This window comes from Crinia signifera, chromosome 1 (genome assembly GCF_055691185.1).
Source record: "Crinia signifera chromosome 1, ASM5569118v1, whole genome shotgun sequence".
NCBI classification, from domain to species: Eukaryota; Metazoa; Chordata; class Amphibia; order Anura; family Myobatrachidae; genus Crinia; species Crinia signifera.
In genome coordinates, this window is record NC_139217.1 from 344,529,113 (window position 1) to 344,601,201 (window position 72,089).

General features: G+C 41.7%; 2 protein-coding genes across 2 annotated transcripts; both read right to left on the reverse strand.

The window, feature by feature from the left end:
* Positions 1-15,514: 15,514 nt before the first annotated feature.
* Positions 15,515-41,944, reverse strand: LOC146080977 (olfactory receptor 11A1-like). The gene is made up of 2 exons (XM_083188780.1): positions 41,759-41,944; positions 15,515-16,450 (listed from the first exon to the last, which is right to left on the reverse strand). The coding sequence occupies exons 1-2, from the start codon at positions 41,942-41,944 to the stop codon at positions 15,515-15,517; spliced, it is 1,122 nt and encodes a 373-aa protein (XP_083044906.1).
* A 21,459-nt stretch (positions 41,945-63,403) lies between these two features.
* On the reverse strand, positions 63,404-64,348 carry LOC146081000 (olfactory receptor 11L1-like). Its single transcript, XM_083188849.1, has one exon. It carries the CDS (start codon positions 64,346-64,348, stop codon positions 63,404-63,406), a length of 945 nt encoding a protein of 314 aa, XP_083044975.1.
* Positions 64,349-72,089: the final 7,741 nt, after the last annotated feature.

The following is a 72,089-nucleotide window of genomic DNA, read 5'->3' on the forward strand; positions in this document are numbered from 1 at the left end:
AATCCTCCTGTATCGACGCTTTATCGATGACCTGCTCATTATTTGGGCAGGTCCCATCGAAGATTTGATAGGGCTAATTGATGTTCATAATGCTAGTGTTAGCCCAGTCAAATTTACAATATCATTTGATCGCAATGTTATACATTTCTTAGATGTTGCTATTCACTTGAATGAGGGCCGCCTGTCCACTTCATTTTTCCAAAAGAAAACAGATAGGAATAATTTATTGCACGGTTCTAGTGCTCATCCAAAAAGCTTAATTAAGGGACTGCCGTACTCCCAGATGGTCCGCCTCAAGCGTATCATCTCAGAGCCGACTGAGTTTGAAAGCCAGATTGTGTTACTTATTGATAAATTCCTTGAAAGGGGTTATAAATTAAGTGACCTTAAAAATGCCAAACAACGTGTAGATCTGATCACCTGTGATGAACTGTTAAAACCTAAATCCACATCACAGTCCTCTCAAGAAATCATCCCATGGGTGACTAAATTTTCTAGTGCCAGCCCCATCATAAACAAGGTCTCCAAAAAACTATGGCCTATTGTTGCCTCTGACGGCGACATTAACATCAAAAATTCACGCTTAATGTCTTGTTACCAAAGGGCCCCAAATTTACGTGACCTGCTTGTTAAAGCTGATATATCAGCATTTAACCAACCGGTAAAACCACCTCCCCGTGGTTGTATTAGATGTACCTGTACTGTATGTGGTGGAATGATACCTGGCCCGGTGTTTTACCATCCTCACCGTGGCACTAAATACACTATCAGACACACACTTAGTTGTGAATCACGCTTCGTTGTATATCAACTTGTGTGTGTTGCGGCTTATCATATATTGGTAAGACCGAGAGGACATTCAAGGAGAGGATCACAACGCACAGATCTACTATCCGTGCAGCACTGGCTGGTGGCAAATGCGACCTCCCAGTGCTAAGCACTTTCTGGCCAAAAAACATCCTTTTTCCTCATTAAAATACCGCATGATAGATCATATCCCTGTAAATTTGCGTGGAGGTAATAGGGGTCTGCTTCTATTGAAATGTGAAACTCGGTGGATCCATAGATTGGACACCATTTCACCCCGAGGTCTCAATGAACACCTGGGCATTTCATGTCTAGGTAGAAAATAATAATTCCATTTATTATTTACTGATTTTTTTGCATGCGTTCTCTGACCTGATGATTAGTGTTCTTTGATGATAATTTATCAGCCTAAGAATTGTTTTATTTCATTTTGTCTTTTAGGTAGCTTTTTGATGTTGCCGTGCTTGCCATTTTTCAATATTGATCTGACTCCTCAGCTTGATCTTGTAACTAATGAGGAAGTTTAACTTGTAATTTAACGATAACTTTGTATAGTATAGTATTAATTGTGCATTAGCTGTTTATTTGTACCGCTGTCAGTATGTTTATATGTGTTTGTTTATTTGTTACCATGGTGATGGTTGCACGCAGCTCCACGGAGCTGACGTCATATTCCGGCGTCTTTGTATGCGCCGTATCTGATTAGCACGCTGGTGTATAAATAGATGTATGCAATGTTCTTCCCTTATGCCTGACGAAAATGTCCAATTAAAGGACATTGAAATGTTGCTTTAACGATTGGGGTACTGCTTCGTTCTTTCAGCCGAGAGTGCCGCACCCCCCAGACTGTTGTATATATATATATATATATATATATATATATATATATATATATATATATATATATATAGACCATATACCCCTTTAACTACGTGGGGGAGATCGGGGCTTGAAACTTATTCAGTGTGAAGCCAGGTGGATATTGAGATTGGGTACTGTAATGCCGGGTGGCTTAAATGAGCACTCTGGCATCAGTGCCCTTAAGGTGTCCATCCACGTTCCGATGCGGCGGGTGCGATGTGTGCTTTGAGATGCACGCTCCCGCAGCATCTCATCGCACAGTACAAAAAGTATGTACTTGCTTTTCATCGCACAAGGCATGCGATGCGTGCTATTTAAGCTCAAAACGCATGCTCGCATCGGGACGTGTATGGGCACCTTAAGTAATAGTTAAATATCAATGGGTAGATTTGTGCTTTTTCATGTAAATCTTCCTGGCAGTATGTAGTGGTTAGGGTTGGTTGTCCACCCATTGATGTGTGTGCAGTGACGAACTGTTTCTCTTCCTTCTTCCTTTTTGTTCAACCACAGATTTTTCATGTTCTTTTTTTGTTTTTTAATGATTTTTGTTTTTTCATGATTTTTGAGAAAAATGTGTATATTGCTGTGCGGCGGTTTACAGTATTGATTTTAAAACTATTATGCTGTAGGTTGTGCTCCTTGTCTGTGCTACTGCTGAGTCTTATCTAAAGTGTCATAAGTACTGTATATAGACTTCAGTGTTTCCAGTTCACTTTGCTAACATTAGCATTTTAACATATGTTCTGAATGTAGTGTGAGCGGGTAACCATGGTGATGCTGTCCACCCAGGACGCACTACGTGGTCCCGTTGTTATTGCCTGACGTCAATGGGATGCGCACACTCCTGGAAGTGCGGTCTAGCCGGAGGTGTAGCGTCCACACGTCGTGTTATAAGGTATGTGTATTGTTAGTCTTTGTTTTAAGCCTGATGACAATGACCCTCTTGTTATGGTGCATAATGTGTTCTGTTGGGAGACCCCCTGTCACTCCCCCCCCCCTGTCTCTATCTCCCCAGCCCCACAGGCTGCAGTATAGATGCTGTACGCATGCGCCTATTCTGCAGCCTGAGGGGCTGGGGACATAGCCAGCAGCTCAGAGAGCCACTAGCCATGCCCCCACAGCGGCAAAAATTGGGTGTGACCTAGTTAAATAGGCCACACCTCCATATTGATAGGCCACACACCCCAAAAAAATTGGGCGCGCCTCCGGCGCCCAACAACAACGCCCCCCCCCCCCCCCCCATTGGGACTGCTTCTAAATATTTCCCGGGCTGCTTTTAGTTCCCAATACGCCCCTGAAGGAAGCAATGTGGATTAACAAACTTCAACGTATCCACCCTAAGTGAATCAATAAAAATTTACCTCTGGCATGTTTTATTAATCGTTATTTTTTGTGTTGACTAGTATATCATGATCTTTTTAGACTTTGGCTGTATGTATTATATTGTGCTATGTCCATACTTAACTGTGTAAATGCTCTATTAGGTATATTCTTTTTAGTATTTTTAGTATTTCTGGCTTTATTCTTTTCTTCTAGTTGTTTACACACCATTCAGGTTGTCATGGTAATAGTGACCGGTGCGGGATGGCGATGCAACGCTCCCTTGCTGCTATCCAGTGACCTCAGATATCCAGGCTGGCAGCACAGTGATGACGTTGGGTCCCCGTCGTCTGCTACTGGAAGCATCCTCCCAGTGGGGCGGCAACATTCACAGGGTGACAGGTTATAAGGTAAGAACTTTTTGCGCTTATTTGTTTATCTCCTGATGAAAATGAATACAGATTGAAACGTTGAGACGTCAAACTGTGTTTACTGACGTTTTTGCAAGTGCTACGAGTACCGTGTATGCTGTTCATTACCTGCTGGCCTACCACGCTCACCAGCCTTGCTTACCTGTTGGTTGTTCCTGACCCCGGATCATCCCGATTCTGCAGCGCAACCCAGCGTTTGTTCTACCGGTGGTGCCTTGGACACGGAGCGGACCTCACGAGTGAGCTGTATTTGCCTGATTTGGTTTTATCAAGCCGTATGGTAATCAGTCCACAGAGTTGTTTTTACAGGTACAAGCATTACTGTAAAGTACCGTGGAGTGCTGTTTCTCCTTTAGGTATAATAAAATCTCGTTTAATACACCAGGAAGTTCTCCTTCCCATTTCTTCTTGTTCCTCCCATATATATATATATATATATATATATATATATATATATATCCACGATTCGGACTGGCACTCTCTCCTCAATGATCAGTAGCCTCCGTGCCCTTGTAGAAATTTTGTAGGCAGATAGGGAATCCCAGCAAGCAGAACCCCAAACACGGCACTGGAAGGTCTTTGTAAATAAATGGACTTTTTATTTTCTCAACGTTTCGCGGGATTTAACCGCGTCGTCAGGTCTTGCTTGTTTCTCCTGACGACGCGGTTAAATCCCGCGAAACGTTGAGAAAATAAAAAGTCCATTTATTTACAAAGACCTTCCAGTGCCGTGTTTGGGGTTCTGCTTGCTGGGATTCCCTATCTGCCTATATATATATATATATATATATATATATATATATATATATATTCATTCTAAGCCTTGACAACGGATTAAAATTCGAAACGTTGGCATCCAGCTCATGCGTCTGTGACCCTTGTTTGCAAGTCTGTGTATGTGCCGCTAACCCCTCCACGTCTAATTTTATATATATAAGAACCAAAAGATTTCATATTCCAATCTGACTAAATATCAAAACAAGGCGGTTAATACATTAAAAGACAATACCGCTATTATAATACGACCTGCGGACAAAGGTGGAGCTGTTGTAATCCTCAATAGAACTGATTATATTAATGAAATTAATCGGCAATTATCAGACCATACCTGTTATAAACCCCTCACCTATGACCCCACCTATATCTACAAAAAAGAAGTTGATGCAATAATTAAACTGGGTTTGGGTAATGGATGGTTGGATGAAGCTACTGCTTCCTTTCTAACACAAGGATACCCTAGAATTCCAATCATGTACATATTGCCCAAAATTCATAAAACCTTAATACGTCCCCCCGGTAGACCCATTGTCTCTTCTTGCGGCTCTATTTGCCAGCCATTGTCACAGTATATTGACTTTTGGCTTCAAACCATAGTCCAAAATACAGCGTATTATTTAAAAGACACCACTGACTTCATCCTAAAATTAAAACAATTAGGAACATTACCTGAATCTACATTGTTGGGGATGCTCGACGTGTCGAGTTTGTACACCAATATAAGACATACCGAGGGTCTAGACGCAGTCAGGACCATTGTCTCCTCCAGTCCAGAATATAAAGGCCCCAATGTTAATTATCTGCTTTTGTTAATGGAAATTGTGTTGAACAAAAATTATTTTCTTTTTGAGAACTCTTTTTATTTACAAGTACAAGGGACTGCAATGAGGTCAAATATGGCCCCTGCATATGCAAATTTATTTATGCATGCATATGAAAAGCAAAATATTATTGGCAACACCCATTTTTCTCCTTACATCTTTTTTTATGTTAGGTTTATTGATGATTTGTTTTTGATCTGGACTGGGGGAGAGAGATTACTTACTGAGTTTGTAGACCATCTAAACTCTTTAGAATCTACCATCAGGTTTACCATGTCTTATAGTCAAGTGACCATGAATTTTCTTGATGTCTGTGTCTCTAATCATGAGGGCATATTGTCCACCAAACTATATAGAAAACCTACAGACAAGAATACGTTTCTTTTTGCAGATAGCTTCCATCCCATGCCCCTTAAAAGGTCTACCCATGTCCCAATTACTAAGGGTAGTTTGTATAACATCTTCCCCTAGTGATACTGCTGTAACACTTCAAGAAATGGGAGCCAGATTTAAAGAGAGGGGTTATTCAGATGTTGAAATAAATGAAGCTATCTCATATTGTCAAGAACTTACCCACTTACTCAATCTAGTGACAAGAGTGAGGATAATAGAGTTACTTTTGTGTCAACTTATTCTGTTGCATCTAAGAGAATCAGAGAGGTCATCTTGAGACACTGGCACATAATTCAAACAGATGACATATTGGGTCAGCAATGTCAGTCCAATCCTAGATTCTGTTACAAAAAAAGCAACAACCTTAAGAGCATCATAGCTGATTTGACCACTGTTAGAACCTCCAATTGGCTTACCCCCAAAACAGGGGCTTTCAGGTGTTCCAAATGTGTAAACTGTCAATTCATGTCAGTGGGAACACATTTTGTTGACCCATTGACATCAAATACTTATGCTATCAAATTTAAATTAAATTGTGACAGTAAATTTGTTATATATGCTATCCGTTGCCCATGCAACAAACTGTATATTGGTAAAACTATACGCACTCTTAAGGAAAGAATATGTTTACACCGATCCTCAATTAAAAAAGCCATGCAGAAGGTGGATACGGACACACCTCCGGTGGCCAAACATTTTGTACAGTATGGGCATACCCTTAAAGATTTCCGATTCCAACCAATTGATCACATCCCCCCACTCCGGAGGGGTGGTGATCGGGGTAAACTTTTATTGCAAAAAGAATGCTATTGGATTAACCAATTAACCTCTATGTCACCATTAGGCCTGAATGAGGAATATTTCCTCAATTGTTTTTTATGATCTTATTATTTTTTTCATGCTCTTTATTATCATGTATCGCTTTTTGATCCTTATATGACCAAGCTTGTTGTAAACCTGGTATATGTTGATTAACGCAGTAACCAATAGCTACACAGCAACATCTGTGATTGCATGTTATTTAATGAGCTGGACCCTGATCAGTGTACCACGATGTGGTGCCTGTTTGGTGGAGCCACTGCTCAGTTTCATTTTGGGTGCGCACTTTGAGACCTGGGGAGTGACTGCTGACGCTTAGTGTGTTTGTTGTCATTCACGTCAGGCTCTAGCGGCTAGTAACGCATCTCCATGGTGACGCGCACGCTGGTGGGCTGCTAACCTATCGTGTGTGCATCCCTGGTTGATGACGTTCTAGCATAGATAGTGTTTGGTCTCCATGGAGACCGCTGTGTGAGTGGCAGAAGCTACGTAACGCAGCGTGTCACGTGTGAGCCTTACACAACCCTACACCCTATCAGAATGTACAGGAAGTGATGCGCTAGTACTGGCGGAGGCCGGACTAGACGCACGCTGCCCATTACACACAAGTCAGCGATCACAGGTGAGTTCACTTATTGCATTTAAATTGTTATTGCGGTTACTATATATACCGGGTACTGTGGGTCAGTCAGGCATGCTCCTGACGACGGATAGACACTCCGAAACAGCTGTTGAGCAGACCTGACTTTGTCCCATTGTGAGCAGTACTATGATGTCTTGTATCCTGTCTCCTGTTAACCGGCTTGCATGCTGATAAGTATTTGGATGACTTGATCTTCTGTATTGGACTGTATGTACTGCCAATGGATATTTTTTTTTTACGTTTTTCATATAAAACAAAATCTTTTTTCAAATTGGTGTGCTTGGCTCTAATTATCCATCCATTACCACCCATATGCGGCCATGGCACCCAGAAGATGATCTCATTGTAAGGTGTGCGGATTCTCCAATTGCCTGTTTATATATATATATGGGCAGTACGGATGGTGTAATGGTTAGCATTACTGCCTCACAGCGCTGAGGTCATGGGTTCGATTCCCACCATGGCTCTAACTGTGTGGAGTTTGTATATTCTCCCCGTACTTGCGTGGGTTTACTCCGGGCACTCCGGTTTCCTCCCACAATCCAAAAATATACTGGTAGGTTAATTGGCTTCCAACAAAAATTAACCCTATAATGTCTGTGTGTGCATGTGGTAGGGAATATAGATTGTAAGCTCCACTGGGGCAGGGACTGATGTGAATGTTCAACTATACTCTGTAAAGCGCTGCGGAATCTGTATGCGCTATATAAGAAACTGTTAATAAATAAATAAATAAATATATATATATAGGATACAGGAATGAGGCATGAGGCGGCACTCTCGGATTTGCCAAAAACGTGTAAACGTGCTATTTATTGTCCGACATGTTTCGGGCAAGTGCTGCCCGTCCTCAGGGATCAACAACAGTAACAATGTGACATGCATAAATACTTCAACAGGATTCCTGTACCCTGTACTGGGACCTGCGGGTCCACAGTGGAAGGCACCGGGTCAGCACCCACAGGACCTCTATTTGGGAGTGCCGGCTACAAACACGCTATATATATATATATATATATATATATATATATATATACACACACAGAAGTATAAAGTAGCACTCTCAAAATTCATCAACATCAATGCTGGGGTGCCATTAGCCCAGGCCTTCACAGAGCGCACTCACCAGACCTCTTAAGGTTACAATGTCAAGATTTTCCTTCTCCAGTTTAAAATCAGACATAGTAGTCAATAAAATTTTCGGGTCCTAACACAACCCTTTTTCAAGACATGCAATCTGTCTGTGTTCCAGCAGCCAATAATACAGAGACCCTTTAGGCTCACCTTATACAGTGTATACACTGCCCACTTTCAATATCAACCAGCCAATCAGACATTAATATTGTTCCCCCACATGGGTGTTACCAGCTGAAGGTAATTAGTATGCTTACCTATGCATATATAAATGTCAGCATCAGGGCGCCAATACTAGCATGCATTCCGCCCATATTGGTGTGCGTTCCACTGAAGCAGAAGTCAGTACACTTCCTGCTTCCTCCCCTGTTCATAAACATCAGGGTGCCGATATTTAAGCTCATGCATTCCATTGAAGCGGTAGTCAATGCGCTTCCTGCTACGCTGGTGATACTCACACGCAGCCCAAGCAGCGTGCGCTGTAGCTGCTCGGGACCTGTATTCATTGCCCCGCCTATCAATAGGACTCAATGTCTCAGGGGGTTTAACTTCATCACGTCTGATTGACGTCAGAAATTTGTTCCACAGGATGGGAAATAACAAATCCCTCCGGCGTTTTAGCATAGAAATTACTGGATGATTTCATTATTAAACAGACATCCATGAGGGCAGGTGTGCATAATGTAAGGGCCAACCCTTTGGGTCACTGTTTCCTGTGAAGGAACTGATGGGGGTCGTATAAATATCTACAGCAAAACTCTGTTGACAACAGTGCTTTATCTTCTTCTCCGCTTTATCTCACTATCTCTTTCAATTTTTCCTCTCCGTACTCATGTACATTGCTATAGAAATTTTGTCGGCAAGTCTCCTAAATGTGTGCTTTTCCTTCGTTCGCTGCTTGACCTTACTATCCCATTTGATATTTTTTTCTCTGTGGTTAAATTTGATATGCCGGATCAGACGCAGTGTGTACATTTACCAGCTGATTACCCCATTGGGGCCAAAAGTTATCTAGTGTGTGCTTTTTCTTCTTCTCCGCTTAATCTTACTGTCCCTTTAACATTTTTTCCATGATGTATGATACTATGTAGTTGGTCTAGCAGATCGTGAGTTAATTCGGTCTCCCTTTTACCGGTGATCCTCCTAATGCATTTCCGCCCATTGTCAAACATACACGCCTGCTTTCTACACTTATATTGGGTAATGCATGGAATATAACTGCGCGCCTACCCAACATCCATTAGTCTGTGAGCATTGCCTCAAATATATACTATATATGGAGATAACATAATGAGCCTCCACTAATTTCTCATACCATACCCGCCTTCCTAAGCATCGGTTAGCTAACCCATCACCCCAGTATCCATTACTTTTAGTAGGATTTTAATACACTGCACTTTCACATTTTTGTATAAGTATGCTGGTCCCAACTGTACATTATACAGTATATAGTAAGTATGGTTCAAGTACAGGTTTAAACCCTCATCCCCACGCCCGGGGTTCCCTGACATCACCAGCACTTATACTGTATTGCGCCAATAGATGGGATCACATCTTAAGTAGTGTTCATCCACATTTGGCTTTCAAATACTCATGTTTTACTGTTTGCACTTGTGAAATGTATTAAATGTAAAATGTTTTGTAACAGGAGCCGCATTGTGCTGCGCCCCAGCACCGGCCGCCGGGGACCACGTCAACAGGAGGGTTCCCATAGCTACCCAGTAGCTTGTGTCCCACGAGGCACCCCCCCTCCCGGAAGTTCGGCAACTGGATAGACTTCCTGTCAGAGCACTTTCAGTAACAGACCCACCGGCAGCGGTGATGCGCCACAGACTGTTGCGACTCCTGACACGCTCACCCCTTTTAAAGGTAAGCACTGTGTTTGACTCTTGTTATCAACTACACCTTAAGAAAGGGGTTAAGCCCCGAAACGTTGGTCTTTGCTTCACAGATTTATTACAGCACGTTTTATATCAAGTCCTCGGAGTGCCAGCCTCTGTTTTTTCTGCATCTGTTTCACCCCAGGAAGGGCACTGGGTGGCTGTACTCGCAGGCAGAGTACTGGGCCGCACAAAGTCTATATATATATATATATATATATATATATATATATATATATATATATCACAACAATGGAGGGATGAAGCCCACTGAAACAGACTGATAGGGTTATCAACAATGAACAGTCCCAAAGTCCTTGAAGAAATCTATCTTCATAGAAAGTTCATAAAATTCTGTAAAATTTCACTTTGTATAGATAGATAGATGTTTTGTTACAGTTCTTCAACATTCTCACAGTAGCAAGTAATCCAACATGTTTTGTCAACATGTGACTTCATCAGGGGTTATTCTATGGAATGACAAAACAATATGAGTATATAACATAATCACAAGGCTTTAGGAAGACATTGTTATGACCATCAATAACTTAACATAAACTTTTTTTACATATGAAAACAAGGAGGTGAGGAAAGAAGATAAAGAAAATGTTATTATACAGCATGGTAGATTATTTCAGAAAAAAGAAGCAATGTACATGTAGCCAATGACTCTTATTATCATACCATTTTGGAATGTGGCTTAAGTTAAATATAGAGGTCTTTTCCTAGGCCAAAAGCGATATTCAAATATTTGGTATACAGCAATCAAATCTCTGATCTTGACTTTTTATAGTCAAACCAAAGGATGCTTTCAGTGTCAAAATTGTGGGGGTAACACTTAGATATTTTCATCACGTTTATATTTTTATTTCTCAACTCTTAATTTGGTTAAACTATATAAATAGGCAACTTTGTTGAGAACACTTGTAATTGAGTGAACACAGAGGGATTAGTAATATACTAACAGCTTTAAAAAAAATTGTTATAGAATTTTTGTTTAAGGATAGGGACCATATAACCCTGAACTGATGGTTTTGATCTGGAAGGTGCTTGAAATATCCCCCCTTAAGGCGAGAGAATATTACTTGATAGTTATATGAGGATTATAAGTGAAGGTTGCAGTTGTCTAATTGTTTGTTAGTTAAAGTGGGTAAATGTATGTGTACAGTATGAATTTTTATATTATTGCAAATGTGTCACTCACAGCTTGAAGTATGTTTGTTATAAGTTGTGTGTTAAAGTTACTGGATCAAAGTAAGGTATAATCAAAGTATAATCGCCTGTCCTCCGGGATATTATAAAAAAAAAATATATATATATATATATATATATATATATATATATACTTGGGAAGAAATGACTGGCACTCCAGGGTCTTGGTAAAAAAGCAGTGTATTCACAGCAGGTGATAAAACAACCAACGTTTCGGGGCGATGCCCCTTTGTCAAGGTGTGTGTGGTAACAAACAACAAGTGCAAGTGCTTACCTTTAAATAAGGGATGGTGAGATTGGGGCAGCGTGAAACGCTGTACGCCGTCTGCCGCTGCTGCGGGTATGGGGGCGGAAGTGACGTAGTCACTGCTGGCGCAGCCGGATGTATCACTATCCAGCGCTTGAAACGCAAGCTTCTGGGGTGGTCATGGTAACTGATTTCTGTGTAGAAAGCCAGGAATCGCAGGATCTCTAGGAGCCAGTGTCTTCTAGAGATCCTGCGATGCCTGTCTCTAGGAGACCCTGTGATTCCTTTCACTGGTTATATTTAGAGACTGTATGTACTGACCGGGGACAAACAGCTACCTTGGTCTCTGAACTAGCATCTCCCTTGGATTTAGAGATTTCTGCTTTTTATTCTGAGGCTGTTCATTATATTTCCGTTTGAACGGAGTGACATCGAACCGAAGTTATGTGTGAACACTAGTCAGTAAACCCTGACACTAGGACCTTACACACACCTGAATCAGTCGCATCAATCCATCACAGCGAACTCAACAACATATTCAATTTGTATAAGGAAGCTTAACGAGAGTGATTATCTATTCTCGCCCATATCGATTGGGTCATCGCCCCTGATGAAGTCCTAAGGGACGAAACGCGTCGGGCCGCAGATCTATATATGACACAAAAGAAAACCTTCAAACAGCGAAATGAAATTGCATTACTGGATTAACCATTAATAAATGCTTATTTGCTTTTATCTATTTTTCTGACTTATTATATGTGTAGTCCTGTAGTGGTATCTTTAGTGCACTTCTATTATTTTCCTCTATATATATATATATATATATATATATATATATATATATATATAGGAAAACTTTGGGAAGTCCGCACACCTTGCAGAGCTTATGTTGGGTGCCAGGTCCACATAGAAATATAAGAAAACTTGATATCCTGGGATATACAGAGGACAGCACTCCTTGGGTTTTAAAGTCCAATCAAGCACAATTTATTGCTGGTCAATAAAGTTTTTGAGCGTCAGACTTATATGCAAAAAATAATTCTTAATAAAGATAGTGAGGGTCACACATATAATCACCCATCCTTGCAGTTTTTAGGCAGTTGGCAGTCGACGGTACCGTTTCGGCTAAGCAGCCTTTCTCACAGACTGACCCAAGCATACTAACACTCAAACAGTGTTAAATAGGCACCATCACCTCACACAATGAGCTCACACAGCTGCTGCGTGTCTGCCATCAACCAATCACAATTAGATCAACCCAATAGCCGTAATGCCCGGAACTCTATATATGGAGTATAGTCTAATGAATGCAGAGTGCTGGCCGCTTCCCACACTGACGTGGACCTCATCTACCAATCACTGGTCACCCTGGATGCCACACACTCCAGACGTGTATGCGTATGGGTGCCGGACGACGAGAGTGAAACGCTGCGCTATGCGCGGCGTCACCCGCGTCATCTCTAGGCGCCGTCGACGTCAGGTCCCTGTAGGGGAGTCAGTGCTACACGTCATCTGCTGGCGCGATCCCGACTCATACCCTGGACCGCATCGTGAAACGCTCCGCCATCTTAGAGGTGGCAAGGGGACGTGACTTTGTGGGATAAGGATTGCGGTGGCCATCTTGAGGGAGTCATGGCTCCCGGCGCACTAGAACTGCAATGTGATAGATGAATCTCCAATATCTGGCAAAAATAGTGCTAAACATGGGCTAATCGCTGGAAAGGTTGATGGGTTCCACCACAGATAAGTTTCATGTGAAAAATCAAGAAAATTAAACCAATATATACATATTTACAATAGTCCGCATTTTCAGAGGGGACACAAGGCATAAGATTGACATTCGAGTCCCATAGAAACATGGTAATATTAGACAAATGATTTGTCGTTTTTAAAGCAGGGTGCCCAAAGGCTATGTATTCACAGATAAGCTGAGAGGGGGTATTCCTCATTTAGTCCCCTTGGGGATAAGGTGTCCAGCTTGCGTATCCACTGACACTCTCTTTGCAACAACATTTTGTGCCTATCGCCTCCTCTCCTTAATGGAGGTATATGGTCCACAATCATGAACTTAAAGTCCCGTAAGGAATGTCCAGCAGCCATAAAATGTCTCGCCACCGGGGGCGTATTGACGTCTACTCCACTGAGTGCTTTTTTAACCGAAGATCTGTGCATCCCTATCCTTTCTTTGGCCATCCTGATGGTCTTGCCAACATACAGTTTATTGCAGGGGCAGATGGTGACATAAATGATATATTTGGATTCGCAATTTAATCGATGGTAAATTGGGAAGGCTTGACCAGTGATGGGATGGGTGAATTGTGTGCCCGTGACCAGAGAGCTGCAGTTGGCACATTTTGTGCATTTAAAGGTGCCATTTTTTGAAGCCAACCAGCCACTGGTGGGTTTTGCTGGACTGATATCAGAGTATGATATCCTTTGTTTGAGATTACTGCTTCTTTTATAGCTGAAGAGTGGAGTATTAGTGCACTCTGCACCCAGCACTGGATCAGTGCTCATAATGTGCCAATGCCTTAAAACCGCAGATTTCAATAGATTCGAGTTGGTTGAATATGTAGTCGGAAACACAATTCGTTCTATTTGAGTTTCACTAGTTGATGCCCTCAAGAGGTCTTCACGATTGAGGGCCTCACATTTCTGCACCGCGGAATGTACTTCGTTTTTATCGTATCCACGGTCCAAAAATTTTTTGGCCATATCCTGAAGGTCCTTACGTAGGTCATCTCGATTAGAAGTGATTCTTGCCACCCGTATCAGTTGCGAAAAAGGTAACCCTCTTTTCAGAGGTTGGGGATGAAAGCTGTCATATGCAAGGAGAGTATTTTTGTCGGTTTTCTTCTTATATACTTTGGTACTGTATTGATCATCAATGGTAGTGATGGTCACGTCTAAGAAGTTGATAGTGACCGGATCGATGTTGCAAGTAAACCTTATAAGGTTTACTGTATGTTGGCAAGACCATCAGGATGGCCAAAGAAAGGATAGGGATGCACAGATCTTCGGTTAAAAAAGCACTCAGTGGAGTAGACGTCAATACGCCATCCCCAGCAAAGATGGACCGTGACCCATCTGTATATGTTACCTAGCCTGAGGACGGGATAATAAAAGTTCCCGAAACGTCGCAAACTAATGGCTACAGCCTATTGATTTATTGAAAAGGAGACAAGTCCCGAGCAGTGCGGCACTCTTGCCTACATATATGAAATATAATTGCCGGAACCCGGGCGGATGCTGTGGTGGGGAGTGTGCCAGCAGATCGTTATATATATATATATATATATATATATATATATATATATATATATATATATATATATATATATATATATATATATATATAGCCAAGCACACCGACAGCTGCAAAACGGACCTTTTCAAAATAAATATGCGGATGCTGAGCTTACAGCAACGTTTCAATGTTTATCTAACATTGGCCCTTATTCTGGTTGGTGCGGTAATGTCCGCGTGCGTTCGGTCCGCCGATGTTTTGTGTCTGCGCATGTGCAGAGGCGTCTCTGCGCATGTGCGAACGGAACGCACGTCCAAATTGCGCATGAAATGTGTACACTACGAACAGGGGGTGGAGAGGGGCGTGAAGGACTGTTTGGGCTCATTACCATATGTTTTCACCCTGCGTTTCATGGGCGGTCTGCGACCATCGAATGATGGGGGAGGTTCCCTGAGATGGAGGAGGTGTATTCATGAGAAATACACTTGCGGTCCGTTCGGACAGCTTCTTACCGCGTTCGGACGGAGTTTGCGATCCGTATGGAAGGTGGGGTTTAGGACGCACAGTCCTGGCCGCATATTTGGATCCGGCCGCACCGATCAGAATAAGGGCCATTGTCCTCAGCCTGAGGACAATGTTAGATAAACATTGAAAAGTTGCTGTAAGCTCAGCGTCCGAGTATTTATTTTGAAAAGGTCCGTTTTGCAGTGTGCTTGGCTATATTACCGTGTATTGGTGGACATGCTCCGGATCAAGTAATGGTTTGCTGATGAGAGTGCCGGCTGGATATTTGAATATATATATATATATATATATATATTTTTTTGTATATTATATATCTATATATATATATATATATATATATATATATATATATATATATATATATATTTAAATCATTAAACTTGCAGCTTCAGTATAATCACATAGCTTTCCTCAGGGGTTTTAGAAAAGCTTTCCTTATTTCTTTATTTCTTAAGCTATATATTATAGGGTTAAACACTGGAGTTACTATAGTGTATATTAGTGACAAAATCTTATTAATGTAGTTTGTTTGCTTCCTAGAAGGCACAACATACACAATAATCAAAGTGCCATAGTATATTGAAACAATTGCTAAGTGAGAACTACAGGTAGAAAATGATTTCTTTCTTCCAGTGGAGGTAGGAATTTTAAGTATTGTGACAATGATGCATATATAAGTGCCAATAATAAACATGAATGGGAAAAGGGTCACAGATGAATCAAAAATAAAGGTCTCTAATTTGACAACAAAAGTGTCAGAGCAAGAGATGTCCAAAATGGGAGCAAAGTCACAGAAGAAATGGTCAATCACATACGGACCACAGAAATCTAACTTACAGACCAGAATTAGGGTTGGTAACATTGATAAGAAACCTCCAGCCCAACAACAAGAAGCCATCTGATAACACCTTTTTAAGGTCATGAGAATGTTGTAATGCAAAGGATGACAAATGGCCACAAAGCGGTCATAAGACATAACAGTAAGAAGAAAACACTCTGTAGCAGCTAGAGAAGCACATAAATAAAATTGAGTCAAACACCCAATAATAGAAGTCTTGTCACCACCGCACCATATAATCCTCAAAAATGGAGGTACAATATTTGTGGTGAACATGATCTCAGATAAGGAGAGATTACTGAGGAAACAATACATTGGAGAGTGGAGATGGCGACTACTCAACACCAAATAAATCATCAGCAGGTTTCCAGAAAATATAAAAGAATATATTGCAAGGAAGAGGGTAAAGAAGAATATTCTGCTTCGATAAAGAAACTGAAGTCCTACTATTTCAACCTCAGTGACTATATATGACTCATTTCTACCAATCATGATCTGTGGAAAAGAAAGAGATTTGGATTAAAGTCATGCTTGATGGTTATAATTTGTCATTCCAAGTAGAAAAAAATAAAATACGGTACCCAATAGTACCCCCAATTCAAATTATGCCACACAGTAGTGCATTTTTATTCACATTATATCATGCGATGGTGTCCCTTATTCACGTTTCATCACACAGTAGTACCACTTTACCTTATGTACATTACTCCTCACATTATTCACATTATCCCCTTAGAAAAAAATCCTGACGTGACGCTACTGAGGAAGGATGCTTTGCAATCTGAAACTAGTTTGGCGTGTTTTGCCACATTTCTATCTACCCGGTTGGACTACAGTGACTTCTGCACCCCCGTGGACGGCACCTTCAGTTCCGGACCTGGACTGTTCTTCCATTGGACTAGTGGGATCCTGTTACTGCCCCGGGCTCTATGTTTATGTGCTTTTAACCCCCAGCAAAATTGTGAGTGTACATCCCTAATAAATAGTGTGTTTTCCAAAACGTTATGCACTATTTGTGTACCCTTTTTCTTTTACATGTCTGGAGGAGTTTAACAGCAGCATTTATTCCTATTGGGACCCTATCTGTATGGTCTGGAAGGATCTATCAGCATTTATTCTAATTGGGAGCCTGTTTTTGCATGGTGACTATAAGGAGGACCTTTTTTGAGCGCAGTTTGACTTTCTTAATTTACATACATCCAGTTATCCTTTGAGGTGGTATTAGAATAACACCTCTAGATTGTTACCTGCTGCCTTAAAAAGTTATATTTGCGCACTTTTTGCACTCAGTCACTTTATTGTTCAATGGATCTAAGTGAACCTGAAATGGAATTGAAACATGATTAAAAAAGAAATTGTTTTCCTTAAACATTCAAACATGGATTAATTGCAATACAATTTCAGTAGTGCTTCTCTGTAATGGAATTGTTTATCATAACTTACTGATATTATTATTACTTTTTACTTGAAAAAGGGGGTTTTATTATATTTTAACATTACACCTTGATCAGATGAGGACTGATGAATGAGATGAATGGAGGTGATTTTGATTGAATTTTTGGCTTCTGCCAAAGCTGCCCACTTCCTGTACAGGGCACTTGCAGATTAGAGACACCACAGAGGTGTCTCAGATCTGTGAGCGCTGGAGAAATCAATCAATGGTCGCCGATTATCAAATGATTTCTCCTCCATACCCAAGGCTTCGATTGTATGATTGGGGAAATTGTATTTTAGGTAGAATAAAAAAACTTGTGTACCAAAGGAATGAGTAGACACTACTGTGTATACTCTTAGGAGCGCTCAATAAGAGTTGCTGCCTCAATAGGAGCAGCTGCTTGAGTGGGGAGGGTCAGTCCCCACATAGTATAGAAAAACAGAAACAACACAAAAAGCAGCGCTCACAATCAAAGATGAGTGAATCAGATTTCAAAAGTTATAAACAATTTATTAAAAAACAATAATTTAAAATAATTAAAAAATTCATATATAGCAGCATTTTCATGACATATGAATGGATCATACGCAAATACAAAATTATTATTATAGATGAATGTACATGAAAATTATATTAAAACCAGTATAAGGTGACCAGATCTCACGTGTTACTACAAAGGGATTTTTGGATCCGCACAGACATAAAACATTAGAACATTAGATAGAAAACCATCTAAATAGCCAATATATAGGACTACTTCTTCACCGTTATGGTAGTCTTGGATTGGCGGTGCGCCCAACACATTCAGTATTGTGACTGAATAAGAAGGGTTTTTGTTCGCAAGGAGCAAACTAAAAGACAAATGTGCCTTTTTGGGCGCACTCTTTTATATATTGTAAATGAGATATGATTAATTATTTAATACATAACTTTTATTAGACTTAACACCTAAAATATTTTGGAGGCAAAATTGGTTACTCATTTCAACAGTCAAATCCGTATTATACCTCTATTGTCAAAACATAATAAAAATTTATTTCAAAAAAGATGGAATTGTTTGGACTTCATGCTTATCTTGTGTTGTCCATAATATCGTCTTTCACAATAACCATCTCAAAAATTGCACATATTAATATCTCTGCACAACAATGTATTGTTACTATTTTTTAAAGATAACAATTTTTTATTTTATTAAAAATGTTTTCACATAAATGTCCTCAGAAGCCCACGTGAAATAGTGCTCCCACAACCGGTGGCTCCTGTGTATCTACTATTTGAACACCCTGCCTGTGTTACTGGCTGGATATTGGCTAGGAGTCTCCTCCCTAGTTACTAGGCCAGCCACCTGATCAGCACAGTTGGAATCTGGCCGAAGCTGAGGTGTACAAGTAACCTTGCGGCAATGGTGTCAATTGAGAATATCAGGTTGGTTGTATATGGGAGCTAAAATATAGATCACTTCTGCTTTCCACTCCAGCACAATGTGCCCCCTGATGCTTTTCAGTATTGCAGGGATAGCATCAAGGGCTGGGTGGATGAGAGAGTGATGGAAAAGGTGAATACCAATAGCAAAGTGTCAGATCACCTGTCAGCCAGACTTCTGCTTTCAGGGATCTGTCAAGACATCGAATCCCTGATGAGAGAGTCTTTTGTTGTCAGGTGTATGTCTGGCGAAAAAGTGTTTTGTTAAGGTTTAAGATAGAAAAGTGCCCAGTATTAAACCAGTAGGATCAGGATGGACAATAACCTAATACAGTCTTAATTGCCTAGCGCACATAGGTGTAGTAATTCCCAGTGCCACGGAGGATGTTATATCTTTGAGTTTTAGTCACTAAAAATTACTCTGAAAATATGTAGGGTTTTGTATCCACTATGCCCTATTCCTTTGAGGCTGGGTTGTATAGATTAGATCCGACACACCTCATATATTGATTTTACATCCATTTTATAGGTAAACAAATCAAATCTCACGTCCACTCAATTGGATGGTGTGTACGGAAAATCTGTCACTCATAGATTCCAGCAATCAATTGTAAAACATCGTTAGTAATTATATTCAAAACATGTCCTTTCTACAATACTCATTGATTCATTCATTTAGCTGTCAAATCTTGTATAGACAAATAGCATGTGTATCAGTTATGCAGTACACGTTTCCTGCTGATCACCTATAAGTTTAACTCTATTGTAGCTGTATTTGGCAATTTCCAATGTATAGCACGTCCACTAAATTGGATGGTGTGTACAGAGAATCTGTCACTCCCAGAGTCCAGCAATCAATTGTAAAACATTGTTAGTAATTATATTCAAAACATGTCCTTTCTACAATACCCATTAATTCGTTCATTTAGCTGTCAAATCATGTATAAACAGGTAGCATGTGTATGAATATGTGTATAGCAGCATTTTCATGACATATGAATGGATCATACGCAAATACAAAATTATTATTATAGATGAATGTACATGAAAATTATATTAAAACCAGTATAAGGTGACCAGATCTCACATGTGTATGAATATCCCCATCCGGGGTGGAGGATTGATGGAACCCGCACTGTCCACACTAGATAGTAGTCCCAGTAATAGTGATGGAGTCCAGAGAACGGCGATTTGTAATCCTGTGGGCTCACCGAGGGAGTGGCTGATGTTATGTGAGCCTACCTTCAACCTCGTGGCCAGGTGTCCAGGTTAATAGTTGAATTAAGCCGTAGACTTCCAATACTTGTTTGGGAAAGATGGTGGTCAGACGATTGAGCAGGTGAAGCCTCCAAAGTGTTTATCCAGGATCTGGCACCAGTAATGCCAATGCGTTTCGCTGTCCAAACGTCAGCTTTATCAAGCCACTCCCTCGGTGAGCCCACAGGATTACAAATCGCCGTTCTCTGGACTCCATCACTATTACTGGGACTACTATCTAGTGTGGACAGTGCGGGTTCCATCAATCCTCCACCCCGGATGGGGATATTCATACACACGTGAGATCTGGTCACCTTATACTGGTTTTAATATAATTTTCATGTACATTCATCTATAATAATAATTTTGTATTTGCGTATGATCCATTCATATGTCATGAAAATGCTGCTATATATGAATTTTTTAATTATTTTAAATTATTGTTTTTTAATAAATTGTTTATAACTTTTGAAATCTGATTCACTCATCTTTGATTGTGAGCGCTGCTTTTTGTGTTGTTTCTGTTTTTTTAGAGTAAAAAAACTCACTGTCTTCTAAAAGTTTCCATTGAACAAGTGGTTACGAAATGCGTTAACGTCAGCATAATTTCCTGTGGGGTTTCCTGAGTGCTCTATCCAACTTGGCTGGATCACCCGTATTCCATTGGAGCGCCTGCTGACATAAAACAGCAGTACAACCAGCGCACATTGTCCGGCGAATGCGGCTACAGATTCCAGCCGTGAACAAATACCGACTTTATAAACGGCATCATAAAAGAGCCGCCGGGCTGTGAAACTTCTACATACAGGGATTGGACACCGCTTATATATAGGTGAGCAATACACCAACTTGTACGCTCCCTATCATTACTCTGCAGGGGATAAAGTTCAAAAACCAATATTGCCTACTGTGTTAACAAACTGCCAACGAATATTATTTGCGTGTTCTGTCTACATGCTAAGGATTGTATTGGCTCATTAACCCCTGAATGTGTGGACCTCCCTAACATATATTGAAATACTGTTGCTGCCAAATATATGCTGCTTCTTCTATAATTACACTAATATAAATCTGGAGACCCCATACATCAAATACCATTCTATATTGATTGAGCTTTACTTTAGATAATTTGTATTTAATTTCTTTTGTGTGTATATGTATTTTATATATGTCAAGAACTTTTAATGCTATAAAGTTGTTACAATTTAAACAGTGTGTCCAATTCAATTTTATTCAGCAGATACACTCAGCAACTCATTGATGCAGCAGCGCAAAGCATCTTAATTGTTTTTTTCTTGTGTCTGCAATTGTATGATTATTCAAATCATCCATTCATAGCCATGCAGGGGATCATGTGTGTGAGGGGTGTGGCATCTGGGGGACTAGCAAGGCTGCAAAATTTGAAGCCTTGCGAGTCAACCAGAATAAGGGCCAATATCCTAATCATAAAGGTGGCCATACATCTACAGATCGATTGTCAGATCTTGGCTGGTTGGAACAAAAACCTGGTAAATATCTGATTGACAGTTTTTCAGCATTTCAAAGCAAATGTTCAACTGTCATTTGCTCTCATCCATTACCAGGATTTTGTTCCAACCAGCCAGATCTGACAATAAATCTGTAGATGTATGGCCAGCTTAAGACTTGATTCTGAATTGGATTGAGTTGGAGCCTTCCTTGCAATATTTTCTGCAGTTGCAACTATGACTGTAGTCTAATGCTGATATTAAGCCAATCCTTGATGTACATCTATGTATCCTAATGCAAGGAATGAGATTAACACTCTAAGTGCCTAGAGATGCTGCAGTCATGCTTTGTTTGTCTATAGACACCACCATCGGTTGCAATACTGAAATGTTCACCAGCCATATGCTAGGTTCAGACCATTCACATGAGTATGGCCTTCAGTGTGAGCCATTCTGCACATCTGTACAAAATCACTTTCAGCCTGTGTCACTCCAATAACACACCCGAACTATGCCACATTTGAACACAATAGCGACAGACAGATGGAAGAAAGAGACAGGCAGAAAGAAGAGACAGACAGGAAAAAGGAAGTGTGAAATTAGCAGAAGCCATCTTGGGTACTTGTGTATTATCACGGTGCCCGTCGCATCACATACCACTATTTAAGGTAAGCGATGGCATGCGATGGACCCGATTTGAAGCTTTTCCCGGGATGAGTGTACAATTTTAATATCGCGTCGCATTGCATGCCGTTATATGAGACGCGATTTCAATGTTAAATGCCCACCCAGACCCGATTTTTAATTGTATCCCCACCCTGATGGGTAATGACAATGTTAAATGCCCCCCATTGTTACCCGAAGCGTGGTGAGCGTCGCGAGCCCGCGAGGGGCGGCGGTACGCGTCCTCTGACCTTTTCATACCCCCACTATCCACGTCGGCGTGGAGTTGATTTTATATAGTGTGGTGAGATTTGTGAGCCACCTAGACCGAAGCGTGGCGAGTGGACACGCATTACTTCACTAGTATTAAGCGTCCGCTCACCACGCTTCAGGCTCGGTGGCTCGCTGCGCTCGCCACACTATATAAAATCAACTCCACGCCGACGTGGATAATGGGGGTATGAAAAGGTTGGAGGACGCGTACCGCCGCCCCTCGCAGGCTCGCTGCACTCGCCACGCTTCGGGTTGGCGTTGATAGTGGGGTGACGTTAACAATGGGGGGGGATTGGAACATAGTCATTACCCATCAGGGTGGGTGTACAATGTAAAATCGGGTCTGGGGGCGCATTTAACTTAGGAATCAGGCATCTGGGTGCCTGTACAATTAAAAATTGGGTATTATCGTGTCTCATCGCATCGCATGCCATCATATGGCATGGCATGCGATGCGTCACGATTTTGTGGTTGTACAATGCCCTGCAATGGAAATCAGGGGCGCCGTGATAATACACAAGTACCCCATCTTGTTCTTAACAGTTTATAGTTTATTTCAAATGTACTTACTGTAGGCAAATTGCAGTAAAGCTGTTTTAAAAGAACTGGAAAACGTGCAGTGGGAACTGCTTACAGAAACATGTCCACATACACAGTGTCCTGTGTAGATAAGATACTGAGGCTTTGGTTGTTATTGGTGGACAACTGTAATTCTCAGACACCACCTGGTTGCTTGGAATTTGTTATGCAATGCCTGCTATAATGCCATAATAAACTCAAAACAGAAACATAGAAACATAGAATTTGACGGCAGATAAGAACCACTTGGCCCATCTAGTCTGCCCCTTTTTTAAACATGTTACCTCAAACCATATTTGATCCTTATTTTTTGTAAGGATATCAATATGCTTATCCCAAGCATGTTTAAACAGCTCTGAGCCTTTAACTTGCACACTTGTGTCTATTGTACTTTTTGTGTTCTCTTGGCTGATGCTTGACAATATATTTATCTGACCTCTCAGACTGACCCATTGTTCCCGAATCCTGACTAAGGGCCTTATTCTGCTCGGAGCGGCCAAACGTGCGTACGTTCGCCATTACCGCACGCTAGCCGTACGCGGCCGTTGGGGTTAAGTCCACCCACAAATCAGCCGCTTACGTACGGGCAGAAATACCGTAGAAGGGGAGTGGCGTACAAATGAGCGTACGGCAACGTACGCGGACGGCCCAGCCCTTGCACTCCGACAACAGGCGTACAACTGAGCGTACGGCGCCGTGTACGGCCGTCTTTCCTCCGTCTCCCCACCGACTTCTTGCGGAGATCTGAGCGTACGCCAGTTTGCACGGACGGGTCCCTATTGTTTTCAATGGAAAACTCAGCTTATGTCACCGCTCGTGAGAGTGAGCGTACGTCCGTGCACGCTGGCATACCCTTCACATATATGGACCTGCAAATCTTGCCTCTCAACTACTAATCTGACAATTGATTAATTAATCTATTTGTTATTCACTTATTGTTTTCTATTAACTCAATTGTCTACCTTAATAAAGACCTAATAAAACTACATTTGAACCCTCATTACATGTATATTTGTTATGTTCTAATGTGGCATTTTAATCACTATCTATGTGTCCCCATATTGCTGTTACTTTTAAATCAAGTTATGTTGGTGTTTCTGTATATGTACTAAATTATGTACGTAATTACTTTGTCCAAAATGTGTAACATGTATACCTACCCTGATGTTATGTGTGATGTTTTAATCGAACAACATTAAACATTCATGCATTTTCACTATGTGTTATTTTACTCAAAAACACACACATTCACACATCAATCATTACCCCTCACCTCAAATTACAAGTGTAACTTACAGTACACATCTGTATGTACCTACCCTTACCCGCCCTCTAACATATTTATTAGTAAAAACACAGGCAATTTCGAACTGTAATCAAACTTTTATTTTCTACCCAAAAAAAAGGGGGGGGGGGGGGGGGATAAATAAAAAATTAAAGGCGGGCCTCCAGAAGCCCAAAAAGGAGCTGGAGGTAGACAAGGGTCAGCATTATTTCCCTCATTATTGCTGCCACCTCCTCCTGCTGCTGTTCAGTGTCTGTAATGAAGGGATAAAACAAAAAATTAATATATAACATACACAAATGTTTGTTGTATTTGTACATAATAAAAAGTTCAGAGTTATGTGTGAAGGCCACATACATTTAGAAACTACATTGAAGATGGGTCTGCTGTAAACACAGTACTAAAAAAAAATATGTTAACACACACATACTGTACATAGTAAATAACATTAATTCAATTACTCCTTCATCAATGAATGTATGCTGTATCCCAATTGGTACTTTGGTTTTGGGGGACTCTCCTCTAACCTCACAATTAGCCTGTGCTATTTAAGGGTTATGACATTGTTGTGGCTTAAGCACTCCTTAGTATTTTAAATTTAGGACATTGCTGTACAAATTATAGGCCTACAGCTATGTTTGTAAAGCATGCATCCGCATGGCCTCACACACTATTACCAAAACAATCTCTACATTTAAGTTGCACCAGTGGCAGATTAAGCCTTTAGGGGGCCCGGGGTACTTTAGAGCGGGGGGCCCCCTTGCACTTGTCATTACTGGCCGCACACTGCATGGGCGAATATTATACTGTCAAAACATAGAGTAAAGGCAGAATAAACTTGGTCAATGGTTACCTGCAGGGGATATATATATATATATATAGACAGGGGGTTGGCGGCACTCGGAATAATAATAGACACCATATATATATATATACACACACCACATGAAAAGCCTGTGTTTGTCCCTCTGCCCCTTACTCTGGAGGAGACCTCACAGTCCTAGTGCTGCCTCTGATTAAAAACCCTCCTATGACTAAGCTGCTGCTGCTGTTCTCCATGGACCTGAGAAGCATGTAATGAGCTCCACCAATCAGAGCTCAGCACAAACTTCTCAGCCTCTGTCCTCTGGTGCAAAGTGTCATGGGACTTAGTCAACTCCCAGAAATGCACTGCACACTTGTGCAATCAGTGGGCCTTGCCTCCCGATGCTCAGCACCATAAATCATTGTCACATTGGCAGATAGGTGAAGCTGCAGCACTACCCCACCCATGCACAAAACATTTAGCTAAAAAAGAAAAAAAAACAACTTACACATTTTTTTGGTCAAAAATACATGACAACCACAGGGGGCCCCTAGCTAGAGGGGGGCCCAGGGGCACTGACCCCTTGTGCCTCCATTATAATCCGGCCCTGTGTTGCACATCATGCTGGGAACTGGAGTTACCCAACACCTGGAGCCACATAACTACCACACCACTAATGTCGGATATCTCATTGGATGTACTGTTATGTCAATTATTCAAGGGGTGAGGCATGGCCACACTCAAAAAAACCACCAAGGGGACCCTTGTTCCTGGAGAAGGACAGGACACACCTCATGGTCGCCCTGCAGTGATATGTTGCAACTAATGTTGATGTTGGATACACATATGTGGTTGTTGTGATTGTTGATGTGTAGAAATGTGTAGGTAAACATTAGACAAATTATTTACTTACGGCTACTTGAGCCATCCTGGTCACCGCTGGTTGGCTGTGCGGTGGTTGGGGGGGTCTGGAGCAACCAGAATGATGGTCCCGGAGTCTGGACCACGGTAGTGGCTGTTACTGGGGAGTGGAGAGGTTTGGGGGTGGGTGGTGGAGAGGTATAGGGGGGTTGGAAATGGGGTGGGGAGGGGGGGGGGTGGGGGTTGGGGAGGTGGTGGGGGTGGGGGTTGTGGAGGGGGAAGGGGATGGGGAAATTGTGTGGGTCCAAACAGCACCCTGTGTCTCTTCTTCTTCCTCCTCCTCTTCTTCCTCCTCCTCCTCTTTCTTCTCCTCCTCTTCCTCTTCCTCCTCCTCCTCTTCCTCCTCCTCCTCTTTCTTCTCCTCCTCTTCCTCTTCCTCCTCCTCCTCTTCCTCCTCCTCCTCTTTCTTCTCCTCCTCTTCCTCTTCCTCCTCCTCCTCTTCCTCCTCCTCCTCTTCCTCTTCCTCTTCCTCCTCCTCTGGCTGCTCCGGGGCTGCCTGGTCCCGGCGTGCCTGCTCCCGGGCTTCTCTGGCGGCTCTTGCCCGTGCTGCAATGTTCATGTTGATGGCATAGAAATCGAAGATTGGGATTCATAAAAAAGGGGGAAAGAAAAATTCACATTAGTCATGCTCATAACCTTCCAAATGATCATTGCTGTGATATTTCAGACATTTATCATGCTAACTATTTGATATCCTACACCAAAAAACTGAGCAACTACTTAAACCCCCCCCCTATACCCCCCATATACACCCCATATACACCCCATATACACCCATATACACCCCCCTATACACCCCATATACACCCATATACACCCATATACACCCCCCTATACCCCCCATATACACCCATATACACCCCATATACACCCCATATACACCCATATACACCCCCCTATACACCCCATATACACCCATATACACCCATATACACCCCCCTATACCCCCCATATACACCCATATACACCCCCCTATACACCCCATATACACCCATATACACCCATATACACCCCCCTATACCCCCCATATACACCCCCATACTCAGCAACCTATTTTTAAAAAGTACACACAACATTGCTAAAAAACGCAGACATACTAGTAATCAAAACTTACATCGGGCAATATGGCGGCGAAGGCTGCACAGTAGAACGGGCTGCCGCCGGCGTAGGTCTGACCAGCGCCGCTCAACCTGCCCCAGGCTTCTGCGGACGCCGGTCGTGGAAAATATCAGGCGGCGGGCAGCATTATACGCCCGCCGCTTGTCCGCATTCGAAACATATGGGCCCCTGGGCCCCAGGTGACGGTCCATGACGTGGACCAGGGCCAACAGCTCAGGGGTCGAGAATGGCCTAGCTCTGTTTGCTGTCATGGTGGCAATGGCGCAGTTATTAATTGCAGGTACATATATCACTTTTGGTGCTTTTGCACCCCCGTCTACTCATAACTACGCTGCTTAAAGGGGGCTCAATACACCGATTGCCATGAAGAGAAAAGTACTGTATATATAGTATGCGGAAATTAATACACACAACCGTCTACTTATAACTACGCTGCTTAAAGGGGGCACGATACACCGATATGCATGGAGAGGAGTACTGTATATACAGTAGGCGGAAAATAATACACGCAACCCTCTACTTATAGCTACGCTGCCTAAAGGGCCACAATGCAACATGTTGCTGTATGACAATTTCATACACATTACATATGTAAGGAAAGCATTATATCGTGATGTTTTGAAATGTGACTCACAAAGCATACACGAACTCCAACAGATACCAGCTGACAACACTCGTCATTGGAATGACAGGTGCCCACATTTCACGATGTAGCACAATGCTCCACAACCTGTGTATGTGCATATACAGGTGTTTGATCAGGTGCGTTGAGACCTGCGTAATTTAAGCGGGAATTATCGGCGGGAAATATCGGCGTAAATTTGCATCTACATTGCGGGAAAAAATATACGCCCCCTTGTTCATGGCGGGAGATTAACATATAAATATTCAGTCAGATGCAGCCCACAATTGCTGCAAACATGTCTGACTCAGACGATTCTGCAGCAGAGGACGCTCTGCAGAGAGCTACAGCACAATCCATGCTTGATGCACTCAACAAGAGGGAACAGGAGCGGAGAAGGAGGGCCCAAGAGAGGAGTCGCCTGCAAGATCAAGCGGGCCCCTCAGTAACAGGCCCTGGTGAACCTCCACCAGCTCCACAAGGGCCAAGCAACCAGCCAGAACAAGAGGTTGCATCTCTCCAAACAGGTGTGACCCAGCAGGTGCATGGTGAGAGAACTGGGGCCACCAGAAAACGTGCTGCAACATCTAGGGTGATGACTGAGCAGGATACCACCACCAGAAGGAGAAACCCTGCATTTGTAGAGGCCGAAATGCGAATTCTAGTGCCCAGGGCACGCGAATGGATTGAATTGGCAACCAGGAAGCCGGGTGCCAGTGCAAGGAGAAACCTTTGGGACAAGATCACAGAGGAAGTGAACCAGGTGTCACCAGTGGTCAGAACTTGGGACGCGGTGAAGAAAAGGTTAGTGTGTTTGTCAGGGCAATTTTTCAGCAGTCTCCAGCAGGAACTGAGGCACTTATTCTAGTTCACTCTTTCTGCCCAAATATTTCTTAGATGGACAAAACCATGTGCACTGCAGGTGAGGCAGGTGTTACTTGTGCAGAGATAATCAGATTTGGGTGGGGTTTTACACCTGCCTCACCTGCAGTGCACATGGTTTTGTCCATCAAAGAAATATTTGGCCACACATGGCAAAAAAACATAAGATCAGCCACACTAGGAAATGTCACGTAGCTAGGGGTACCACATAGTCCCTTTAATTCCGGACACATATTAATTACACAGGTTCTGTGGCTGGCTGACTTCAAGACTCCACTTCACCTAATTTTAAACTGCCACAGAACCTGTGTAAGTAACATGTGTCCGGAATTAAAGGGACTAGGTGGTAACCCTACACGTAGCACAGTGGTGCACATATCTCATGGTGATATTTGTATTTTTAAACTTGTAGGTGGACTGACTTCAAAAGTGCCCTGAAGAGGAAGATGACTGACCGGTACAACCACAGCATGTCCACCGGGAGCGGTCCTATGCCTGACCATTTGGAGTATACCCCCCTGGAGCTGGACTCCTGTGACGTGATCGATGTGGGGGAGATCAGGGGGATCTCCAATATGGACAGTGAGCTCCCGGCGGAGGTCTTTGCTGCTGCTTTTGATGGTAAGTCACAGTAATGCATTGTATTTAGAAAGATATTTTTTATTGCGTATGTGATGGTGACATTGTTTTCAATTCTTATCCTAGCAGAAGCAGAAAGTCAGGATGTACCGGCAGCATCTTCCTCTGCAGAGCCACAGGTGGAGCAGGTGGTCCAGCCTCCACCAAGACGTCGCCCCCAGCCCCAGCCACAGGAGACATGGAGTGAGAGCCTGTTGGTGACGCTGGACAGGATCGAGCAGCAAGGGGTGGATGCTGCGATCCGTCAGCAGCAGGTGGCGGATTTTCTGGCGGAGTGGAAGGCCACAAACCAGCTGCAGGTTGAGGCCTTGAACCGCATTAATGAAACTCTGGTGGCTGGCATGCTAAGCATTGGCCAACACCTCAGCCGCCAGAATGAACTTCTTGCGGAGCAGCTGTCCACCGCCAGGTCCCAACGGGACAATCCCCCATCTGCTGCCCCACCCCAAGCTGCTCCCCAACCTTCCACCTCGGCTGACCCTCCTGTGTCGACTAGGGGAAGACGCCGAAAGCCAGCTGACCCAAAGGCCCCTGTCCCCAAGGCCCCATCTAAAAGGGGCAAAAAAGGGCCCAAATGAGACCTGGTTCACTTCCTCTGTGGTTGGAGGCCAAAGGTTTAAATTGCACTGGACATCCGCTTCCTGAGTTGCCCATCGATCCATTTGCGTGCCATGGGCATGAAAGTTCGTATTTTGACCTCTACAAATGCAGGATATTTTTTTTTGGTGGTGTGTATCTTGCTTAGTATTCACCCTGGTTGTTGCAGTACGTATTCTGGTGTCCCCATTTCTTTCACCATTGCATTTGCAGGGTAACACATGTTTGGAGATATGCAACCTCTTGTTCTGGCTGTTTTATTATTTGTGTGTCTATTTTATTTGTTTCTTTGATTTCTCACATTAAAGTGTCAAGCTGTGATGCTGAACAGCAAATAAATTTATTTTACAAATTAAAACAAAATTGTGGTATGTGTAATTTCTTGTGTGAAACAAATACTAGATTTATGTGTACTTACTGACCAGGGTATTTTTGAACATTTGTTGAAGTGTGGTCGAAGTTTCCCATGTGTAACCCTCTCCATGGCCATTCCCATGTTCCTATCCAACTTTTCCCTGCTAATTAGTTTGTGTCAGCACATGTGCAGAGCAACTTAATAGGTGAGAAAGCAGTTTGTGTGCAGGTAAGGTAGCTCCTACAGTAGTAGGTAAAAGCAGGTCCAGAACAATGCTTTCCTCATGGAGTGGGTGAGGCAGACAAACAAGGGTGAAAAGGTACATTTGTGTAGGAATGCATATGTGTCCTCCCTAAAAAAAGATGTGTGAATGGGCCAAACATGATAAATTAGCTTGTGAACAAACATGCATAACTTTTTAAATATATATGATTTGACAGTGTCATAAGCAGATGTAGGAATCCTTTGTTAGAGAGATGAGAGTGCAATAATGTGATTGGTGGCATCTTACATCCAGAGTGTAGTCAAATCCAAATCATAGCAGATGAGATAGTGGTACAGGTCATTATTTTGGGTACTATACAAAGATTGTGTGGAAAATAGTGGTCATGGGCTTCAAACATTGCTGAAACATCCTTTGTAGGTGTTAGATGTGGTTTATGTTATTGTATCCTAAATACAAAACCTATGTTAGTATTAGAGTGAACACGTTGACACATGTCGACTTGTGTATATTGAGTGTGCTACTGCGTAAAGTCTATGAAAGCAGGTAGTGAATGTGTCTGTTTAGCAAATACCTACCTTAGCGTATAAAAAGATTCTTACCTTAAATTAAACAAACCTTTAAATGTGGAGAAGTCTAGAAACATAAGCTTCCAATGTGTTTGCGTGCTGTATGTGTGGCTTGCAGGCAGTGAAATCATGGTTTGGAGTTAATAGACTGCAGCATTGCTTATTACATTCAGGTGTATGTGTTTGAGTAGTAATCAGCGTTAATTAGCCAACTCAGGCGCACGCTGGCATGCGGTATCTGTAGGGGTGGTTTTAGCTGGCGGTTGGCGGCCGCCTGTTTGGTGTCCGAAACGAACGGTGCCTTAGTCGATCGTGCGGTAGTAGCACCGCTCATTTTTTGTGCACACCCCCGTGTACGCCCATATTTACGCCCATTTTCCCTCATTATTTCGGCCGCTCCCATCAACACGCCCCTATGCCGCCCCATTACCCGTACGCTCGCGTACAGGTTTTTTCGCACGTTGAGACACCGGCCGTAAGCGTTGTGGAGTGTTCGCGCCGGCGCATTAGCGTATCTGCACATGCGCAGATCGTTAAAAACCCCGGGACGTACGCGTACGGCCCGGACGCTCCAACCAGAATAAGGCCCTCAATGTAGGTTTGGATTTGACAAAAGAGACAAAGGAAGGAGACAGACACAGGGTGTGACAGAGGCAAGAGAAACAACTGGACAGAAAAGAGACAGATTGAATGGATAGTTAGACCGAAGAAAGATACAGACAGAGGGAAGGGACAAAGCCCTGCCCAGCCATATTACTCAGGCAGTTCTGAACATGGGGTATGGGCATCTTGAAATTCTGCATGCAGTGGCACTGCCATCTGAAGGGGGAACATACAGATGGAGCCGGCCTCCCTCTTGCTGGTGAATCGCCAGATTGTCTCCGCTGGCGATCCGCCAGCGGTGAGGTGCTCCATCTGACTGAGACGCACGTGCGTCTCACAGGCACGCGCGTCTCAGTTTCCGGGCGGCGGGGCAAATGGGAACCCTGTCTGTCTCTGCTTCAGGGAGACGGACAGGGTTAACAGGGTTAGGCGGGCGAGCGGTGGAGGCGGTGGTGACCCCGGGTGACCGCCTGCAAGCCGGCGGGGACCCGGGGGAAGCGCTGTCGGAAGGGGACGCGCACGTATCTCGTGCGTGTGCGCCCCCTTTCGCAGATCAGATGGCGGCTGGCGGGGGATGGCGGATGGCAAATCTTCCGCCATCCCCTGCAAGAGCGAGTCCAGCTCCATCTGTATGCCACTGTTCTGAACCCACTCTGTGCGTACTGTATAATAAGGGTATTGCATGGGTTCTCTATAGCACTAAACGCCTTACCCTCATTATATATCATACAGTGACATACACCATGTACAGTAATATACATAATCATAGCATGGCATACAGCATCATACAGTGGCACATTACAGTGGCAAATGCCATAACATGGTAACATACAATATATTATGACATCGCACCATCATACAATGACATCTCAGTGACAAGCATCAACATACAGTGACATACACCATCATACAGTGACATCACAATGACATGCACCAGTAAACAGTGACATACACCATCACACAGTGACATGCACTAACATTCAGTACAGTGACATACACCATCAACATGTGACAGATCATCATCACACTGACAAATGCTATCATACATTTGCATTTAAGACATGAGGAGGTCTGTGTGCAGCCTCCTCCACCCGGGTCCGCTTCTCTCTGCCAGCAGCCAACCAGTGCTATAGAGTCTGAGCAGTAGAGGGCTCAGACTCTAATAAGCATGATCATGTCTCTGAAAAAAATGGTGCAGCACCATTTTTACAGAAATTTCTGTAGCATTACTACCTTCCTCACACTGGGTGATACTGGGTCATGCACCAATGTACAATGTCATACATTGACATACTATGACATGTCCTGAGGCAAGTTCCTGCATTGCTGCCTGCCACTGCTGGAGGCACACACAGTAGGATGCCATCATCAGTTTTCTGACTGAATGCTTGCCCACTGCCGGTCACCAGTATGTAGTTCACTGTTGCTTGGTTGATTGTCTAATCTTTGAGTAAAGTCAAAGGATTTGGAAGGACTTTTATATAGACTTTTATATATTAAAAAACAGCACTTAGTATCTTGAAGTGTGTTATGTTCTAACAGTAGAGCAAAAGATTAGACAAACAACTAAAATGGGGGTTTTAAGAGAGAAGGAGGACCGTTGTAGCCACTAGCTGGACCCAATCCTCTCTGCCGAGAGTAGCTGGGTCTGAGCACTAGAGGGCAGATCTCTGAAAAAAATGCATAGTAGCCATTTTTCTGGCTAATACCACAGCGCTGCTGCATCTGACCATTGCTTCAGAGGGTAAGTATTTAAAAATGGGTTGACTGTGGCCCCCCCCAGGGACTCCCTGGGAGTCAGGGGGACTCAGGGCCCACTCCCATTATAGATACACCACTAACCTAAAACATATTGTTATGCTGGGTACACACTAGATGATGCTGTACTCAGCATGGTATCGGGAGCGATAGGGACCAAGCGGGAGCTGGAATCGGCAAGTGCACAATTGCATTTAGTAGCATGGCTTATACTAGCGATGTCTTACATTGGCCCTACATGCAGGATATTACTACTGATAACATGTTGAAGCAAACATCATTAGCAATATACAGTATTGAGTGCACAGTAGTGTAATGCCAGGAGACTGGGTGCAGGATGTTATGCCAGAGAACAAGGTGCTGGCAGCCTGGCGTCCATCTGACTGAGAGGCGTGTGTGTCTCATGCGCACACGTGTCTCAGTTTACGGGCGGTGGGGTGACGGAAACCCTGTCCGTCTCCGCTTCAGGGAGACGGACAGGTTTAGGGGGGGTGTGCGGGGAGGCGGTGAGGACCCTGGGTGACCGCCGACAAGCCGGCGGGGACCCAGGGGAAGCCGTCGGAAGGGTACGCGCTCGCATCTCATGCGCGCGCGTCCCCTTTCGCATATACAGATGTCGGGTGGCGGGGGATGGCGGCTGGCGTCGCCATCGCCATCCCCTGCAAAGAAGAGACCCGCTCCATCTGTACCTGCACTGGAAACAGGAACTGGACACTAGAAGCAGGAAGCTATCACTGGCAGAGTATTGCAGGCGAGCCTGCCCTATAAAGGGCTCAAGTGATTAATTACACCTGGTGGAGATCCAGGCAGCTCCCAAGCTTGTGCTTAACGAGCTTATTACCTCGCAGACTTGTGAATAATTGGCTCCCAGAATATTGAGCTGATATGGCACAGACCTACCACTGGAGGCCACCAGTGAGTCAAATGCCAAACACAAACTGAACAGAAAACAAAACAGACTGAACCATTCATCCTGGTTCCTGACAAGTAGGCAATATTTAAATTTTATCATTCTGACCTGTCAGAATTAGCAAAATTGTTAACAATATCCAGGGGCAGATTGGGATTTAAAACCAGCCCGGGAAATTTCTCGAAGCAGCCCTTATTGGGGGGCGGGATCTCATGAGGGGGCGTGATCATGGGCAATACTCCCTCTTCCTATTTCCTGTATCCTCATTTTACTAAATTACCTTGTATGTCCCTAATTCTACATACTGTAACTGTTATTCTTTCTCATCTAGTACACACATACATACTGTATATGCATCCCCACACACAAACATACTGTATATGCACAAATCCTCCCCACACATACTGTATACTGTATATGCACATCTCTCACAAACACACACACACACACATACTGTATATGCACACACCCCCCCCCCACACACACTGAATATGCACATGCCCCATACACATACTGCATATGCACAACCCCCCCACACACACACATACTGTATATGCACATCTCTCCCACACACACATACTATATATGCACACAACCCCCCCCCACACAAACATATACTGTATATGCACACCCCCACACACATACTATACTGTATATGCACACATCCCCTACACACATACTGTATATGCACATACCCCCCACACATACTGTATATGCACCCCCCAAACACACACATACCATATAGCCATACACACATACTGTATATGCATACCCCCCCACACTGTATATGCACACATCCCCCCCCACAACTGTATATGCACACATCCCCCCACACACACGTATTGTAAATGCATCCCCCAAACACACATAAACATTCGTAAAACTACCCTCATACAGTGTTGTGGAGTATGTGTGCGCAATATATCTCTCTGGTACCTGTCTGTGGTCGCTGATCTGCTCACGCCCTCAGCCGCCTCAGCTCCTCAGGTTACTTTGGCCACTGATTCTCTCACACACTCAGCCACCTTAGCCCCTGCATGCCCAGTCGCCGATCCGTTCACACACGGCCATTGGATCAGTCTGCCAAAGGGGTCTCTTGGACCGGCCCACCAGAAATTGGACCGCAGTGCCGGTGAACCAATCCACCCATGACAATATCATCTAGTGTGCACCCCGTATTAGACTTTAGTTTAAAGTAACATATATGAGAAATATTTAGAAATACTGTATGTTGCTTATAACAATATAATTACTTAATGTACTTCAATCATTTCAGTCTGTTTCCGATGGGTAAGACAGTTAAGTCCATCACACTAAAATGCATGTACAGTAGTTTCCACTATGGAAGAATTTACTTACCTAAACTCTCTTATGACCACATGTACTAAGCTTGAACAGTGATAAAATGGAGAGTGATAAATTACCAGACAATCAGCTACTAACTGTCATGTTACAGGCTGGTTTTGAATGATGACAGCGATGAGCTGATTGGTTGGTGGTTTATCTCTTCATTTTATCACTTTTCAAGGCTTAGTACACCTCATCCTAAGGGTCCCATTTATTAAAATTGTTAAATTAATGGCGTTTAGGCAGTGTAAATACAGACTAAACTTGCACTGCGATAAAGCAGTTTGTCGCACAAATGTATAAACATTCGGGACCCAGACAGAGCTTCCTTTAATGCCCTGATCCCGTGAATCTGACTCTCATTATCGCAAATATTAAAGTCTGATTGTTACTGCACATGCTCAGCTGCACAGGGCGGAGGGGGCAGTTAACTCAGGAGAAGCAAACATAAAAAAAATACAAACATGGTGACAGGTGTATATATAATAGGATGCCTGCATGCAATAACCTACTTGTTAACTGTCAGGGTTTTTTAGCTTGATGTCCGTGCCTTCATGCTCGATGCCAGGGGATTCATGCTCATTGCCATGGGGGAGTTGCAAATGTTTGTGGCCAAGGGGAGAGCAAATGCCTGTTGCCAAGGTGGAGTGCAAATGCTCATTGCCAAGGGGGAGTGCAATTGCCCATTGCCATGGGGAAGTGCAAATACTCATTGTTGCCAAGGGGCAGTGCAAATGCTCATGTTTCCAAGGGGGAGTGCAAATGCTCATTGCCAAGGGGGAGTGCAAATTCTCATTGCCAAGGGGGAGTGCAAATGCTCATTGCCAAGGGGAGTTTAATGACAGAAGGTATTGCTGCGCAGCCAGGTGGTGCCGCTTTATCATACACCAGTGACCTGAGGAGGTCCACAACGCTTTTTGAAATCTTGCGCCAGCTTGCAAAGCAGCAGCTAATCAGGAGCCGCCACTCCTGATTGGCTGCCCGACCTGCTCGTCTAGCTGGCTTTCTCCCGGCGACGGCACGCAGCGTTCTCCCTCCTGGCAACGGTGCACGGCATGCAGCGCATCTCCTTCCTGTCTCCCATTCCCAGACAATGTATAGTCAAGAAACGCCACCCGCCCGGACTCCGGACACTGGGCTTAATTACCGGGTGGTCACCGTAAGTGGGACAATGCTGTAATGATCTCTCACTCTGCAAGCAAGTAAGCTCACACAGGGCACTCCTGACAGCCTGTGCAGTGCTGTATACTCCACGGCAGGAGGGGGGTGAGCGGGTGTCATACAGAGTATGTATTATATCCATCTCTGGATGGATTATATCCATCTCTGCCAAGAAAAACACTGAGACACTGCTACAGCTGTATCCGCCATCTGAAGCTGGCAGTAATATCATATGCCTCTATACACTTTATTTTTACAATTTCATTCTAATACATTTGAGCAGATCACATGTCCCATTACAAGTATGGGAAATGCGATCTGCTTACCAAAAAAAAAAAGTGATTCTACAGCTTGGAGCAGAATTTTACAAATTCTCCTCCAATTGCCCTTTCAGTAAATTTAGATGATACTAAAATAACTTGAAACGGGTGTGAAAACACCCCTTTTCACATTATTTCAGTAAAAATAATATCAATAAATGGGTCCCTTAATGTTTTACTTTCATTAACATAAATTAACTTCACAAGTCATAATAATAGATTCCGTAATTGAAAAAACTTAGTTGCAGATTGATTTTTTTCCGATTTCTAACAACTGAAATTCTAGTCACAAAATGCATTTCATTTTAATTCTGTTCTGTAGATCTGAATATGGGTTAAAATCCACTTTATGCAATCTGTCGGATTAAGGGCTACCTGGGCCTGGGGCTAAAAATGATCAATGGCCTACTGTAAGAGATGTACAGTAGGAGCTTTGACCGGTGCTGTGAGAGTGTGGCCAGTGCCATGTGGGCAATATAAATTTGTATAAGTTTGTGAGGAAAACAGAAATACAATTTAAATATTTTTGGTTGATGCTAACCATACTGTCTGGTCAGCTGTTCTGCTGCTCATCATCAAGTCGTCACTTTCATATGGTGGCCTGGAGCGGTAGTCACCACCGCCACATTGTTAATTTGGATCTGATTTTGTGTTTAAGTGGAGTTCGTTGAAAGTAAAATTGACTTTTCATACTGACTGAGGATGGCGGGAACAGATGACATCAACTATTTGCTCCAAAACACTGGAAATGGATGAAAACTTTTGCTCAGTTACTACTTTAACTAAATTTTGTCTGTTTTCTAGTGTTTGGGAACAAATGGTCGATTGTCATCTGCTCCCATACCAAACATTGCCAGATTTTTGACAGATTGGATAGATAAATCTTTAGGTGGACAGTATACCCAGCTTTACACTACATGCTCAACAACTGATACACATTAGTGCCCCTTATTCAAGTTACATTACACAGTAGTACTCGTTATACATGTATGGCACAGTAGTGTTGCTCACGCATAATGCCCAAAGTAGTTTTCTTATACACATAATGTCAGTAGTACCAGTTACACATATCTGTCTCTGTTCCTCCAGCAGCTTCCTCTCCTCTCTTCTTCACTTCAGTGGTGGGAATGGCATGACATAACATACGACATGCCACAAAAGGGAGCCCCTGGGACAGGCTTTTCTGTTGGAATTACTGACCAGGGCTGTGGTGGAGGTGGAACTGTGTTCCACCTACCATTAGAGGTGGTGGAACTCCGTTCCACCCCGTTACCCCCACTTTAACCCCTGATTGTATCTGCTGCATATGTTTCCAAATCTCTGTAAAAAAACAAAGGGGGACATTTACTAAGATGTGTATTCTACTTCACATGTGATGTTGCTATGGGCAACCAATCAGCATCTACTTATTTATTTAGCACCCTCTAGAAGAAAGTAGATAGGATCTCATTGGTTGCCCATAGCAACATCACATGTGAAGTAGAATACACATCTTAGTAAATTTCCCCCAAAATCTTTCTCTAATAGGCAAAACCATGCTGCACTGCAGATGGGGCAAATGTAACGTGTGCAGAGAGAATTATTTGGATGAGGCGTGCATGCCCAGCTACAGTAATTGTTGCATCACTAATGTTATTTTTCCTGCTACACTATTTAAAAATGAAAATGACTAAATAAAGGAGATCTGAAATACAGCTAATATATATATTCCAGCAGAATAAATTACGCTGAGAAAGGATTCTCATAAAGATTGCTCTTTATACAAGAGAATTATATATGCGAAAAAAGTTGCTTATGAATGTTTTATTTGTGATTGGAAACATCTGGGTAATTAGATAGAAGATTAATTGTATGTATTTGAGTAAGAGTGGGCATCAAGCCTTCTAATAGAGATAATTAAATATACTGCTCTATTTAAGTGTGTGTGTGTGTGTGTGTGTGTGTGTGTCTGTATTTTTATTGCTATAATTACTGTATAGGAACATTTTGTCAGCTGATATTTTAATATCAACTATTAAAACGTAAAATAAACTGAATTTCGCTTTTTCTGGCGCTTCATTTTCTTCTCTTTTTTTTTGGTATATACTATTTTTTACATGGACATAGGGTACCTTCATTTTTTGGGAGACATTAGATAAACAGAAGGTCGCACTGGTAGGTGATTTGGCACCAGGTGTTTATTTTTCTGTTTTCTATTTTCATACAGAGTGTACCTTTTATACAGATCTTAGTTAGTATTTACAATACAGTACAATAAGTCTCAGGTTTCAATACCTACCTATACTTATTTACTATCCTTTCCTGCAAAAATCTTATATTTGGGTTCAATGCGGGAAATTTACTAAGATGTGTATTCTACTTCACATGTGATGTTGCTATGGCCAACCAATCAGAATCTAATGCTTATGTATTTATCACCCACTAGAAGATAGTAGACAGGATCTGATTGGTTGAGAATAGCAGCATCACATGTGAAGTAGAATACACATCTTAGTAAATTTCCCCTACTGAGTATGTCCGACTTAAGTAAAGAACAATACATTTCTATAGAGTTTATAGTGCATATTTCCATTATAATGGGCAACATTATGCAAATGTGACATTTTAATGTATTAGCCATCCCCAGCCCTTAAAAATATTTAAGTGATTTATTTTATGAATGATTATTAACGGTATATATACAATTGTTAATATGCTCCTAATATCTAATGCCTTATATATTTTACATTTTGTTTTACGTTAAAAATAAGTATTATAAATACTAATAAAAAACACAGCAACCAATGGAATTAAAAAAACATACCTTTGCATAAAAAGGACACAAAATATCTAGTAATGAAAATAAGTTCCTTGTAAAAAGACCAGTTCATCGCACTTATGTTTGATTGCAGAAAGACATTATGCAATTTGTGTTCAAAACATGTCATTTGGATTTTTATTTAAAAAGATTTCATAATGTAGCGCAAATTGTTACCTTCTCCATTGATTTGACAAATTGAAATTTTCAGGACAGAAAATGTGTCTGCAGTCATCCTATGGCTAAACATTATCGTAATACAGTCGTCTTTTTATGGTTGTGTTGTTTGTAAGTAAATTGTGAATACTGTCCACTGAGTATAATTAAATTATATAAATATGCATTACACAATATAATCTAATGTGTATATTCTGTGATTAGTCCATATTCCCTGAAGTATGGGTCCAACAGTGCAACTGTGCCATTCTGTGGCAAGAGGATTGTAATTTTTTTGCTTTAAAACTTTTAAGTTTATGTTTGTAGTAACAGAATCTTTAAAAGTTTCTTAGAAAATAATGGTTAGGATACAGTATTTCATAGAAACATAGAGTTTGACTGCAGATAGTAACCATTCGGCCCATATAGTCTGCCCCTTTTTTAACCATATAATTAACCTTAATACCTATTTGATCCTTATTTCTTTGTAAGGAATCCTTATGTCTATCTCATGCATGTTTAATCTACTGTGTTAGCTTCTACCACCTCTGATGGGGGGCTATTCCACTTGCACACTACTCTTTCTTATTAGAAATGAAAAGCCGATAATAATAATAATAATAATAATAATAATAATAATAATAATAATAAAAACAGTGTAATTTAAATAGTAATATGACTCAAAGTGCTTTACATTTGCCTTTACAGCACAAAAAACCTTAACAGTGGATATTAGTGAAGTGCTTGAGAGAACAGGAAAGTCTTGAGTCTATTTTTGAAGGAATCTACAGTGGGGGGCCTCATGCACTGTGCGGAGAAGAGAGTTCCACAGAGTCAGAGCCACAAAGCTAAAAACTCTACCCCCAGGTAAGTTCAGGCAGATTTTAGGTACAGTTATTAGTCCATCACCTGCAGATCGCAGTAATCAAGAGGGTACATAAGGAATCAGAAGCTGCTTTAAATACCTTGGGCTCTGGTCATGAAGGGCTTGGAAAGTCATTAATCTTAAAAACTATTTGCCATCTCACAGGTAGCCAGTAAAGAAAGTAGAGAATGGGATGTTTTTGAAGCTAATGCCCGCTCTGCCCTGCCTGCCCCTTCTCCCTGCCCATCTCTCTAAAGCAGAGACAGGCAGGTAAGCCTGCTGTCCCTGCTGCCTTACTGACGAGTGAGATCCTCGCACATTCCCATCTGCCAATCCGCACAGTGCGTGTCAGCAAGGGGGATCTGGCGAGCGCTCAGCAAGGCTGAGGGCGGCTACATCTGTATACTTGCAGCTGCTATTAAAAACACAAGGAGGCTTTAAACAAAATGTGAGGCCAAAATTGAATTACAAGTTGGGATCATGATCCTCATAAAGTGATAGTATTATCTGAGTGACCCACATCATTCAGCATTTGCCTCCAGACTACAATATTTGCCTCTCTAGCACTGTTCTGGGCTGGTTTACCTCTTATCTCACTAACTGCTTCATCTCGATGTATCTGGCTCCACATCATCCCCTTCTATCCTCACTGTTGGCTTTCACCAGAGTTCTGTACTAGGGCCCCTTCTCTTCTACCTGTACACCTCTTCCCTGGGTGCACTCATATGCTCCTTTGACCATAAAAACCACCTTATTGCTGACACCCAACTATACCTCTATTTTCCTGAGCTCTGCCCCTCTGTCCCCTCTTAAGTATTCAGCTGCCTTTCTGCCATCTGCTCCTGGATGTCTTAGATCTGAGATGTCATCTTTCCTCCATCCAAAGTCTCCACCACCAATATCTCCATCACTATTGACCGCACTATCATGTCCCCATTTCCCCACTACACCAATCTCCATGTAAAAGGTAGACCGGCGATTGATTGGGGGATAATGGAGAGGGGGGGATCGAGATATGGGGGTTATTCTGGTTGATTCGCAAGGCTGCGAATTCGCAGCCTTGCGAGTCCACCAAACTCCGCCCGGCGAACGTCCGCCCCTCCGCCGCCCCCTCAAAGTGCGGCTTTGCCCGAACAACTGTGAATGTATATTTTGCATAAACATCCATTCGCATGGCTCTGGTAACCGCCCACATCTTTCGATGGTCACCGACCAACAAATGATGTTTAGTGTGTACGCCTATAAAAGTGACTTTTTAGTTGCGTACATTTGCGTGCACACTGGCGTGGATATGGGCGGGCAGCTGACATCCGGTGATGTCAGCTACCCGCCCCCCACACCTGCGTCACTGCCTCATTACCATGAGAACGCCCAGCGTAAAGAAAGAAATGACGAAAGACACTGAAGTGTTAAGTTAAGTTGAAAGGAAAAAGAGCAGGGTGGAAGTATTTTTTCATTTTCATAGGAATGCCTTTAGCTCAATGTCTATATTTAGACCTTTTGGTGTAAGGTTGTCAAGGAGGAATATACATTTTGTTTTAGTTTTTTTCAGGCTGGATACCAAGTCTTCTCTCTCTCCAGAGGAGATGACTTGGTATCCAGCCTGAAAAAAACTGAAACAAGCTACAGAAATAGAGCTGTTCATTCTGCATAGAAAAATGCTCTGAAACGGGTAGGACCTTACTTTTTAACTGTTTAAGAAATACCGGTATTTCTTAAACGGTTAAAGCATCCTGGAGCTTTTACATTGCAGCTCTACCCATTTTAAAAGGCAAAAAAACCCCGGTAATATACCGTTTAAGAGCTGCAGTGTGAAAGGGGTATAAGCATAAAACAGGGTGGGTGCAGCATTTTCGATAATAACGTCCATGGGTTGTGTGCTCCACCCTGACAAGGTACCAGTTACCCTGGGTGGAATAGATTACCCCTAAAAGAATTGTGAATGTGCTTTGGGACACATTCTCTGAGGGAGGGCACAACAGCACTGAGAAGGAGCAGTGTGGACAAAAAAATTGTGTGTATATATATATATATACTGTATATATATATATATATATATATATATATATATATATATATATATATATATACTAAAAGAAGAGATGAGAGATGAGAGCGCTCCATTGTGCAATAACGTAAAAAACTTTTATTTTAAGAACAAAGTGGTTCTTCCGTAAAAACAGGTATATAGTAACGTACTACAATAAGCGGTATACTTATTTAGACCCACTGATGGTGAGAAAGATAAACCTTTTTGTTAAAGGGAGATTTGGTCATCTGTTAATTTCACTGAAGACAAATTAAAAATTCCTTTGGTGGTAGGTTTGTCTAATTGAGTGTGCGTCTTCTGAAGAATGGGACCCTTTCCCCCTCTTTTGCCCCGTCTTCCCTGTTTCTTTTTCCCCAGCCTAGATATAAGAGGGGGAGATAGAGATGCTAAGCTGCTTCGACGCGAATCATATTGGATTTATACAATGAAAACTGTTTATCCAGATGGATTAAATGAAGGAATGGAAATTACACCCTTCCTATCGTAAATTATGTTTTGTATTTCTCTTCAACCCCTTCTTCCAATTTCTCTCCTGTTAGTGTTTCCCGTTCCCCATAGTTTACAGCCATGATGGAGACCAATTCACTGTGCCTCCTCATCTTCCAATAAAATCACATGCAAAGTGACTCTGTAATTATTGTTTGGAGTGGGACTCTGCGGTCCATTACAAAGTTTGTTATATGGGTCTTTTGTATGGGCCTTTCCACATAAATATATGTTTTTGTATTGATTGGCTTCATTCTGCTAAAGAACTATATTACCCTGGAAATAATTGCAGTACCGGATATATGACAAATATGCCTTATAATATATTTTGCCGGTTCATAATCACTGTTGGGTATTAAATTACTAGACTCACTAAGAGTGATGATTCCTCTACTTGATATAATTATTGAATGTTAATGATAATGTGCCTTCCTATGTTCCTTTTTATACTTTTTATACTTGTTAATATTTGTGATCTGTTTTGCTATATACATATACAGCTGATTAATTTCTGCTTTATTTCTTATCTTTCTTTTCCTATATATATACGAAAAATATTTGGATTGGTGGCTCATAAAGTAATGAAAGACCGTCTGATCGCCAAGTGTATAACATACAAAAATCGCTTGAAATATTTACCATTGCAAATAGAGAGACGCACTGCCATCGCGCTCTCCGGATAAAGATTGTATTGAACCACGGTTAATTTCCTTTGCGCTTTTGTATTGATATTTCCTATTATCTATGACTGATGGTGTATTTTCAAAATAACATTACCTGTCAAATAACATGTATCTGTCCTGTGAAAACATGACCTTTACTCTCCTTTTTGAATATAAATAATGCTTTTAAATGTAGAGAATATTTACATGGAGAAATAAGAATGTTTTCTCTTTTTCTCTAAATGTATTGTGACCAACATCGATGTTTCTTCCGTTTATGCTGTAAATGGAAAATATTTTATATTGGTATTATACCCTGCTTTTTAAAATGTTATTGAATTGTTTGTATTTTATACTGGATTATTGATTATTTTATTATATGTAGCACCGTGCACTTTGAGAAAATGTAATCTTTGGAGACCGCTGCTGTCAAAGATCACCGTATAACAGTTTTAAATCAGCTGATGGATTTCAGCTGTAAAGACAGCCGCGGCCTTTAAAAGAGGAATCTGACCAACGCCAGGCCAGCCCTCTGACGAAGTACGTGATTACGAAACGCGTTGGGAAGTGGCCTGGCGTTGCAGTCTATCCACCAGACGTGTTAAGACGCTGAGAACCCCGAGTGTAACCTCTCCTACAGTACATCTGTGTTTGGAAAACACGTTTCATGCGAAAATCCTGCGGTGGTATACCGCTTATTGTGGTACGTTACTATATACCTGTTTTTACGGAAGAACCACTTTGTTCTTAAAATAAAAGTTTTTTACGTTATTGCACAATGGAGCGCTCTCATCTCTTCTTTTAGTGTTTCTACACCTGTGAAATTCAGGTGACTGAGAGCAGCCTGGAGAACTAAATATCCTTTGGTGCAGATAAATTGGAACTGGGACTACATCAAAACCGTCCTTTATGTGTGGATAATTCCAACAATATCCAAGGTCCACAGGTTTTTCATCTAATTGCGCACTTATTTCCCTTGATATATATATATATATATATATATATATATATATATGCCAGCACTCTGTGATAAGGTTTCAACTTGATTGGGTGCACTTCAGATTCATCCACAGTTCCTTTCAAAGAAATGCACTCCAACACCGCATCAGTGATAAAAAGACTTTAGTTTGGTAAAGTGGACATCACCAAATACCAGTATTTTCAGGGACTCAGCCCCTTCGTCAGGGTACAATCCACACCAACAGTTTAAGACAACCGCCCCCTCACACCCGCAGTCATTTAATACCTGTAGCTGCAGGTCACCTCCGTTTCTCCACAGGTGCCACGGTCCATCTAGCCGGAAGCTTGATGTCTGAACTTCACTGTTCCCATTAATTTTTTCATTGAGGCCAAATGGGTTTATCGTATTCAGTCTCAGTATCCACTGAGACTCTCTAATCAAAAGGGTCCTCGCCCTATCACCTCCCCTCAGGTTCACAAGGACATCATCAATAATGAAATAATGAAGTGATTCTAGCAGGTGCCCTGCCACTTTAAAATGCCTGGACACTGGCTGGTCCACCTCCTTGTCCCTAGCAGTCAGACTAATAGCGGATCTTTGAGCCGCCATCCGCTCTTTAAATTTCCTAGTCGTCTGCCCTACATAGAGCAAAACCACAGGGGCAGGTAATGACATAAACCACAAATGAGGAATTGCAATGGAGAACATGTCGAATGTCAAAGGTATTATCCCGGTGTGGGTGGTTAAGTTCGGTAGGGTATATAATACCGGCACCGTGGGATGTTCCACACGTAAGGCTTCATATACTTTTTTAGCTTGACCAATGCTAATTTTCTGGATGTAGCTGTGTCAGTTGAGGGAGGCAAAATTGTAACAGGTGTCTATGTAAAGGACAGACCGTAATACTCTATTGAGGGCATCTAGCCATCACCCCCCCACCACTCAAAAACAGATTGCCATTGTCCCAGATGATGCGGGTTGCCCGCATCACTAGTGACAAAGATTGTGTTCCAATGGAACTTAATAAAATGGTAGACAAGTTCAGGAAGAGAGGCTTTGATCATTCTAACCTTCTTAACATGAAACAGCGGGTACTAAACATGCCTCATGAGGAATTGTTCTCATCTAAGAAACACAGAGTTGAAAATACTAACCCATGGGTGAACAAATTCTCGGTTTCTAGCCCCATTATACATCGGGCCTCAAAATAACTGTGGCCAATAGAGCTGCCGGTGTTTAAGAACCAAAGACCTTTGTTAGCCTATACTAGGGGTAGGAACCTTAGGGATAGGCTAGTCAAGACGGATATTACCAACAAAGTCCCTCTTGTAGGACCGAATGTTTATGTCAAGCCCGCGGGGTGTTATAGTTGTAAGAATTGCATTACTTGCAAATTTATGATATCATGCAAGAAATTTAACAACCCACATCGGGATAAGATTTTCGACATTTGACATGTTCTCCATTGCAATTCCTCATTTGTGGTTTATGTCATTACCTGCCCCTGTGGTTTGCTCTATGTAGGGCAGACGACTAGGACATTTGAAGAGCGGATGGCGGCTCATAGATCCGCTATTAGTCTGACTGCTAGGGGCAAGGAGGTGGAACAGCCGGTGTCCAGGCATTTTAAAGCGACAGGGCACCCGCTGGAATCACTCCGTTATTTCATGATTGATCATGTCCCCATGAACCTGAGGGGAGCTGATAGGGCGAGGACCCTTTTTATTAGAGAGTCTCAGTGGATACTGAGACTGAATACGATAAACGCATTTGGCCTCAATGAAAAAAATTAATTGGAACAGTTTAGTATGAGAGCCAGTCCTCTGTTCCTTTCTCATCTTGTGCTAAATTATGTTCAAATTATGTTTAAGCAATGTTTGAATATCTCTGTAGTGTTTGCTTATTTGTATGTTTGCAATGTATGTTTATTATGCACTATTCAATGTCTTTATTGTATATTCCCTCTATCTCATTAGGGTCCGGTTCCATTAGGCCGGAAGTATTAGATGGCCCGCAGTTTAGAGATGGTACAGGGCTTTGAGGTGGAATGCACACGTGACGTTCTGATGGAATGCACTGTGGGAGCGCTCTGTCTTCCGGCTACTGCCGAAGCCGGAAGTTCGGACATCAAGCTTCCGGCTAGATGGACCGCGGCACCCGTGGAGAAACGGAGGTGACCTGCAGCTACAGGAATTTAATTACTGTGGGTGTGGGGGCGGTTGTCTTAAACTGTTGGTGTGGATTTTACCCTGATGAAGGGGCTGAGTCCCCAAAAATACTGGTATTTGGTGATGTCCATGTTACCAACTAAAGTATTTTTTCACTGATGCGGTGTTGGAGTGCCTATATATAGACAGGTGGGTTCTCAGGTTGGCACTCCGGTTAAAATAAAAATAAAACTGTTCTGGTGCCAGGCACATAATGTGGTTAATAGAAAGCACTTACCCCCTCGCAGAAAGGATTGGAGCCGGCACATGGTAGTAGGTGAAGAAGAAAAAGATTTATTGCAATTACATCATTGCACAAAGAGACAGCTGCCGACATGACAGCCGTTTCAACTGCTTGATGAAAACTGCTCACATGCAGTTGAAACGGCTGTCAGGTCGGCAGCTGTCTTTTTGTGCAATGATTTAATTGCAATAAATCTTTTTCTTCTTCACCTACTACCGTGGGCCAGCTCCAATCCTTTCTGCGAGGGGGTAAGTGCTTTATATATTTTTTTTTTCATGATTTTTTGCTTTTTGATTTTTTCACGTTTTTTTCTGCTTTTTGCATGGACTTTTGATTTAACGCTATTCATGGAGGATATGACCAGTTCCCACCAAGAACTCACAGACACTAAACGCTTTGATGCCAAGGACATTTCACGCATCCTGTTTGATGACACCACTGCACTAGCTTATAATGTGGATAGTCCAACTGAGGTTTTTTCTGATTTGATTAAACTAAAAAGGCGACGTGTGGAGTTACACCTACACGGATTAACTTATGATCCTGGTTATCGAACAAGTCAATACTGATTTAGAAACTTTGGATAAGGAGATCCAAGTCTGTGAGTCGACAGGCCTAGACATTCTCAGATCAGACATTGACACAGATTGGGTGTCTAAAATTGAGAATAATCCGGCCCTGTTTCACACAGAGCTATTAGCTTTTAAAAAGGGGAAATATAAGACCGTGAAGGAGGATTACAAAGACCAACGTGTCTATAGTTGGCTACAGGGTGGTGACTACAGACCCCCGTGGCGGAGTGCAAGCAGAGCTAGACGCGGTCGTGCCAATCAGGATTTTTCTGAGATTGACACCTCAGCTAGTGACTCGGATTTTTCACGCACTAATTCTTTTTTAGGGAGCAATACCTCCAAGAAAAAGAATTTAGGTGCTAAAAAACAACAAAACCGTGCAGAAGGGGAGGAGCCAGGCGGCATCCGAAGAAACCCCACTCGGAAAATAAGGACGTGATCGTCTTTAATTTATCCGACTATAACCCTACCACCACTGAGATGGCCGTCCTTTCGAAGGGGTTGTCCTTTGTAAGAACCAATAGGCAATCCTCATTCGAATTTGAGACGGAATTATTTAAATTTCATCGCCTATTGAAACTTAGGGATTATTTCTCTTAAAAAACTGAGTCAGACCAAGTACAAAAAAGATTTAAACCACCCAGTACATTTGACCCTCCGGGGTTAAATCTTTCAATTGAGACTTTCGTTAGATTGGTTAAAAGGGATGTGTCAAGCCATATCGATGCCCAAAAAGTATCTTTCTCCAATTTAACTAAGGATGAGAATTTGGCGGTCAATTTTTTGAGAGACAATTTGTCTCTAGTAATCCGTCCCTCTGATAAAGGGGGCGGTATAGTATTGATCAACAAGTGTGATTATGTTGCTGAGATAGAGAGGCAACTTGCTGACTCAGCTTGCTACAAACTACTCACCTATGACCTGACTTATCCTTACAAAAAAGAGACTGATGCCGCCATTAAATTGGGCCTAACCAATGGCTATATTGACCAATCCACTTCTGAGTTTTTGACCCAAACACACCCTAGGACCCCTTTGATTTATGTTTTACCTAAAGTCCACAAGACTTTAATTAAACCACCAGGTAGACCTATTATTTCTTCAGTTGGCTCCTTATTTCAACCCCTGTCACAGTTTGTTGATTTTTGGTTACAGCCAGTTGTACAGCACATTGATTATTTTTTGAAGGACTCTAATGACTTTATCTGTAAACTTGAAGCACTTGGCACTTTACCGGAGTCTAGCCTGCTTGTAACTCTCGACATAGCAAGTTTAAACACTAATAATGCGCATGAGGACGGTATGGACTCGGTCCGGGCGCTGCTCACCTCCAGTCCACACTATATTGGTCCACCCATCGAATTTTTGTTATTATTAATGGATATCATTTTGAAAAATAATTATTTTTTGTTCCAGAATTCTTTTTATTTGCAGCTGAGAGGGACTGCCATGGGTTCAAACATGGCGCCCTCTTATGCTAATTTATATATGTGTTTATACGAAAAACAACATATCATGGCTAATTCTACTTTTTCAGGTTTTATTCATTTTTACGTTCGTTATATTGATGATTTATTTTTGGTTTGGACTGGAGGTGCCCAGGCCCTAACGGAGTTCATAGACGTCCTTAATTCATTGAACACCACCATCAGATTTACGGTTTAATTTAGTGAGACAACGATCAGTTACTTAGATGTATGTGTGACCAAAACCATTGATGGCATTAAGACCTCTATTTTTAGGAAAGCTACCGATAAGAACTCTTTGTAATCAGCTGATTCCTTTCACCCCTTACCACTGAAAAGGGGACTACCTCTATCCCAATTGCTAAGGGTAGTACGCATCACTTCGGATAGAGAGATCCTACCACAGGCCCTCTCGGAGATGAGCGAATGATTTTTGGAGCGCGGCTATGATGCCATTGAAGTTTCAGATGCGGTGACACAGTGTCTGGAGACTTCGCGGGACCAGGCGTTTGTCAAACGCGATAAAAGTCTAGAAAAGGATAGACTTATTTTTTCAAGTACATATTCTGTCGCTTCAGCGCATATTCGAAAAACTATACTAAAACTTTGGCATATTGTGCAATCGGATGTAGCCATTGGACGTTATTGCATGCAGACACCTCTTTTTTGTTACAAGAGAAGTCGCAATTTAAGGGATGTCCTAGCTCCATCAGACATTGGACCCATTAATAACAAAACTTGGCTACAAACGAAGTGCCAATTTGGAAGAACACATGGTTCTTCCAAATTGGCAAATGGCAGCTGTCCGCAGGGATATAACTATTTGCGTTTGTGGCCCTAAAAAAGTTTTTGTTTCAATCTTATTATCTGGTCCAATGTAAAGACAAATGTCCAAACAAAGTTGTTTAGATGTTCTTTAAATGTAAATTTGAGGTTGTAATCATTAATTTGAATATCGGAAATTAAAGATGTTTATTCCAACAATTCACCAACCCAAATCAATATTTTTTTTGAAAAAGACAATATGTTTTTCTGAAAGCCCACCTGTTGGAAAATGTGACACTCTTCCCAAGCTTCCATGTACAAATTGTCATATGAGGGGGCAGACTTTGTATCCATAGCAGTACTACATTCTTGAATATAGAAGACACCATCGAACTCAATGTAAAATATTTTTTTTTATTTTTCTGTGATGTAAGTATCTTTAATTCAACGTTCATTGACCACTTCAATTCCTTTCTCATGAGGGATTGAGATCTTTAATCTCATAAAACTTGAACATGAGCGTCTATGGTGGGAATTGCCCATCGACATCCATGTTAAACTCATAAAATGAACATCAAGGGAGCCACGCATAACCATTCAGCCTCGGAGCTCTCCCCAAGCCTACTCCTGATTGGCTGAGGGAGGACCCATGAAAATCCTCAGCCTCAGGTAAGAGCTGCAAGTGTAAACACACTTGTAGCTCCTCATGTTTGTTTGGTGTCATGTCAGCGGTTTGTTATTTTTACACCTGTGGATGCCTACAGAGAACGAATGTATAATTTATTTTCACAAGTACCCTATGGATTTCTACTGGAGAAGTGGACATGCCTATGGTGGACCCTATAGGTAAGAATGTATGTGTGATTGTAGTATGTATTAAAGTTTTACTTATTTGTGTGTGTTTTATTATTTTATATTGGTTATGTTGTTTAACTACAAAAACCAGCAGTGCTATTAATGCCCTGCATACTGGGACTTGTGGTTCTCCAAGTCCCTGCACTTGTAGTTCCACAGCACACCGCAGTAGTTTCTACTAATTTTTTACACTTACTGCCATCAGCCTGTTGCCCATCACCCAGGGGCATCAGGGACAGCCATGGGCTGGGAACCCTTTATTGGGGGGGTCCACACTCCCCCAAGGTCCAGGCCCAGGCTGACCAGCCAGGGTGATCATGTTATGGCCACGGGAACATATATAATAAGTGTCCCCTGGCTGTGGCATGACACAGCTGGCTGTTTGAGCCTGGTACTGGTTGGCAAAATATGGATTCCTACTCCTTTTGTCCCCTGTATTTTTGGAACCAGGACTGGGCCATGAGCCTAGTGCTGGTGTTAGAAATACAGAGGGACCCCAGCTTCCCCCTCCTCCCCTGTAGGTCTGCAACCAGGACTGGCATAATGAGCACTGGGCTGGTTATTGCTGGACGGGGGGACCGCATGCTATTTTCTTTCAATGATTTATATATTTCTTCTATATTTTACACATGGCAGCATCACGTGGATTTGACTGATCTGTTCGATGCTGTCACATTTAACGTATTTGGCTGCCGGTAAATATGGCAGCCAAATACGATTCACATCACCATTAGAAATTACGAACCCAGAATAAAGAAATTTGCCATATTCTACATATGTATGTTGGCCGATTACATCCAATCCCACCGCTGATCGCCCATAATTGTCAATCTTCGTAAATTTCCCCCACAGTAGCCAAGATTTCTGGGAAATGTATATCTTGCTTCCTTTTGAGATCTGAAGTCGGCAGGTAAGTTCAGGTATGTTCAGTTTAATAAGACCTGAATACACACATCATTATTAGAAAACAACCAGCACTTTTTTGCGGACATTTTCAAACTCCCCCACATTACCCTACAAACTGTGCAGCGTAAATCTCGGTGTAAAGAAGTGGAAACCATTGCCAACCGATACATTCAATATGCATCAGAAGCACTTTGTTCACACACATTCTAAAGATGTCCTCATACAGTGCTCGTATCAGGAAAGGGTTTGAGTGGGGAAGCACTGTATGAGGCAATTGCTTTTTATTGGTGTCTTTTTATTGTGAGATGGCTTTTTACATTGTTGATGCATATTCACACAGTTGATTAGAAAAAGGGAGAAATTATTGGAGATACATATTTTAAATTGAACTATTTATTTGTCAGAAACGGTCATTTCAGAACTGCAAAGCTTTGGCAATGCATCTTTTCCTTAATAATTGTACAGTATAGTAAACTTACTACATGAATTATGAATTTTGCAAAGCTCAGGCAACAATTATATAATTGCACTCTGCTATATAGTATGATAGGTTAGGACTGGGAGTTTCAGGAAGATCAAACATAAAAGGGGATTCTCTCATGCAATGATGAGTTCAATGATTGCCCCAAAAAGATCAGCTACTCTTTGGTCAATGGTAGGATTATGCAAATAAATTGTTTTAAACATTTATTTACATTTCACTAAAGATGTATAGTAATGTATTGTAAGCTTTTAATATATATGCTGTATGTACTAGATTTACCCCATTTGTGAAAATTCGGCATTTGTATCACTCCAAATAATAACATGCTGTACAGGTTCAAGCATCACCTTTAGGCAGCTGGGCATGATGATGGTTCCAATACCAAGGGTCATGCATGTTTATGGTTACCTGGGCATATCTGGGCATCTCTCACTTTCTGAATCTCACATCCTATTACATTTCACCCTTTAAGTGAACACTCCAAATGAGAAAATATTTTGAAACAAAAATTCATCCATATAAAGCCCCCTATACACTAGCTGATCCCTCATGATGCTGATATTGGTGGCACCGGGGACCCGGTGGGTGTCCCATCATGCATATACACTTGCTGCTGATGGCTCGGAAGGGAGTGACAGCGGGGGCATGGCATGGAGAGCAACAGCTGCTCCAGCATGGCCATCGTTACCAAGGACATCCCTAGTCTGAACATGCAGGATGAAGGGGGGAGGGGTCATTAATGGTGCTCATGAGATAGTGTTGTTAACATTTTGAGTGCCCTTTCTGAGCGATATTGTTCACAATACCGCCTAGTGTGTTTGGGGCTTAAATGCTCATTCACCAATTGCTCACCCAAGTCTTTGGAAATGGATCCGATTCATTTGATGGTCCGCGGTTGACTAATATGCATAACATGCATTGCACTTCTATTTATTGAACTTCAGATCAGACCATGCGGATTCCACACAGTGGGCCTAATTCAGCATGGAGCACTAACCAAAGAGTTTGCAAATGAGCGATTATCGAACAACTGTATAACATGCATCGCGCATATGCGAGGGGAATTAGAGGTTGGAAATGCGTATTGATTGTAAAAGCAATGTGGCCTGAGTTTGACTGACAGAAATCCAGCGTATGGGGGTGAAAACCTGCTGTTTTTTGGATGTGGTCAAAAAAATGCAGACGTCACCCAGGTATTCTTGAGGAGGGTCTGTGATGTTAATATGTGAAGTGATAAAGTGGAAGGTGATATATGAAGTGATAAAGTGGAAGGTGATAATGCAGCAGACATTCAGCTCCTAATTCTCAATTTTCAAAACCAGCCTTTAACTTGACAGTTAGGGGTAACATTACTAAATTGGGGGTTCTATTGAAGATGGGATGTTGCCCAAAGTGAACATTCAGATTTTATTTATTTTCTTTTCGTGTTTCGTGTTTTGGATCTGTATTTTTTTTTGCCAAAAACATAAAAATCACTAAAAAAAATTTTTTGCTCCTACGCTATTACTGTATTAACCCAAATATCATTAATTTTTTACTCATTTCCAATCTATTCTGAACACCTCACACCTCACAACAATATTGTTTTTAGGACAAAAGGTTGCACCAAGGTAGCTGGATAACTATGCTAAGCCACACAAGTGGGTGGCACAAACACGTGGCTCATTTAGGAGTGGCATTGCAGAGGCAGACAGGATGGCAGTTTGAAAAACTAGGCCCCAAAAAGCACCTAATGGCAAAAAAGAGGTGCAAGATGGAATTGTCCTTGGGCCCTCTCAGCCACCCTTATGTTGTGTAAATAGGAAATATACACAAACTAATCATTTCAGCGACAGGGTCATGACTGTGGCTAAATTGATTGGTTTGTTTGGGACCCCACAAAAAAAGAAGCGTCACTTCTCTCTGTACAAACTGGCTCTATAGAGGCAAGATGTCATGCTCATCCTCATCCTTCGATTCCTCACCCCCTTCATTGTATACTTCCTCATCCTCACAGATTATCAATTAATCCCCGCTGGACTCCACAATCACAGGTCCCTCTGTAGTCTCTGGAGGCAATTGCTGGTCTTCTTTCAAGAATTGATCATTCATTTTGAGGAACATCATCTTATCCACATTTTGCGGAAGCAACCTTCTACGCAGCTCACTGACCAGGTTCCCTGCTGCACTAAAAACTCTTTCGGAGTACACACTGGAGGGGGGGACAACTCAGGTAAAATAGAGTCAGTTTGTACGGGGGCCTCCAAACTGCCTTTTTTTCCCTGCCAGTAGAGGTGTATAGACTGTCTGACATGTCTACTTGGATGCTGTCACCAAAATAATCCTCCACCATTTTTTCAATGGTGACAATAGATATGTCAGCAATCGTTGCAAGGTCCTTTAGTCTAGACCAGATGCTGCACCCGCATATTTATTGTGTGGGCAAACCATGAAACATTTAAAAAATTGTCTATGTCATAGGTGGCCATGTAGGCTTGAATGGCCTTTTGCTGCTCCTCCAACCTCTGCAGCACATAGACGGTGGAGTTCCAGCACGTCACAACCTCTTGTTTGAGGTGATGGCAGGTTGAGGAGTTTCTGCTGCCACTCCAGCCTTCGGCAGGCAGTGGCAGAATGGTGAAAGTGTCCAGCAATTTTGCGGGCCACTGCAACCATAGCATAAATAAAACGGCCACTGCAAAGCATAAATAAAACGGTGGAGGAGTTGCAGATAGGGTCACTGGTAGAGCAGGAGGATCAGGCAGCCAGCTGGGTCACGGTTAGAAGGGGAAACAAGAGGGACAGGAACGACATCTCGGATCTATCACACCCGAACAAATTTGCCCGGTTGGACGATGTTTCGGGGGAGGATAAAGACGAAATGACGGAGCTGGAGGATACGGCTCCCTCTAGCAACCAGAGGAGCGGTCCCTCTAGCTCAAACGGGATGACAGTTAGTGAGGTACCAAGGCAGATAGTGGTGGTAGGGGATTCCATCATTAGGAGAACAGACAGGGCAATCTGCTATCGGGACCGCGATCGCCGCACGGTCTGTTGCCTCCCAGGTGCTCGGGTACGGCACATCGCGGACCGAGTCGACAGATTGTTGGGAGGGGCTGGGAGCAACCCGGCGGTCTTGGTGCACATCGGCACCAACGGCAAAGTCAATGGTAGGTGGGATGTCCTCAAGAAAGAGTATAGGGAATTAGGTAAGAAATTAAAGGCAAGGACATCTAGGGTAATTTTCTAGGAAATATTACCAGTGCCACGTGCTAGCTCAGGGAGGCAGAGGGAGATCAGGGAGGTAAATGTGTGGCTTAAGGACTGGTGTAGGAAAGAGGGATTCTTGTTCATGGAACACTGGGCGGACTTCTCGGTCAGGCGCCATCTTTTTGCCGTGATGGATTGCACCTGAACGAGGAGGGGGCTGCGGTGCTGGGGGGAAGGATGGTTAGAGGGTTGGAGGAGATTTTAAACTAGGCGACGGGGGGGGGGGGGGGGGGGTGGGGGCAGCAAGGCATTATGGGACCATCAGGGAGAGAAGCCGGACTGGGATCAGGAATCATATGGGGGAAGGAGATGATGGGGGGGACGGCGACATAGACAAAGTCCTGGGACATAACAAGGGTATAATCGGGGGTAACTCTCAGGGTGCATCAGAAATGTCATGTAATAAAATGTTATGTTGTAACAGTCACGTTACCCCATTACAGTTCTTAGGTACAGATGATCTTAGTGTATGGGAAGGAGGGAAGGACAGAGGAAGAATTCCCAGAACTATAAAGAGGGCAGGCAGTGTGCATGGTGGGGAGGCCTGTAGAGAGTCTATTGAAGGGGAGAGGGGAAAGAGGAAGCTAGTAAAAAATTCAAATGGGTCCTGGGGTGAAAGTAATCACAATATTAGAGCCATATCTAAAAATAAACATAAATTAAAATGCTTACTGGCTAATGCAAGAAGCTTAGTGAGTAAAATCGGGGAGCTAGAAACGGTGATCAGTAGGGACGACTACGACATCATTGGTATTACAGAAACATGGTGTAATGAGTCGCATGACTGGGCATTAAACATGGAGGGATATACACTCTACAGGAAAGACAGGGAAAATAGAAGGGGCGGGGGTGTGTGCCTATATGTAAATAATAACTTAACATCATGTGAGAAAAATATGAGCACAGACCTGGAAGACGACAACTCGGAGACAGTGTGGGTAGAGATAACCGACAATAATAAAAAAACAAAAAACAAATTTATAATAGGGGTATGCTATAGACTACCAAATATAAACGAAAGGGAAGAGTCTCTTCTTTTAAACCAAATCAAACAAGCATCAAATCAGGGTCAGGTATTAATTATGGGGGATTTTAATTTACCCGACATTGATTGGGAAAACGAAACAGGTAAATCAGCAAGAAGCAATGGGTTCTTAAGCTTACTTAAAGACCAGTTTATTACACAAACGGTGGAAACTCCAACTCGTGATGAGGCACTCTTGGACTTAGTTTTAACAAATAACACAGACTTAGTTTCAAACACAAAAGTAATTGAACAATTAGGGAACAGTGATCACAATATGGTTTCACTGGAAATCAACTTCAGTAAATTACATCAAAAAGGATCTGCAAAAATACTAAACTTCAGAAAAGCGAACTTTGAATTATTCAGGGAAGCCCTAACAGGAATTGGGTGGGAAACGGTTATGGAGGGAAAAAATGCAGAGGAAATGTGGGATACTCTAAAAAAGGTGCTTGATTCACTAACTATTGAATACATTCCTAAAATAGCTAAAGGTGAATTCAACAAAAAAAGCCACCATGATTGGACAAAGAAGTAAGGTCAGCTATCAACAATAAAACCAGAGCCTTTAAATTCTATAAAAATAACTTGAATGAGGAGGCGTTCGCAAAATACAAAGAATCAAACAAAACTTGTAAAGGGGTAATCAAAGCAGCTAAAATATTATATGAAGAGTGCATAGCCACTGAAAGCAAAACCAACCCAAAGAAGTTTTTTAAATACATAAATAGTAAACGTTTAATTAAGGAAAACATAGGCCCACTAACTGATACTAGTGGAAAAAGTGTTACTGAGGACAAGGGAAAAGCAAAACTGTTAAATGAGTTCTTCTCATCAGTATTTACTAAGGGAGAGCAGACTGTGGAACGAACATTTACCACAAACGGGACAAATAAGCCAGATCTCATTGTGGATTTCACGCCGAAGGAAATAATACTGAGGCTAAGCAAACTAAAAACAAATAAATCACCAGGGCCAGATGGAATTCATCCGAGGGTATTAATGGAATTAAGGGATGAACTAGCTACCCCCCTACATTATATCTTTAGCAAGTCACTATCGTCAGGTATAGTACCAAAAGATTGGAGAATAGCAGAGGTAGTGCCAATATTCAAAAAAGGAAAAAAGGAAGATCCCGCTAATTACAGACCCGTTAGAAATATTTAGATCATCACAGTCTACTCAGTGCTAACCAACATGGGTTCGTGAAAAATCGTTCATGCCAAACTAATCTACTAGGGTTCTATGAAGAGGTTAGCAAAAACCTTGATAATGGAAATGCTGTAGATGTGATTTTCCTAGATTTCGCTAAAGCATTTGATACTGTCCCACACAAGAGATTGATTAATAAAATGGAGAACCTAGTATTGGGTGAAAATATCTGCAGATGGGTAGGGAATTGGCTATGTAATAGTGAACAAAGAGTGGTTGTGAATGGTGCCGTATCAGATATGATACCGGTACTAAGTGGAGTGCCCCAGGGTTCGGTTTTGGGCCCATTTTGTTTAACATTTTTATTAACGATATTGGGATAGGGTTACTCAGCAATGTATCCATCTTTGCGGACGATACAAAACTTAGCAAAGTCATCAAATCATCAGAAGATGTCACCATGCTTCAAAATGATCTTGCAATTCTAGATGAGTGGGCAAAAAAATGGAAGATGAGGTTCAATGTAGATAAATGTAAGGTTATGCACCTTGGGAGACACAACCAGTGTGCAAGTTACAACCTTAGCGGAGAGGAACTGGGTAATTCCATACTTGAAAAGGATCTAGGAGTCCAAATAGACAGCAAACTAGGATGTAGTGCCCATTGTAATGTAGCTACAAAAAAGGCCAACAAAATTCTGGCATGTATTAAGAGGGGAATGGAAACTAGGGACTCGAGGGTAATTATGCCACTATATAAAGCATTGGTGAGACCTCACCTAGAGTACGGAGTACAGTTCTGGGCCCCACACTATAAAAAGGACATCATAGAATTAGAAAAAGTCCAAAGGCGAGCAACAAAGCTTATTAGGGGAATGGAGAATTTAAGCTACGGGGAGAGATTAAGCAATTTGGGACTATTTACATTAGAAAAGAGACGTTTAAGGGGGGACATGCTCAACATGTACAAGTATATCAAGGGCCAATATAAAGAACTGTCACGCACCCTATTTTCTACTAGAAAGGAATCTAGGACGCGAGGGCATGAGTATAGATTAGAAGAAAAAAGATTTCATTCAGCTAGTAGAAAGAATTTCTTTACGGTCAGAACAGTCAAACTCTGGAACTCTCTTCTCAGAGAGGTGGTAACGGCTGGCTCATTAAATGCGTTCAAGGCAAAGTTGGACAAACATTTACTGGAGAAAAACATCCATGGGTACAAATAAGAAATATAATTTGTCTGTAAAATACCAGAACCTACCAAATCAGCAATGGATATCTATACCAGGTTGAACTAGATGGACGCAAGTCTTTTTTCAGCCTTACCTACTATGTAACTATGTAACCATCTCCTGCACACGCCTGTCAGTTTTTAGGAAATGCTGCACCACCAAATTTTTTGTGTGGGCAAAACATGGCACGTGTTGGAAATTGCCCATATGTAATGCCTGCATAATGTTACTGGTGTTTTTCTGACACCACAAATCCACGGGAGAGGCCCAGTGGGGTAAGCCACTGCGAGATGATTTCCCTGAGTTTCTCTAAGAGGTTGTCGGCGCTGTGCCTCTTACTGAAACCAGTGATACACAACGTAGCCTCCCTTGGAAGGTGCTAGCGTGCAGGAGATGCTGCTGTTGTTGCTGTGGAAGGTGATGAATCTACCCAGTGGGCTGTCACAGTCATATAGTCACATTTTTCAGGGCACCGAGAACACTTTTTCAGACTTTGTACATCCTCGGTATAGTGAAGTGGAATCTAGATGGGATTTGGTACCGGGGACACAATACCTCCATCAACTGTCTAAATCCCACTCCGCTGATGGCGGACACCAGATGCAAATCCAACACTAACATAGCTGTCAAGGCCACAGTTATCTGCTTTGCCATCGGATGACTGCTGTCGTACTTTATCCACATGGCGAATGACTGTTGGATGGTCAATTGCTTATTGAAAGTACATATGGATAGTGGTAGATGCTCAATTAGTTCAGTAATACCACTCAGATGCATGCAAGGGAGGGATTAATACTGAGTAAGTAAAAAAAAAGGCATTGTTCCCCCAGCTCACTGAATGGTATTAGTAACCAATCTTGAAAACTACATGATAATAAAATGTAGAGATATTGTTACATATACTGTACCTGCGCAGGTGTATGATATGCCCCCAAGCAACGTCAAGGCTTCTCTGTATATTGGGGGTCCCTAGCACTATATCTAGGTGCAGGGTGCGGCACCCCAAAAAACTAGCGTTAGCTAGAAAGCCCAGAGCAGTGAAAAACTATAGTGTTAATAAATATTAGTGATAAGAAGCCGAAGCTATGTATAGAGAGAGAGAGAGAGAGAGAGAGAGAGAAATGAGATGTAATTAAAATATTAAAGAAATAGTGTTAGTGACCGGCATCGGCCGTATTTTCAAGAAAAATACAATTCTGAAATAGGACAGGATTAGTAATCTGCTGTATTTATGGATTTGTATTAGCCCGATGGCTTAGGTGGCCATATGCAGCCATATTCATATTTAACTGGTGTACATATGGCCGCTAAATACAAATATGAGTCGACAGCCTGCACAGATCAGTCAGATCTGTGCAGGATTCAGTGTAAAAAAATATAAATATATACAAAAATAATTTTAAAGCAATTAACAGCCCAGGGCGCAGAGAGCCGGTCCTGGTTCTAGAAATTCACAAGTCCTACTGAGTAGGGAATCCCTAGAAATTTTTAAAACCTGCACCAGGCTCAAGGGCTGGTCCTGATTCCCAAAATACAGGGGACAAAATGACTGGGGGTCGCCCCATATTGGCAATTCCCTGCTAATGATTGGCTGGTGGGCAGGCCTTACCCCCGGACTGTGGGTGGAGCCAAGAATTTAAACACAAGCTGCCCTTATGTCTATGGGGAATGAACAGCCAGAAGCACAGCATTCCTCACAGAAGACAGTGGGTGAGTATATCATCCTGTGGCTTCAGCTACTTGCACACCCATGGGAATGTCCAGCATTTTTATGGGGATGCCCATAAAATGCTTGGCGTACCCATGGGCGATCCCTGACTGTCCCCACCGCTGTCTGCCCCTGGCCCAACCTGATGTATGTGGACTGCTCACCAACTATGCAAATAATAATAAACCATGTGCATGTGCAATTCTGCAAAACATCAGGACAGGGCCAAACTCGCTAAATAGCAAGTGAACTAGAATCACCCCTCAAATTTGCTCTGCGAACCAACCTGAATCACCCTCATAGTTACAATTATAAGATGACGTGTGATCTGCAACCAGCGTCCGGCATCCAAAAAAGTAATTCTTGAGTACACTCTTTCTAACTTTCTAACCTACATCTGCTGCTGGTGGCAGAACCTTGTCTGAAAAAAATTTAATCATTAGATCAAACCACAAGACTCTGGGTCATTAAGAAAATAAGAATGATGTGTGTTAATAATGCAAAATTTATTATAAACTGTACATAGCAACTATTTCCTATTTCTCAATTAAAATGTGTTTACAAAGTGTCACTAAATAGAATTAAAAATATTGCCGCAGCATACTGTATATGAAATGTGCAATTTTTCTTAAAAAGGTAAACATTTTGCAATTACAGGAGATGTTTGAGATCCAACTTGTATACAGAACGCCTAAATCGTATGTACTGTATGCAGGTTGATGTTCTGAGTATTCCTGTGGTACCCTATGATAGTGCAGTATAGTTTTCTGAAGATGACTGAGCCATGTTTTCTGTAAATGAGATCACAGTCACAGGTGGTGACACCCCCTGAAATGTTTGCAACATGCCATGGGCAGCACGGACTGTGTAATGGTTAGTATTACTGCCTCACATCACCCAACATGTCCCCAACTGTACAGAGTTTTTATATTCTCCCTGTGCTTGCGTGGGTTTACTCCAGGTGCTCCGGTTTCCTCCCACGCTCCAAAAATATACTCGTAGGTTAATTTGCTCTCAACAAAATGAATCCAAGAATGAATGTAATTCCAATAATTTATATAGATTTATTTTTTATAATGATTTTGCACTGGAAATTTGCCTGTTGTGCCTAAAAAAGTATAGGAGAGTAAATTATACTAGGCAAGTAAAACTCCAATTCCCTTATAATAGTATAAGCAATATTTGCTTAATGCAGGGTTGGAGGTGCTCCTCCAAGTCAGAAACACAGTATAAAGTATACACAAAGAAAAGAAGACTTTTGTTGGGGGCACTGAGAATATGACTGATCAAAATGTGGTTACATTAAAACTTAACTTTTAATTCATTTATCATTAATATAAGGTCCTATAGTGTTGAACTATTTAATGTATGGTCAGGACCAGCTTATTGAAGTGGAAAAGCTTATTGATACCTGTTTTTTCCACTTAAATAGTCCAATTAAGTTTGTAGGTGTGCATTTTGTCTTTGTGTGTGAAATTTATGTAATTTTGTCCTGACCATACATTGAATAGATCCAAATTATAGGACCTTATATTAAATAGAAATTATTTAAAAGGTAAGTTTTAATGTAACCACATTTTGACCAATCATATTCTCAGTGCCCCCCAAAAAGTCTTCTTTTCTTTGTGTATACTTTATAATTTATTTAGATTGTAATCTCCACTGGGGCAGGGACTTATGTGAACGGTCAAATATTCTCTGTAAAGCACTGCGGAATATGTGTGCGCTATATAAGTACCTTGTAGTAAAATAGTAATGCCTGTGTTACCTCACATGAATGCTCCCTGTCTGTCAATCACTTTATGAATAATTCCTCTCTTCAACCTCCATTGCAAGACTATCCTCGGCACATTCTCAGTGTGACTTAAATGCTGGTGAAGTTTAGAAAAATTACTTTATTGTATAACACATTGACATTGCTCCATCTCTGAACCCCTGTACTTGCAGTGTGGACTGAGCGAATAGGCATGGATGGATAAGTCTGTAGGTACTGTAACTACAGGTGCTGCATTTCCTCCAGGTGGAGAAAGGGGAAACAAACCATGTGGGCAGTGACAGCCTATTTTTGTCAGTTGGCAAAACATATAGAAAGCTTATCTGTAGGTTCTGTCCTTTACTATTGAAAAATGAAAGCTTTGATAATTAAAGCTTTGATAATCCTAGCAGGTGTTTGGTGGTTTTGGCTTCAAAAAGATGCTTTGTTTTGCAAAAAAAAATACTCTTATGTATGTATTATTGTGCATAGTACAAAGAGCTTTAGTTTCTGGGCTAAGACAGTCGTTGGGCAATTATGTGACCCTAAAATAAATGAAATATTTGTAATGCAATCGTTGATTGTAGATTGGATCTGCATTTAATTTAACCATCTTATCAGGGGAACAAATGACCTTTGTTAGCTCAAAGTGTTTGTCTGTTTGATGCTTTTCCAAAAATCTTCTGAATTCCGTTTTTGATCTCCCTATTCCTTATGCTATATATGACAGGGTTTAGCAAAGGAGTAACCATTGTGTATATAAGACATAATACCTTGTTAGCTGTACTTGAAAAATATTGTGATGGCAAAACATATACACTAATGAGTGTCCCGTAGTATGTACTTACAACAGTCAAGTGGGAGCTGCATGTGGAAAATGTTTTACTTCTACCCGTGGATGAAGAGATCTTGAGTATAGTGCAAATAATACGAACATAAGACCCTATAACAAGCACAAATGGAATTAATGTCACTGAAGATGAGAACATGAAAAACTCAACCTTTACAGTATTTGTGTCTGAGCAAGAAAGTTGTAATACCGGAGCAAAATCACAAAAAAAATGATCGATGACTTTGGGTCCACAAAAATCCAACTGAGAAACCAGAATTAGTGTTATTAACATGCTAGCAAACCCACACATCCATGAGCACAGAACCAGCTCCCTACAAAACTGTAAGCTCATTAAAGAGACATAATGCAGTGGTTTGCAAATAGCCAAGTAACGATCATAGGACATGGATGCAAAGATAAAGCACTCTGTCGCGCCTAAAGATCCGCACACGTAAAACTGTGCCAGACAGTCATTGAGATACATAGCAGCACCATCATTCCATAGCTCATGCAAAAATACAGGGATAAGATTGGTAGTGAATACAATTTCTGATAAAGATAAGCTGCAGAGGAAGAGATACATTGGAGAGTGAAGATGAGTTTGAGATGCAACCGTAGAAATAACCAGGATATTGCCTGTTAGTATCATGATGTATATTATCAGGACAAATGTAAAGAGATATACTCTTGTCTCTTCCAGAATTTGTAGCCCTGTTATCCATACTTCCAGAATCCTGGTGTGATTTTCATCAAGCATATTCTAATACACTGACGAGATGTAGCTACATATATTTATTTCTGAATTGTGAATATTAAATTACAACGTCTTGCAAAAGTATAGTCTGATAAATCATATAGGTTTTTCTACATTCCCCATGCCATCTTTTGTAGAAAAGAAGAACATTCTGATTTGCTTTGCATAGAAATATTGTGTTCTGTGAATATATTTATATCTGTGGGTTATTTTTTTACATGTACCTGTATTTAAGGTCTCCTTTGACTTCTGAAGGGTAATTAGCATAATTGTATTCAGACTTATGGCAATATTCATTATATACACTAAATCCCCATCGTAAAATCCCCTTGGAACTTTGTTAGTTTATCTTTTTAAATTTAGTACCATAATTATTCCCTTAGTATTAAAAACTTTGTCTTGTAGTAAGTTTCTGTATTCAGTATGAATTATAATTTTTTGTTGGGTATAGGAAATATGGCAATAGATTGCTGTATTATATGCAGCAGAGTCACTGTATTTGGTGTCACCCAGTGTGTGACGTGGCCTTACAGTATGTATGCAATGAAGGGGCAAGACTAGATGGGACAAATCGTTCTTATCTGACTTAAAATTCCAAGACCCCTGGTGTTTGACATTTTGGTGCTATGGATGTGTTTCCCTCCCCATTCCCATAATGCTGTTTTTTTTCCCTACTTCTCCAAGAGCTGCTAAGCAGCCCCCAATCTCTCCCTGCAGTGCATGCATGTGTCATCCATCACCGCTGTCACCACTGCATGGTGACATCTTCTCAGGGTGTGACACCAAAATTGAAGAGCAATTCCCTTGAATGGTGTCGCCTGGTGCTGTCTGCACAGATCTAGTGATGCCACTGACTATATGCAAGGAAAGATTCAGTTCTTTAAGTGTCCCTGAGAAAAAATGTGTGTCATAATCAACAATAAGCCTAGGCCAACCCCTAAAATCATTTTTTGAGCTGAATTGGAATGACATATCAATTACATGATACAGAAAAAGGGGTTGTTACTGTGCACAAGCAAACGAAAACAATTACAATTGACCAGAATTTCTAAGAGACAGAGGGTGTGTCCAAGTTGCTATGGAAACCCTATCCATGCTATATATATTTATCATAAGTGATATAACATATTTGGTGGTGCTCCCATAGAGTTTCTAAATCAATTATGAATTTTAAATATTTTATTCAAATTGGATAAAAATACATACATCACATATAACATAGAAAGATATTCAGTGTTTAGACTATTGAACTACCATTTCATACGCTCTACTGAAATGTGTGTTGCATAAATCTGGTAAAATAACCGTGTTAGCGGAAAAATGTTAATTTTAAATTTGAACAATGTGGGTAAAGAAATTCTACCACTTTAATAAGTTGAGATGTACATGCAGTCTGGTATGCTAGGTGTTAGATACACTATATCAATTGTGTAACAAAAGAGGGTGTTTAGAGAACTTAAAGTTATATTGTAACTGAGACTGTATATTTGATATGTATTGAGAAGGATAGTCAAAGTTGGAAAAGATATAGTCTTTGGGGCAGATTACCTGCTGTGTTGCATCATATATAAGTTATATTGGATGCAGCATGAGTTTCTTCTGCTGACCAAAAAGATCTATATTGTCTATCTTTTTTTTCTTTAACATTAATTCCCTCTCATTTTTCTCTATTTTGGAAGTGACTGCCCCCTCCAATTCCTTATATTCCTTAGATTTGGAGTATGGTTCAATCAATGATTTGTATATGGCTATGTCTTCCTCCACCTTACGTAAATCTTCACCTTTCTGGTCTATGATTAGCTGCATAAGTTTTATGGAGCAATCATCTAGAGCAGTGGTTCCCAACCTTTTTTCTCTCCCATACCCCTTGATTAGGCTTTTTATTGAAGAGTACCCCCTCTCAATTTGAAATATAGACAGAACTTACAAGTGTAGAGGAAGTGAGCGGTATGCCTATCCTTATATTAAGGAGTAACGGACATTAATCGTGCCCTTCCATGTCTGGCCGCTGTTTGTGTATTGTCTCCAGGGTTCCCACTAACACCTGTAGGATTAATGCCACTGCTTCTTCCACCTGTGTCAGCACAGGGCAGGTGATTGCTGATGTCTGAGGGCAGCATGGGAAGCTCCCCATGGATTGCTGGTCAGGCAAAAGCACCAGGAGACACTGATGATGCTGATGACGCTGAAGACAGAACCGTAAGTGACAAAACATGGTTCTTCTCCACGGCAATGGGTATTCTTCTGCAATCGAAATACTTTTTTTCATCTTCCGCCATTACCAATATTATTTTCAAGTACCCCCAACTGGTATGCAGAGTACCCCCAGGGGTACTAGTACCCCAGGTTGGGAACCACTGATCTAGAGTTTGGAACCATCTATCCATAAACTCTTTTGATTCTCCCCCAAAAGATGGTACCTTTTCAAGTCTTAATCCGCGTGGGACTATTTTTTCTTTACAGTAGGTTTCCAGTGTGGTTAACTTCCACCATATTTTCCCCTCACGGATTAATGCTTTTTCTAATTTCCACATTGCTGTGTCTAAATCCTCATCCAGCACACTAATCTCTTCTTCACTACTTTCTTTTTGAAAAGTTTCTTTTACATACACATTTCGCCGTCCTTTGTGGGCAAACATGGTGAAGTAAAAATTATTCTGTGTAGTCGCACACCCACTCTCTATTAGCTAGCACACGTAACCAAAAAATAGAAAAAATATAGAGAGGATGGGCACTAGACTGGCACCGAGCTATGCTAATCTTTTTATGGCACGATGGGAGGAGCATAACATATTCGCCAATGCGAGGCACGGTGCCAGTCTAGTGTCCTGGAAGCAATATATTGACGACATTATGTTTGTTTGGAGGGGTGACGATGTATCCCTTGAAAGTTTCTGCCAGGAATTAAACAATAATAACATGAACATCAAGCTGACTTTTGATATAAGCTCAAGCCATGTTAACTTCTTAGACTTACATATATACATTGAAGACTGTATGGTCAAAACAAGGAACTATGAAAAAGCAACCGACTGTAATTCGTTTATAAATTACAGTAGCAATCATCACACAAATTGGCTGCGAAGTATTCCCAGCAGCCAATTTCAAAGAATTGGCAGAAATTGCACAGAAGTTGAGATGTATGAGTTCCATGCAAACAAATTAGAAAATCAATTCAAAAGTAAGGGATATAAAAAAGAGACCATCGAATTAGCCAGAGATAAGGGCAGACAATCGGTACAGAGAAATCAGGTTGGAACTCAGATGGCGCTTAAACCTCTAAAAGAAAAAAATGGAGTAAACTTTATCACTAGGTATACATGTCAATCCAAACAAGTTATAAAAAATTATTAGAAAACATTGGGGGATCCTCAAGGGGGACCCCATGTTAAAAAGATATTTGAGTGAAAACCCACAGTTTATATATAGAAAGGCAAATAACTTAAAAAGCCTGATTGTAAAAAGTGCAATCAATACCCCCTCCCCATACAATCATATTGAGTCAAAAGGCTTCTATAGGTGTGGGACCTGTTCTATATGCAGAGTATGTAAGGGAGGAGGAGGAGGAGCGATAAACCAGTACAAAGTATCGCAAACGGATGAATGGTTTCCAATCGATGATTTTATTACGTGCAGTAGCAAGTTCTGTATATATCTAATTGAATGCTCGTGCCAGAAACAGTATATAGGTAAAACTACAAGAATGTTAAAAACTCGCCTTGCCGAGCATGTTAGAAATATAAAGAAAGGGGTGTATACCCATAATGTCTCGGCCCATTTTAAGAGAACACACAATATGGATACCAAACACCTTACAGATGGGGTAGGTCCCATCTTGGCAGGGGATGGCGCCAGCCGCCATCCCCCGCCAGCGCCATGGCGATGGTGAGAAGGGGACGCGCGCGCACGAGAGGCGCGCGCGTCCTCTTCCGACGGCCCTTCCATCCGTTCCCCCGGGTCCCCGCCGGCTTGCCGGCGGTAACCCGGGGTCCCCGCCGGCTGCCCGCATCCCCCCCTAACCCCCCCTAACCCTGTCCGTCTCCCTGAGGCGGAGACGGACAGGGTTTCCGTCGTGCTGGCGACGGAGACTGAGCCGCGCGTGCGCGTGAGACGCACGCGCGTCTCAGTGTATTCGCTGGCGCGGCTGCTGGCGGGTCACCAGCGCAGACGTTCTGGCGATCCGCCAGCCAGGATGGAACCTGCCCCATCTGTATATCCTTTTGTGGTATCAATGTAATCAAAGATAACTGGAGGGTTAATGACAAAGAAAAAAGATTGGCATGTCTGGAAATGAAAAAAATATACTCACACAAAACCATTGAACCTCGAGGTTTAAATATTGGGTTCGAACTAAAATGTTTTTTATGAATGTCTTTATATGCTTTTTATATGTTTTTATAAGCATTTGCAGAGTACTTTTAGCATAGTATTTTAAGATTTGTGTTTTGATACCGACCCCTTTTTAACTGAAAAATAGATTGTATATATATAAACAATGTAGATATGGATGTTTTTCTATATAATCGCAATAACCCTCCCGTTGTTAACACCAAAACTAAGATGATTGATATACAACACTAATATTTGTTTTGTATGTTGTTTTGTGGTCAATTCTTTTCGATATATGGAATGGAGGAATCTCCAATATGGCGTAAGGGAGAAGACGCATATATGGAAACGTATTGAAGGGGTATTAAATGCCAAGAAAAACCACACACAAAATGGCGCCCCCCGCTGCATAATACCGGAACTCCGGGAGGATGCGTTCCAAACACCAGGAAGGGACGCTATATGACAGAAGCGGAAGTGCGGTGACGCACTTCCGGATTCGCAGGCTTCCCGGTCAGCTGATCGGCACAACGGAGGCGCAGTGAAAAAGAAAACCGGGACCCCCGGATTTACATACATATGGACAAATGCATGTTATTTCCCGCGATATACTCTCCTCTTTATCTGTTCCTGGCATGTATGACTCTAGCGGTGAATATGTTTAGGTGTATAGAGAGGCAAAAATGTTGTATTAGCGAGGAATTTAGGTGAATACCGGAGGGGGTAATTACAACCCCAGGCCGGGTTTTCTATATGTCTAATTGTTTAGAGGGTATAAATATCCTTCTATCCCCACACTCCTCACACCTTGAAAAAGGGCTGATTTCAAGCCTGAAACGCGTTGGTGAGAGGACTGAATCCACAGCATAGGTGAGACCCTTTACCATTTTTTATCTGGTATTGCTCCTCCTTGTATCCGGATATAGGGAGAGAGTATTTCTGGGCTCACCTGAGGCTGTGTGTATTTTTAATTGTATTTTTTATTGTATGTTTTATTGTATACGTCCTGGATTAAATTTTACACTGATACGGTGGTATCCGAGTGTCATTGTCTGGAGAGGATCGGATGTGGACGTATAAAAGATACCTTTCTATGAATATAGGGCCTCGTTTTGAGGTGAGTGTGGTATCCAGTGATTATCCTTGTCATATTTGAAGGGAAGCCTACACAGACCATTTGTGGGACCAGTGGGACAGAGATACCTTTATGTGAACATAGGGCCTTAACATAAGGTCAGTAAAAGTTGCTCACTCAGGTTCATTGCAAGTTGGGAGTACCACTTACCTGTCAAGGAGAAAGAAACCTTTATGGGCACATAGGGACCTATTTCAAGGTCAGTAGGTGTCCTTTAGAGGGTATATAGAAATACAGAGAACACCAGGAAAGTCCGGGAGTGAACCTACACACAGGGTTAACATCTATGGAGTAGCGCTGAAGTGTATATTAATTGATTGTTTAGAAGATTTAACACATATTTGCGTATATGAGATCTATAAATTCTGATAATGCCGACGTCGCTGATCCAATGCCGGCGACTATAGGTCGACCAGGCGGTTTTTCTAGGCGCTTATGCACCTTTGGTAAATAATAAAATATCGCCACTGAAGGATGCATTATAGCAATATATTGGGCGTCTTTTTCAGATAAACATTTTGTACTTACTCCCAATTCCATCATAATTCTTATTTTCTCTACTATTTCACAAGTCGGATCATTATCTAATTTTTTATATGTGGTTACATCATTTAACAATCTGTATGATTCCTCCAAAAAATCTTTCCTATTAAGCACTACAATTCCTCCTCCCTTATCTGCCTGCTTTATAGTCAGATTTTTATTTTTTTCAAGTTTACGTATGGCAAGATGTTCAGCTCTAGATAAATTATTTTTAAAGTTACTGTCGCCATTTTCTTTACACAATGTATCGAAATCTTGTTTTATTAGATTAGAGAAAGTATCAATAAAATTACCCCGGGATTCCACGGGATAAAAGGTTGATTTGGGTTTGAAACCCGTGATATTTTCACTCAAATCATTTCTAGTACTGGATACATTGGACGTTTTAGAGAAATGTCTCTTTAAAGTCAAAGTCCTAGTAAATTTGGTAGCATCTATGAATAACTGAAAACCTTCGGGCTTCTTTGCAGGAGCAAAGGATAATCCCTTGGACAATAATACATTTTCACTACTACTCAAAACATGGTCCGATAAATTAAAGATACCAGAGTTTAGACATTCTGTTTTCTCATTTTGTACCCTCTTTCCACCCCTCTTTCCATGTCTTGTGGGTTTTGTTTTCTTTTTAGATTTTGTGACGGACTTTCTATCATTTTCAAATCTGGATTCTCTCTGTCCCTCCAGGTGGGCCGGTCTAAAAAATCCCATTTAAAATTTTGTCTAGGGGGGGTCTCAAAATGTTGAAATCTATTAGATGTTGATACATTAAATCTATCCTGCTTGTTATCATAAACATTGGTTTTAAACCTATCGTGTCTATTCTCATTTTGGAATGATCTATAAGGTTTTTTCCACTCATTATTACTCGCTTGGTTTTTCCAATTAGTATTATTTTCTCTAGGTCGCATCATCTGCGGCCATTTTCTAACATTCCCATTACGGTAATCCATGTGATCCCTCTTAAATTTTTTTACTTTTATTTCAATCACTTCTTCCTCAATTTTATTGATTTTAATATCACTTGCTTTTTTAAACTCTTATATTCTTTCAAATCTTTAAAGGGATCTACTTTTTTCTCTAAAGCTGCCATTTCCAAATCCACCTCCATTGTTTCTTTTTTCTTTTGACAGTATTCCTTTATGTACTTGAAATAATATTATATGTACATTGTTACACCTTGATAGGTGTTTTTTTATGTGATATTTTTATTAATTTTATATATTAAATGATGTATGTGAATTAAAGTCATTTCACCATCTCAGCACCCTCTGAAACTCCACTTTTTCTCATATCTGTCTTTCTGATCCTGTCTAACAGAGGATCTCTAAGAGGTGCTGCTACAATTCCTTTGAGCGCAGATAGGGGATCTCTCCATATATATATATATATATATATATATATATGGTACAGTGGTCGGCCTGGCACTCCCTCAGCGTGGTAAGTAATGCCCCGGTGCCCTCCGGAACAGATGGATAAAGATGAAAGGAGACGCAGACAGCGGCACTCTGAGGATTTTCAAAAGGTGTATTTCAGCAAAACATACCAACGTTTCGGGGTATCATTCACCCCTTTGTCAAGGTGTAAGTGCAGTAACAAAACATAGTGAAAGGTGCTTTCCTTAAATAACAAAGTGTGAGAAAGAGACGAATCACGCTGTTTGGCGTGCTGGTGCCGGGGACCCGGAAGTAAGGACGCAGGAAGCGCTATAGGGTGGATATCCTGTGTCTGGAACGCACC

Excerpts from the sequence above, each read along its gene's own strand:
- LOC146080977 (XM_083188780.1), bottom strand. The coding sequence starts at position 41,944 with ATGGAGATTGGTGTAGTGGGGAAATGGGGACATGATAGTGCGGTCAAT. Across the intron at positions 16,451-41,758 it reads CAGAGCTCAGGAAAATAGAG|ATCATGATTGGTAGAAATGA; the intron begins GTATAGTTGGGT and ends TCTTTTCCACAG.
- LOC146081000 (XM_083188849.1), bottom strand. The coding sequence starts at position 64,348 with ATGCTTGATGAAAATCACACCAGGATTCTGGAAGTATGGATAACAGGG.